The sequence below is a fragment of the Coenobita brevimanus genome, chromosome 105, assembly GCF_032717465.1.
Source record: "Coenobita brevimanus isolate Jiangsu-jjx chromosome 105, ASM3271746v2, whole genome shotgun sequence".
Classification (NCBI taxonomy): domain Eukaryota; kingdom Metazoa; phylum Arthropoda; class Malacostraca; order Decapoda; family Coenobitidae; genus Coenobita; species Coenobita brevimanus.
Genome location: NC_137058.1, coordinates 511,498 through 583,586, shown reverse-complemented (window position 1 = coordinate 583,586; position 72,089 = coordinate 511,498). Strand labels below are relative to the sequence as shown.

General features: G+C 41.5%; 3 protein-coding genes across 3 annotated transcripts; all 3 read right to left on the bottom strand.

The window, feature by feature from the left end:
* Positions 1-11,369: 11,369 nt before the first annotated feature.
* LOC145416308 (uncharacterized) lies at positions 11,370-22,589 on the bottom strand. The gene is made up of 7 exons (XM_080285309.1): positions 22,523-22,589; positions 18,225-18,390; positions 14,999-15,144; positions 14,317-14,407; positions 13,675-13,808; positions 12,686-12,805; positions 11,370-11,517 (listed from the first exon to the last, which is right to left on the bottom strand). Exons 2-6 carry the CDS (start codon positions 18,378-18,380, stop codon positions 12,730-12,732), a joined length of 603 nt encoding a protein of 200 aa, XP_080141435.1. The 5' UTR covers positions 18,381-18,390; positions 22,523-22,589; the 3' UTR covers positions 11,370-11,517; positions 12,686-12,729.
* Positions 22,590-35,554: 12,965 nt separating this feature from the next.
* LOC145416319 (uncharacterized) lies at positions 35,555-63,558 on the bottom strand. Its single transcript, XM_080285318.1, has 4 exons — positions 63,499-63,558; positions 39,416-39,568; positions 37,106-37,333; positions 35,555-35,653 (listed from the first exon to the last, which is right to left on the bottom strand). Exons 1-4 carry the CDS (start codon positions 63,556-63,558, stop codon positions 35,555-35,557), a joined length of 540 nt encoding a protein of 179 aa, XP_080141444.1.
* Positions 63,559-64,046: 488 nt separating this feature from the next.
* Positions 64,047-68,420, bottom strand: LOC145416318 (uncharacterized). The gene is made up of 2 exons (XM_080285317.1): positions 68,372-68,420; positions 64,047-64,667 (listed from the first exon to the last, which is right to left on the bottom strand). The coding sequence occupies exons 1-2, from the start codon at positions 68,381-68,383 to the stop codon at positions 64,047-64,049; spliced, it is 633 nt and encodes a 210-aa protein (XP_080141443.1). The 5' UTR covers positions 68,384-68,420.
* Positions 68,421-72,089: the final 3,669 nt, after the last annotated feature.

Here is a 72,089-nt window from a genome sequence, read left to right as displayed (position 1 = left end):
AAGGGCAATTTCATTCTGCATTCCCCTAAGTTCATGTCCAGATGAGTCTGGAGCCACAGAAAAAAGAACATATAATGAGTTACCTTTAACAAAGGGCAATGATGACAATAGGGCAATTTTCAACAGTAGTGTATATTAATTAGGTTTTAAAAATCACACTTTAATACAACACTGTATTAAAACATATTTGGGATGGGAATGTTTTGATGCAGGTGATCGAATAATATAAATTTTCAGTACCTCTTCCCTGGGGTTTTAATAGTTCTTTACATGTGGCTTTACACTTAGAATAAGCAAAAACTTTAAAATAATATCTAGAATCAACTCTTCTCTATCAGTACAATATACAATATATATATTTATATATATATATAGTAACAGCATGAAAAGCAGCACTGCATGCACACACATACAAAGCAGTACAGTGTATTTCTCAAGTTGACAGGCCAAGTTCAGTGTTTCCAATCCTATTTTTGTACAGCTGCATAAATTTGTACATGGCATCAGAAAAGTCTTTGCAGTAAGAGAAGTCCATGAAAATTGTAAGTGAAACAATGGTATCTTGTTGGTTACTTTCCAGGTTGACATGCCGACCACAATATCAATGAAACAATATTCAGTAGGCCATCTTTATAAAGAACATTGATTGGCTAAATTACATCTTTAACTAATTGTCTGAGCTAACCAAACAGTACTCTCATGCACCAAAACTGGTCTGATATGGTACGTATAACACATGCTACCGACAACCCAAGTGACCAAATGATGGCTTGGTGCATTGTGCACCATGCATGCATGAAAACTTAAGGTACCATAATCTAACAAACCAGGGTAGGTATACTCTATGGCAAACCTTTGTTTGTACATAGATTTAGTCAAGCACTGAATTTATCATACTTTCACATTTACAGATCTACTGTTTCTCCCAATTAGTTTAACAGAAGGTATACTATACGAGAACTTCCTGAGTGTTTTTCATGAAGCAGGAAACATATGAAACATTTTTAATAAAGATGTTCTACTACACATGAATTTTCAGATGCCTTGTAGTTTCCCTTATATACTCATAAGCATGATACTAAAATGCTACAGTATACAAACTAACCATTAAAAGGTACAATACAGTTGCCACTTTACATTTCTTAAAGCAAGAGTGTGCTGACAGTGCAATTCAGTGAGATCTAGTCAGTCCTCACTTAAAGGCTACAATGAACACAGGCAAAATGGAATTATTTGTGAAACTTTAAGTGGGGCATGCTTTTGGTCTCTGATTGGGAAAAAAGAAAAAGAAGAAGAAGAAGAAAAAAAAAAATCTGACCAACAGTAACTACTGTGAATCACACACAATGTAAGTGTACAAAAGGTATTAATTCACTGGCAACTTAATGAAACAACTAAGTGAAATAACTTTACATGAAGACTAACTGCATCTCATGAATACAAATCTGATGTAACTAGAGCACTTTAAGAGTATAACCTCCTGTTCCAGTTTAAATATCTAACTGATCCCTATGCTCCTTATGGGGCAAGGGAGGACTGAATGATGGATGAAAGGAATGAATGAATGTAAACTAAAGGAGCTTATCACCATCAACACAAACTGGGTTAATAATGTATGACAGTAAAAAAATGAGTAATTATTTAGCTGTATCAGGCTTAGCTGTTACGCACACTATATAATGAATGGAGTAAAGAATAAAAAAACTAGGTAACACAATATTTCTTGACATTACAGTATATAAACCTTACTAAACTAGAGCTATGGACTCTTTACATGAATATGCCTAACTTGCCAGCAGTAAAAGCTCAGCTACCTCAAGCTACAAAATCAACAAATACTTCCCTGTACTGTACCATCTTAATTATGCCTGACCCCTTAAGACACTGGTAAAGTACAAATCACAAATATAAAACTAAAATCAATTCTCTGTCTACAGCAAACACATTATGACAGTAACTTTCCTTAGGTAGAGTACTTAGTTAATAGTTAACACTATGTCATATACTCAAACCTTATATCAGAGAGTGGAGTGCCAAACCCTAATTTCTGATGATCATTTATGGAATACCTGTGGTTACTATGTATGGTCATCCTGCATCCCGTACTACAAGATGCAGTCAGCAACCATACATAGGATGGCCAAATGAGCTCCATCATTGTCAGGTACTTCAAAATGCACAGGCAAAAATTTGGGGTCTCATCCTTACGGAATTTCAGGTTTAAACATAAGAACCTGTATCATCAAGAAAGTTTATTGATACCCCTTCAGCTCAGTGACATTAACAGTTTATACTTATACCTCCAGATGATGAAACCCAGCCTGAGAGATTTTTTGACCAAGAAGGGCTAGACACAGTCATCATTAACTCCTTCATAACAAGAAATCTCCCCTAAAATGACTAAAACTGGCTAGAGATACCAAAAATATACTAAAAATCATATCACTGGACAGAAGGAGTTATCTAGACATTCCCTGACTGATGATCAACTAAACACTTCATGAGAAAACTTATATAACAGGATTCTACTTGGCATTGATTCACTGCAGTAAAATTACGGCAAGACAAACTACCTACTTTCATACCTATCGCAATCCGTCAGTACAAGGAATACAGTAACAGTGAATCCCAATTTCCTCCCTCAGATGTATAAGGGCCTGAAGCTTGGCTACCACAGTCCAGTACACAGAAGGGAAGACCAGCCTACTTCCCTTGGTGGCATTACATGATTACAAAGCCTCCAGTCATCTTTTGGAGATCAATCATATGGAGGGTCACCTCTCTGACTGGGGTGTTCTAACCACTGCATCACCATTCCCACCGAAGCTGCCATACAAAGACCCCACGCACATCATGTATCTGAAGTGTAATTTTCAAAACTGACCAGGACATCGATTCACAAACTTATAATACATAGATGTAACTCTGACTTGTTTTTGCAAGAAGGAAAATGGAAAACGACAGTCTTAGTGTCACTTGTTCCTCTTATAAAATTAATCTTGGCTATAACACAAAAATATTGCAAGTTATACCTATCTTCTGCAGGAAGAACAAGAGGAGTGCAGAACCTTCTCCTGTATGCAGTTCTCCCAGCAAAAACAGGTCTTGGGTACAAGGAAATTAACATCATACTGTTTGAAAACCCCAGCCCTGTTAATGCTTTGTTGCTACACTACACAACACTGCATTAATACAGCACACAGTACAGGCAGTCCTCGTTATATGTAACTGACGTGTTTCAAAATATCACAATTTTACATACAAATGGTACTGTTAATTTGCAGAAACTGGCAAATCAACATGTGGCAATGAAATTTTAATAGGGAATGTCTCTGTGACCACTTGAAAGTAAAAATGTCTGCCAAAAATGGCCACAGATAACAAGGACTTACTCTATAGTAATGATAACATAACTACCACCTAACACAAAAAATGATATGCTTATAGTCATTCATAGACACAAAAATAAAAATACCTTGCTTTCAGTACTCCATAAAATATCTGAAAAACAATTACCGTACAAAAAATTCTCAAGGCACATACCTCCAGCTGGAGGAGACATGAAAGCCACATTATCTCAAAGAATAATTTCATTACTATGCATATAACAGCTATCAACCATTATAAAAGATACATATAACTTCATCAATTCTTTGTAATTAATCAAAACAAACTTGCTTAGCTCAATCATATGTTACTGTCATGGAGGTGACTGAGGTTAAACCCTTGAATCCAATGATGCATTGCTTATTCTTAGCACTGTTAAATCTACTCACCTCAGCAGACAGCGCAAATAGTGAAGGGGTTAATTAATGGCTACATCAAACTCCTTCAATTCAACATCTCTCTCCTGTGTGAAATATACTGTTTGATGATCCCAAGAATAATGCAGCACACAAAGGACATCACTGTACTGAAGATGTCAACATTATGCACAGATGAATAAACCTCAACTTTAAATTAATATCATATATGCCCATCTCAGACCCTGGCTACTTATGCCATATTATGGAGGAAGTACAAAACATCCATTTAACACAATTTTCAATACACAGTGCTAGAGTTTATCACATGCCTTACGAATGACTAATATCAACTCTAATACAAGGGGGAAAAAAATCACTACATTACATATAAGGCTCAAGTTATGCTCGATATTCACAAAGTTCTGTTAGTTTTACTGTGTGTAAGTGGCCTAACATACTGAGATGCAGTACTTCCCCATCTGAATGAGGCTGCAGAAGGCTTTAAAAAAAAAAAAAAAAAAAAAAAAAAAAAAAAGCCACTTACATAAAATACAATTTTATAATCCCGGCAGGACTTCATGATCACCCTATAATTATGCTTTATACAAGTATTTCTGCTTGCTAGCAAAACTTGTACAGTATATGGCTTACATTTTTTTTTTTTCAACATTCTGAAAACTGAGGCAAATCATACTGAACATACTAAGCAAGACAGAAGCTTTTAGAAAGCTGTATTACTAATATTATAATAAAAATACTAAAGCAAGCTTATTTCGTGTTAGGCTCTTGTTCAAATGTTTTTGCTACAGATACCAAGCCACATTTCTTGTAACTGTAAACTTGAAGCAAAATAATTAGTAGAGAAATGCAAGTATATTACTTCACATTCGAGATTCAACATTATAACCAATTCAACATGTACAGTACTAGCAAAAACACCTGGCCTATCAAAATGTTCACCCCTTCAATTTGATAACATATTTTTCCATTTTATTCTTATTACTAGGTACTGGAGAGGGAAACTGTCACATGGTGATACCAATACAACTTAATAGCTCTGTTCAGTTATATAAATGTAAATGTCCCTCAATTCTCTTTCTATCCTCTGAAAGAAGGGTGGTGGACTGCAGAAGAGCTTACAGTCCACTGGGTTCATGTCTTGAGGCCACAACAACACTCTTGTTTAGCAATGATGATTTGGAAGGGAGATGTCTGGATGTGAAAGGGTTAATAATGGCTAACTCTCACCTCTCTACTCCCAAAAGCCTCTCCTATGCTAAACAAAATTGTCTGGTAGTAGTAAGAATAAAATGCAAATTATTAACTTAGTGAAGAGGTTAAAAATATCATAACCAGCTTATCACTATCCAGTCCAGTTTTCAAGAAGGCAGTGAAAAATATCAAACCAAAAATGTCACCTAACTTGGGGGCCATACATTTATCAGTTTTGAAGGCTTCTGAGCACTTCATCGAGTTATTTTGCACACTGAACTTAAATACTCCATTGCATGTAACTCACATTTTCATCTGTGACACAGATTATATAACACATGACAAAATTGATGGCTTGTATGCAGAAATATACTGTACTTATTTTGAAGCAGTACTAGGGAGCCTCCTTACCTGACAACAATATGGCCCTTGGTTTACCATGCTGAACAATGTTGTCCACTATCATGGTTTTGGGGAGGCGGGGGGGGAGAAGATGCGCCTCAGATGTTGCACTTAACTTCCCACCCTTTCACTCATAATTCAAGTACTGGTAGTAGAATGAACCTCAGATGTCAGACAGTACCAAATTTCCACTCCCCTTCTCTTGGAATGTGTCATAATCAACCTTCGATACTTTTCAGTACCAATTTTCCCCTCCTCCTCTTGTGGAATGCAAGTTCAGGGTATGTCACACTATGTCTTTATATCACAATGCCATGAGTAACTGTTCAAATGGAAGAGCTATACCCACAAACTGAAATGTTTATTGGGAAGATATAATAGTTCTGGCTTGACTCTAACTCTCGAAGTCAGGGTGAAACTGTTTAATCTTCCCATTTAACAAGTTTCCATAATGTGAGTATAATCCTTCCATATAACTAAATCCTCAGGAGGTGGTCAGAAACATTTGGAACACACACCTGATTTCAGAATATTTCCAACATGATAAGTTTGCAGGTATCATTACATTAAAAGAAAACTTATGAATGTCAATAAAACTACCCACTAGCAACAAGAAAAAATCAAAAGACATCACCAACAGGCAAGAAAAAAATATGGAAATTATAAACTAGTGAACATATGCACTACTGTGTAACGTGAATAATCTCGAGATCAGCAGCTGATGGGTGAAATTAATGCTTTGCCAAGGATCATTCTGGATAATGTGTAATAACCAAACAATGAAAATTATCCCCATGAGACTAATGACATTTTTTCTTATTTTTAATACTGACCAAACATTTTATATTGCTTACAGAAGACTTTTTGAACTGAGGAGGAATGGGTATACAAAGAACCTTTATTCAGCTATACATGGTTAAAGACCATTCTTAAGTTGAATAATACTACCTGGGGTCAGCAAAATAAAAAAGATATTACTTGACTGAAGGGGATAACAGATCCTAGGGAACTCAAAGCCAAAGTGAGATAAAAGCAAGTTATGTTTGCCTTTTACAGTGTTTTACACATACTTCTCTGACACATGACAAGTTACTCGTTCGTATTCTAAAAAGCGTATGGAATAGTAGTGCTAGCTTAGAAACTGAAGTGCTGATTATTAATTTCCAAAGTATTCTCTGATAAGACCATATAATTTTTGCCATTTTTCCGATGATTTATGTAAGGCTTCTGCAATATTTTTAATGTACAAATTTTTTTTTATACACAAACATAAAAGTCATTTGTTGCCTTCACTTACTATTTAAGAAGTTGTAATTACTAACACTGCATTGAAATCCATCTCATCACAAACCCTGCATCCCTCCGCCTCTACGACCCGTCTAGCAACAAACTCTCATCCCTTTTGTCCAGCTCTCTAATGCAAGAGTTAACCGTTACTCCCAGTCCTTCATTTATGTAACAGGTCAACTCTGGAACTGTCTCCCTTTGTCTGTATTTCCTACTTCCTATGATCTCCAGTCTTTCAAACGCAATGTGTCCAGGCATCTCAAAATGAACGGATCTTGACTTTGGCTTTCTTTTGTATTATTTTCATTTTTTTCTTGGAAGGAATGGTTTGTGGGGTCCTGGCCTTTGGTTCCTTCTTTCTTGCATAAAAAAAAAAAAAAAAATCTATAAAAAATAAAAAAAAATAAAAGCCTGCTTTCAAACCTTAAAAGTAACTACAAGGAAATTTCCCATCTCTGATAGTTAAATTGCCACAGCACAAATGATTTGATTTTTTTCTGAAATACCTTCATGAATATCTGCAAGTTGTGCATGTTCCCTTCAATAAGTGTCTTACCGGGAGGAAAATAGCCAAGAGAATTGTTAAAATACAATTTCATGTAACAGGGGTTAGGCTTACGCAGCACAACAGGGAATCAACTTCGTGCTCAACAATTTTTTACATTTAGTCTCAGCTATATTGCACAAAGCTGCAGAGGACCTTCCATATCTGTGCCTAGTAAAGATGGTTGGTAAAACTGCTTTTCATCTTGAACCAATGCTCTGTCCACCACAATCTCATGAAACATTACTTCCACAAACAGTTATCACCTGAAACATAAACACTTCAAGCAACACCATTAAATTTCTTAATAAGAGCAGTGTAAGAGTTCCAAAATAAATATTCTCCCACAACATTAATCTGTCACCTAGTTTTCTTCAGACACAGGATGCATTTTTTCTGTGATTCTAATATTGTAAAAGGCTACCAGTTGTAAAATTTACACAGAACCTGATTTCAACAAAATGTTTTAATACCCAGTTCAGTGATTAACAGAACATTACAATGCTACATCCAAGAATAATTAAAACCTTACGCTCTACAAATGTACAGGTAGCTCTCATTAAGTCAGGTTGTGTTCCAAATTATTATGACCTCTCTCACAAGAATGACTGAGTGATAAAATGAAAACTATAGTGCCATGCAACAAAGGCCACATGGCACTAAGGTGGAGAAAAGTAATGGCAGAGAAGGAAAAGTGAAATTAAAGGTTAACTAAATAAGACATATGATATAGATGTCTGGAGATGATTTATATACTGGAAAGGACATTAATGTGACAGAAAGAACAAGATGAGAAATGGAAAAGGAGATTCCATAAGATCAGCACTGTAAATAGAGGGCAACTAGCAAATCGATTCACAGGGGGCAGTGGAGCAATAATATGGTTTCTGTGTAACTTACAATGGACTTTATAGCAAAAGGAACTTCTAAAAAGATGACTTAAAATGATTCCTGCACATCTATTGCTCGACAATTTTTTCTTAAGATAACTCAGGATGACTGCAAAATATGACACCCACGTTACCGTTTCATGACCTATCTTAAATTTCATACAGAAATACTGAAAAATATAACCAGCACTGGGTAGTATTTGTGTACAGTCAAACAATGAATACTGAACAATTTCAAATTTATAACATACACTAGCAAGTTTTCTTAATGGAATGAACCACTAATAGATAGACTTTAAACAGCAAACAACAACTGTAACACCTTACAAAAATTTAGTTTAATTTCTAGCAACTGGACTCTATTGTCTCTACATAATCTAATGCTAATTATTTCCAACATATTGCTGACTGTCTGGATTCAAGACTTGTGTTCTTATTGAGGTAGTGATAACAAGGGTAATTTTTAATCATTACGACAAATTAATGTTTGGCCTGAGAAAATACTTTGTACACAATTTCACTCACTGCTTGACACACTGTGATATAAATGGCAGGATCGGATTATCTGAAGCTCTTTGCTATTCTCTATGTTACTATGTGAATTCAACTACAGTTCAGTTATTAGAAAAGCAGCTTCATTCAATGATCACAACTTGATAATGGACGGTTGAAATGTACTCCAAGCAAAATGAATGCAAGATGGTGCAGTAGGAAAACAACACAATAATCCCTATAACCCCTTCACTCTGGTGACTCATTTTACTAGTTTATTCTGGCTACCTCCAGGAAACTTTGGTAACTCTGGACACATCATTAGTAGTAATGGGTTTAAAAATGAACTTTGTCATCTTCTATCCCCCAAAGTCTCCCAAAATTCCATAAAACTGTCTGGAGACAGCATCAAGAATAAAATGAAACACACATATCTGTGTTGAATGGGTTTAAGGGCAGTTCTAAATTGCTCACTACTACACAAAGGTACCATATATACTTATGCAAACTTTAAATAACTGCAAGTCTAAATACATAAAGGATAAACAGTCATCTTTGATTATTAACATTAAACACCACTGCAATTCACATGAAACAACTATGATACAGTATTACAATATCACTGTAACAGTAATTGCAATCCTCAATTAGCTGAAAAACTGCTCAATATAATATATTCATCATTTTATTGTCATGACAAAATATTGCGACAAAACACCATAGGTCGTACTACAGGGTCTGGTCAGTCAGTACTGAAATTAGTATATCCAACACAGTAATGCATGTTTTAACGACAAAGTTTCCTGGAGTGCTTGTGCATTCAATACTTGCAACACAGTAGTAAACTCACTAAAATAAGCAATCTGCCCTCCATAAACCTACATTATACACAAGGTATGAGAGATGTCACACCACTAAGTCACTCATCTTGGGACAAGCTAATCATAAACAGATACATAATGAATACTAAACTGCATAGTTTATAACAAAACTATAATGGTAATACACAGATCTATCACTACAATTATATAACCTATTAACTCAAGCTCTACACTCCTGAACTACTGCATGATATTAACACCAATAATAAAATTCACATCTGTTCACTAATTTCTGGAAAAAAAAAAAAAAAAAAAATCAATGGAAGGCAATACAAACATGAATGAGAGTTATTATTATAGGGTACTTAGGCTGAAAAGCAGTAAATTTACAGCTAAAGATGAAAGATGTGAAACAAGCACATTACCACACCACAAAATGCTGATTTACAAGATAACTGTCATGGATGATAATCATAATACTACAGGAAGAGTTGCACTATGTACTACCTCTTAGTGATTCATCTACATGTATATGTGAGCATAACAATATATGACAAAAGGAAAATGACACACTTGATTAGAAAATGCAAAAGCAATTTCTGATGTGAGTGTAAGAGAGCCCAGAGGAATAATACTGCATTGCACAACACAACACAGGAATGTACATTACCATTCATTTTTAGTTTGTACTCCATTCATTTTATATCACTGAAACTCTTAATCACACTAGTTGACTTACAAATGGGGTTGAAAGGCCAGCTAACATCTCCAGCAGTAGCTACAATATTATTACCGTAACAGTCCTCATATCTGACTGGCATTTATTAAAAAACTTCCAAGAAGCTTTCCTTTTGATCCTACGCAGTATCTAACGCATAAATTATCTGCAATAAAGACTAGCAAACCACTTCATAGAGGTGTTATGCCATAATCACCTCCAGATATAGGTAAATTATATGGTAACAAAAAACATCAAGCCCTTGTTGTGTCTTCCAATAATATCAAATATCTTTTCATACACATGACACTTTGAATGAAAGGAAATTGGTAATTCAGCTTTATACGTAGCGAAAGGAACATTAATTTGCAATTTGTCTGCAACATAAGGACTTTAGAAGAAGAAGAAGAAGAAAAAAAAAAAAAGTCTAAAAAGGGTAATCCATTACAGGGACTGCCTGCAGATTTCTGTATTCTGCCCCTTTCTCAGCAGAAGTATTAATAAAGCCAATAAATACCACACCAATAAACTACAGCACTTTTTAGTATATATGCAGTACACCTTTTCCTAATAGTGTAGTTTGTCTCCAGCAGATAATGAGAACTTTTACTGTAACTTGTCATTCACTTCAAAATATCATAGGATTAACATAAAAATAAGCAATCCCAGCAAAAGCTTATATATAATGCTTCTATGAATAAACTAGCCAGCAGCAGTTATAATTAGATTGCAAATACATTTTTAATAATTTCCTTTGGCTTAGATAACAAGTCATTAAAGACGAGGAATGTGAGTTTCTTTGTGGTGGTAGGTATCTGAAGCCTGTATTCTCGTTGGCACTGCAGACTTCAGAGCACTTCTTCCTTGGCGATATATTTACACATTACCGGATACACTTCAGTATCCTCTTGTATACCATATCTTTCAAATGGTGCTGGAGTGAGATGCCTTCATGTGGTGGCACTGATGTAACTGGCCAGTGGAGCTAACCAGTTATACTTTAATGTTCTTCAACTCTCTCCCAATATCCCAAGAGGAGGATGGTGGACTCCAGTAGGAGGACACCTTCAGCCTGCAGTCCATTGGGTTCACATTTCAAATAGGCCTGGGGTTGAAACAACTACAACTGTACTATTGTTTTCATAATATTGACACAGTTTAAGTCAGTAATATATCAGAGAATATTAAGGTGTAAGAGGCAAAATAAACAGCTCAGGAAGAGGTGTTACGAAAGCTCTGCAGCGAATGAGAATATGACCCAGACTCCCCCTCCTCAGAGTGCAGGTCCCACGCAGAGTCGTCCACAAGGCTGGGTGTGAGGGGGTCGGCAGAAGCAAGTGGGGCAAGGAAGCCAGGCAGAGACACCACCCTTCTCTCTACCCAGCAACTCAGAGACCAAAATGAGCTGTGAAAATATGCAACATTCTCTGTTCAACCATTCTAACTAGACTGTGTGCTGGAGGTAATGCCTTCCTATGATAGCAAAATATAAGGAGGTAGGAGTTACATAAATGACTCTCAACTCCCCTTATTGCCCAAACAGGATGGTAGGCTGCAAAATGTGACCTTCAGTCTCCAGTCCACCAGGTTCGTGCTCAGATTAAGCATGGGGCTAAAACAACTAGAGTGAAGTCTGATAAGCATTCACAGCTGAATATGTAAGGATAAATGAAGTGTAAAGAGTATCAAGATGACTATCATCTATTACTAAAAAAAAAAAAATCAGTTAGCCTACTCTGTATTACTCAGTTTCATTCTACAGCAATGAGAAAGTCCCCACAGTTACAACCTGCAGAACTTGTCCTTTCCAAAGAAAAATGAATAAAGAGAAAGCCAAGTTCAAGATCCATTCACTTCAACATACTGTACAGTAGTGTATACAATAGGGTGTTTTTTGGTTTTCATTTTTTTTTTTTTGCATGATTTCCTTGGTTTAAAATTATTATGGATATTCCTGTGTGTATTTTGATGTCTAAGTATGGCAAAATGACCGGAAAACACTGCCAAAATTAGGAAGGGTACTGTACATACAGTTGTGTATAGGTAGGGTGTTTGTTTGGTTATCATTTTTTTTTTTTTTAAGATTTCTTGGTTAAATATTATTTCTGATATTCTATGTGTGTTTTGATGTCTAAATATGCCTGAATGACTGGAAAACACCGGCAAAGTAAGCAGAGGTACTGTACAAATAGGTTAGGTATAGGTAGGGTCTAGGTATAATAGGGGGGATATTGTTCAGTATATGGACACTGCCACTATCCACACATGCCTTTGGCTCTATTACGTCAGATCACTGAGGGACTACTGTATTTTCAAGGACAGTTCCATGGATATATTGTGATAGTTACTCCACATCTTTGTCAACAGAATTTATAAATTATTACCCTCAAAGCAATGTTTCAAAGGTTCAATTGCTCCTAAGGTTTCTGTAATGTGCACCTATCATATAAAACACTTACCTGTACAGAAATTAACACAGGAAGGCAATAACCATCTACAGTTCTGCACTTATCAACACTTAATGTAATAAGGCATTCAGGTCATTAGAAGACTATGATATATAACTACATTACCTGAGGAGAGGGTGGCTCTACCAAGGGTTTCTGGGGTGAGGGTTCTAACACTCTTCATGGGGCTTTAGGGGAGTCAGGACGATGCGGGGGTCTTCCTCAAGAATGCGTTCAGTATCATCTCTGTATTTGGAAAGGCATATAAAAAATCACTGATGAATATGCTACAAATACTGGCAGGGAGACAAATTTAACTAATAATCCACCATTTTTACTCTTCACTGTCCTCTGATGGCAAACAGTCTTAAATTGAGAGTTTTGGAACAGTCTGTCTACAGCAGACTTTCTTTGACACAATGAGTCTACAAGAAAAGTGGCCACCATGATTTATGTAGATGAGATGGATTATTAAGGGAACTCATGACCCTGACAGTACACTAAATGCAAAGCCAGGTGTCTCACAAATTTCACCTGAGAAGAGACAAACGGACATCTAGACATACTGCTGAATGACTGTTCTAACTGACTAACCCTGGATCACAGTTACTTGAATTCATGCCTTCTGCATAAATAAGCTTTGTAAGTCTGAGATGAGAATTATCACTGTTGTTGTCTGACCTGAAGTTAATATTAAATTTACATTATGTATAAAGAGTACTAAAAAGAAATACACACACACACACACACACACACACACACACACACACACACACACACACACACACACACACCTGTGAATGCAACACAATGTAAGAAAAGACCATTATTATCACACTACACAGCAAATCCTTATTATATGTTGATATGTTTCAAAACAGTGCAACTTTTCTCATATAAATGGTACTATAGCCTAATGTGGGGGTACTGGCAAACTGGCTTAACAGCTAGCAATGGAACTTTAACAGGGAATTATTCTACAATTACTGTGAATATCTGAGTAAAAAAGAATGTAAAAATATCAACATATAGCAAGGATTTTGGGTAAGGTAATACTGTAATGCCCATAATTCTTTTGTGGTGAAGAAATGAAAAATAATTAATAAATAACCCACCCCAAGTCTGCCTTCTCCTCCATAAGTCTCTGTTCCTCTGAGACATCAGTGTACGGTGGTGGTGGAGTGTTGCCGACTCCTGGTTGGGTTGGGGGACAGTACTGGGCAGACACTGGTTCTCCTGCATTAACCAGCTGTAACAATTAATTAATTATACACAGTAATATAAAATGGTGACACCTTTGCAACTCCTACACATTCTAACATCACTGTGCATGATTTTGTATCTTCCTTACTCAATGGAGAATAACTTGTTACCCTCTCTCTTTTTTACGTCTATAATTACACTTACAAATTTAGTCACTTATTTTTCATCCTCACATATGTCCAAACCACTTTCTATTCCTATGCATAACAGGAGCACAGGGGCTCGAGGTTAGGTTGGTAATTGCTGGTTCTTTCACCTTAACCTGGCCCAAATTTTTGTCCTTTTGCACTTTGATCCATGTAGCTCAGGGTACTTCTCTGTGACTAACATACCTGTAATTTTCTAGTGTTACTGTATTTAATTCACTACTCAGCATTCAAAGTGGAGAGATGACAACTTTAGGCCAAGTTGGGGTAAAGTGTGCACTGACAGTATAAAACCCACCAATCTGAAACCCCACCACAAACTAACAGATACAGGTATTTCAATGTTACCTGGCCATTAACCATCATCTGGTTCTGATGGAGCCTTTTTCTGATACGAGCAATCTTTCCGGGGCAACAGGGCATATAGTAGCCCATGGTTCTGAAAATGAGAAAAGATGACATCATTACACTGCAACATACTCTTCTATGCAAGATTAGCTCCAGCATCTTCCCTCCCCAACTCAAGTAAACAGGAATCAAGATTTGCTCCAGCATCTTCCCACCCCACTCCATTTCCTCAGTGTTAACAAGAGCCCAACTGAGTCTGTGATATTGTAGGCACACATCACCATCTGGGATCTACAAGAATCAAGAGGTGTTTCTGCAAGAATTAGTGAAGGCCATCTGACTTTATCTACACTTACAGCAGTAAAGCCCAGGAATCAAAATGAAGTCAAATTAGACAAGAAATTTTATTCAGTCATGATGGCTCCAAAGGTATCTGGAATTTCAATGGACTCTCACTTGATGCAATACTGACTTTCAGCCTGTAAACATGCCTTGGGTTGTCTTATGTGTGCATTTTGTATACTGTGCTTTTTATTATTAGTTTCTTTTGAATCTGACTTTCAAGCAAAAGAGCAAGACACAATGATTTTGCCATTTTAGCAAAACCATCCTAAAGCTGCAATGGAAATAAAAATGAAGTTAACTATGAAACCATCACAAAACCCCTAAGCAGACAACTCACCTCATGTAGAATATAATGGCAAAAATGGCAGCCACCTCCAGCAAAACTCCCATACAAAGAATGATTATGTAGGCTGTGCTGTTCACTTCTTTCACTGAACCCTCCTCATATGACTGGTATGATGTGGTACCAACAATTATCATTACCTGAGGAGACAAAAACATTATACGTTACTAAGGCGTAACTCACGGAGTTGCAAATAGGGGTCAGTTCTAACCTTTCTTATAACTTATGGTAGCTATCATCACAACAATGAGTTATGCTGTGGCAATGAAAGGCATTACATGAAGTATACCTATGTGACAAAATTGTACTGTGTTGTTCATGAAGGGTAAACATGCTTGCATGTGTCAGCCTCAGTCACCTAATTGTGACTCTTCAAACTGCTTGATCTCTGGCAGTCTCCTTAATCAGTCCCTTATCCCTGAGGTCACATCCAAGCTCTTTTCAGTCTGACTCTTGTACCCCTATCCCCAACATTCACATTTCTCACCTTCCACTCCCAACTGTCTTCTTCCATCCTCTCAACATGCTCTCAACAACAAAAAAATATGAGAAGGATACTCTCTGAAGCTTGACAAAGAGTGGGATACTGAAAGGCAGGACCCAATGTTACCACTGCCAAGTAACTTCTCCTCTTGTTAGTGCATAAACATACTGTACTGATACAAACACTCTATAAAAATCAACACAGTACAATATATTTATCTGATGATATGTTTCTCCCAACTCTGCAAGTGTAGAGTTGCTTTGAGACAGTGCACTGAATACTAATACTTAATACTTCCATTATACACATAACATGACATATGGAATGGTTTTACCATAATCAATAGGCTCAAAATGGTTGAGAATGGTATTGGTAACAACAAATCCATGTTATTCCTTTTGGGCCTTAAGGCTATGCTACCACAATCCAGGTTATTCTAGCCTCAAGAAACTAATAAGAAAGAAATAACGCCTCAATTACAAGCATACAGAGCTTATATTTCATTTAGAACACCTATGGTACTAAATAACATACAGTATATATAATGCTTTCATCACCAAGGACTGTGGCGAGTGCCAATGCCACATGGAACACACTAGAGACAGCAAGCTTGTTGTCAGCTGCATGAGTGACCAGTGCCCTTCTTTTTTACTTCCTTCACTGTCTGTCCCATTGCTGCCCATCCATACCTCAGAAATGGGTACAAGAATCTCATCCCCCCCCCCCCAAAAAAAAAGAAGAAAAAGAAGAAGGCTTGGATTCTTGTCCTGAGGGAGGCAAACATGTTGGTGAAGATCTGTCAGCATATAGGGAAGAGCATGTCAGCCGTATTCAGCCTCCTTGCAAATGCCAAGCCAAGAATATGCCTCAAAGTGAAATTCCAACCCATAAATCAGTGCCATGGCATCCCAGAAAGACTTCACCAGCTTCTAACATGCTTATCATGAGGGAAGTACTGATAAATCCATGAATTACAGTAAGACAACTGAAGCAGACCAACCCCACCCTCCTTGGAGGTGTTGCAGAATGCACCATTTAAGAGCACTGCCAGAAAAATCTGGACCTCTATCTTCGTTCTCCAATCAGGAAAACTCTACTGACTCGCAAGATATGTGCTGCCCATCTCAGTTTTGCAAGAAAATATAAAAATCTTTCCACTGAGGACTGGAGAAGGATCTTATGGAGTGATAAGTCGACTTTCCAGTGTGGTGCAATAAGGTGTGGCACACTGAGACGTCCGTCACACCTGAATCCCCGTGACATGGTCTTAAGTGACCAAGCATAGCCTACCTAGTCTTATGGCTCTGGTTTTTTATTTATGGCTCATTATTTCAGATGTACTAATAATTTCAATACTTAGTTACACAAATGTAAAAATATTTTTTCTGTAATATAATGTAGCAATTTCTAATGGCACCAATCTCCAAAATCTGCTAACTTAATGCTTAAGTATCTGAATAAATGAATGCCACCACAAACTTATACACAACTTTTATAAATCTTCAAATTTTATTTTTGTTAACTTTTAGATTAATAAATCAAAAAAATCATCCCATCCATCATCCAATCCTATGTCGCCCAACAAGAAGTGTTGGAACCTGGGGCTAGGCAAGTTGGTCCTGACATTTAAGATGAGTGACCAGCATCACTCATACCTGAGTGGCATAACGTGAGCAATAAACCCAAACCAAACCTACACAAGCCCAAGCCGATTGGAGCATCTTGATTACCCACTAAACCACCAGGTGCCACAGTTTGGTTATATGGTTACCACCCAGCATGGTAAATGGTATCCTGGTATACAAGAAACCATTTGGTTTGTCACTCAATGTAGAGTCACCCATGGGCAGAAGGGAGAGGAAAGAAAGAAGGAAAGAAAGACAGAAGAGGGAGTGTAAAGTCACCGATAGGCAGAAGAAAGAGGAAAGAATGAAGGAAAGAACGACAGAAGAGGAAGGAAGGAAGAGAGGAGTGGGCAGACACCCAAAGCTGCTTTACATCGAGTGAGTGGATGGTTAGCACCCCCACCGACCACTTCAAAAACATTATTATTTTTTTTAAATTATGATTTTTTTTGCAAAAAATCAATTATTATCTCTCCATCTATTACCAGACGCCTTAATCCCTTATGAGGTGGACACAAACAAATCGCCTCCATGTCACCCTGTCCCATGCCATTTCACTGCCCTGCTCCCAACTCACACCCCCCCTCTCTTAAATCAATTTGATTTAATCAATGCTAACCCTGGAGCAGTGGAAATGAGTTATTTGAGAGAAGCATGTAGAGTTACACGGAGAGACAGAATGATGATTTAATCAATGCCAACCCTGAAGCAGTGGAAATGAGTTATTTGAGAGAAGTATTTGGAGTTACACGGAGAGACAGAATGACAATGAGGAGACGAAGGAGCACTGTGGTGTTAATGTGGATGTGACAGAAAGCATTACGAGAAAAACACTGAGGTGGATTGGCCACATGGACAAGATGGAGAGTGAGAGACTAATGAGGGGAGTGTATGTGAGTGAGGTGGATTGGGGTAGAAGGAGGGGGAGGCTGAGGATGAGATGAAGGGATGGAATGAAGAAGTATATGAGAGGGTTGTGTGGGGTGGGCGGTGGGCAGTGAAATGGCAGGGGACAAGGTGACATGGAGATTTGAAATGTACGGTATGGTAAACATGAAGCAGTGCAATAAATAAAGATCAACCATGGTACAACTGGACAACTCCCACTTACCAGTCCCATGACTGCAAACATGACTGACATTATGAGGATAAGGGTACGTGACCACAAGCTCCCAGAGGAGCTCTGTGCTAAGAATGATGGCAGCCATGTCTTGCTGCGGTCAGGACCGAGGGTTGTGGTGGTTGGCTGATATACTTGTTCTCTCATCTTCCTTAACCTGCCAGAAAAAAAAAATAATGATATGGTAAGTATAATTACCATTTTAGATGACCACATTTACTCAGCTCATAAAAAATAAAAAGAAAACTGTGCTTACTAAGCACTGTATGGTAATGATCTTTCCTATAGTACATCTAGCTCTCTCTAATACACTTCCTTCATGTCTCTCCACCATGTTCTACTTAGCTATATAGCTACGGTGGATTGTCGTACACTGATTAACAACAATTTTAGTTTCTCACAATGAGGGGAACAATTGTAAGCTTAGTAACTTACTACAGTATATTTTTTCTATCATCTGCATGTTAGGCTTATTGCTACTGTTATAACAAAATACAGTAAACTCTCAATCATCTGTCAACACAATATCTGGCGATGCTGGCTCAGTTCTGTTAGGTATTCAGTGAAATTATGCAATATCTGGCGCCACAACGGGATGTAACTGGTGGTTCTTCGCAAAATCCGGCATCTAGGTGTATCAATTGGCTCATAAATGGTAGCCAACCAGCGCTGTATTACTGTACTGCAGTATTTTATCATTACTTGATTGTATTTTATGTTTAACTTTCATCTTTTACTCTGGGGAAAGTTCTTAAGACAGAAGGTTAAGACAGATAATAACACAATACCCAGCTCGACGCTGAATATTGAGCTGATAGGGAGGGTACTGTGTAATATCTGGTGCAGGGCCTGGTTGAATTACACCAGATAATTAAGAGTTTACTGTACTGGGAAAACTTGTAGTTTCAAACAAATACACACTTCAAACTTAACATTTCTTTTTCCCTACGTGTTTTAGCGAGCTTTGTCTTTTTAATTTCACTGCTATTGGAAATGAATCATTTCTGGGTTACAGCTCTGCCTACCCTGCACGGTTGTCCTGCAGTCTGACAGTCACAAACCCACTTCCTTTTCCTCCTCCCTCTCTCTGTTTTTAAACACCACTCAAGTTGTTCATAACCAACAGGCTTACATTATGGTTACAATGGAAACTGCATTGAACAAAGATCCTTATTCCAATGGTAATGGATGTCAATTAAATGCATCACACAAAAAAAACTTCAGATGAAGACAATTTTGATCTATGAGAACCTGGTGCAAACATATGTGGTAAATTACTCTGCTATTCCTCTAACTTATTGCCTTGGTAAATATTTACCCTCAAAGCAAACTCATGTTTGGACAAACCAGGAAGACTACATTATAGGGCCTATTATTTTTAAGAACTTTTCATCTATAAACATTCCTCAGAACTTAACTTTCCAAGATATTATCTAACCTAGTGTCTTTACAAAGAGTTAGTGTGGCAGCCTCTGTTTTCAACAGAAGTGGATGAAAAATTCAACTAATTAAGCCAAAAATCACTAGAAAAGCCTTGTTTTGGCATTAATCCCATCTATAGTCATGTTAGGTAACCATAACCATGGCAAAATACCTATTTCGTTTGGGAGCAAATCTCTTTTCATTTTATTGCAGTCAGGTGAAACCAAACCTTACAGGCATCACATCATAGACTGACTAACCGAACTTCCTTATTTATTTATTTATCCCTTACGGGATTGTGGCATCTGACAATGGATGGATGGGATGGATTTTTTTATGAGAGGAAGAAGGAACCAAAGGCCACGAGCCCGCATTAACTGTTCCTTCCAAGGGAAGAGCAAAATACAAGAGAGAGCCAAATTCAAGATCCCATCATTTCGAGATGCCTGGACACACTGTGTTTGAAAGACTGGAGGTCACAGGAAGCAGGAAATACAGGATTCTTTATTTGTACTCTGTACATGGGTGCTTATTACGTGCAGATTTGCTAAAATATTGGCAAATTTTTCATCAAGAATGTAGTATTCATCCTGCTGAAATTTTTACTTTGGCAGCCCCATTGGGCACGCAAGGGCATACATTTAAAATTCTTCGCTCTAATAGCTATTTAGAGGCTAGGAGGAGGTTCTCGATTAAGTGCATCAGTCTGTGGAACTCTTTATCTAATGATATTGTTGCTCAGTTCAATTTGCTCAATTAAGTCAGCCTTACATTCTTACCTAGGCTCTCTTCTCTATCAGTTTCCTGACTAGACTCGTACCTAACCTTTTCCTTTAACTCTCGGTCCCCACTGACCACTGACCATTAACCCACCTTTCCTCTCTATATACCCTACTTTGAAATTTCTCTATTCACTGCAATATTAACAGAATTTCCCATTAATACACCTTGTTAGTATTATTTTACTCTGCTTAAGGTACCGTAAACTGGGGTGAATTCGGACGATTTTTTCATTTTTTTGTGCCATGTAATCTAGTTTTTAATTTAGTCCAAGATCTTAAGTACTGTATGTTGAGCTGGTCCACTAGGATATCGAATCATAGCAGTACAAAATTTAAAACGTTTCATATATAATTATAGCAAATATAGTAATGGGTGTCCGAATTCGTACTCAAACTTTGGTGAATTCGGACACACTGTATAAATTCGTACATACATAGAAAATGAATGCATATGACTACTCTGGGTTCCCAGTTTAGTCTCAGATGTATGTGGGGCCATTTCGGATGCTCTGGGGCTTTTAAAAAAATGTTCTTCCAGTACAAAAATAATGCCACTCCCTGACAAAATAAGCTAATGACTATAATGAGATTTGAACACAACAGCAATTTTATTTTTTTCCTTGGTTTAAATAAAACATATTAGAACACATATAGATAAGATAAATCTAGCTACAAACCTTCCTACTGTATATGGAACAATCATTTCTTGACTAATAATTTCGTTTTTGGAAGACTGATGGATTATAAGTTACAGGTGATATTTAACATGATTATTTGGCTTTACCAGTTTTTTGCTTGCCTTTTTCACTACAATAAGGACCTTGATCTCCACCAGTTCTTTTCTTAAATGTTCGAGTCATTAGGTGACCTTATTTAAACAGGTAGTACCATAAAAGCTCAAGAGTATACCTGTAAATGATACATATGAACCCAATTATACACAGTATCCACATCTGGCAAATTATAAGCAATTGTACATTGTAAAAAGTGTTACTTTTTCGTTCATACTCCCCGTCCGAATTCACCCCATGTCCGAACTGACTCCAATTTACATTAAAATTTTAAAAATTTCATTAAATGCCCAGTTAAGAGATTAATTGAGAAGATAACGTCAATTACTTAATTTGCACTTTTACACTACACATGAAAGTACATCCGGGCACCGAAGATTTTCCTGCATCTATTCATTAACATTTCTGCCAAAGAAAGTTTGCCAATGTTTCAAATTTTATTCTTTTTACATATGTTTGCTTTTTAGTATATATGCGGTATGTGTCACGTGATATATTAAGTATCTTTATACACGAAAGTACAGTAAAGAATTACAAACAATTGGGAGCAAACAGATTTCTAATATGTTTTTCATTAATTATTAATTAATTTAAACAACTTTTTATTGCAATAATATCCGAATTCACCCCAGTTTACGGTACATAATTGTTTTTCCCATTGATAATATCAGATTGCCCTTAGTCCCATCTGACTGGCATACCTGCAGATTTGTGCTACCTTTTTATGTTCCTCTGTGCAGCTCCTTTTACTGCCTAACTAACCAGTGAAAAAAAGGTAGCCAACCAGGTGAGTAAAGCAAATCCTTAAGTTGATTCATACCCTCCAATGTACCTGATACATTTTTCAGAGGCACATTTTATCTTTAATCTGGGTATTTCTCCTCTCAGGCTTTACGTTTCTTCCTCCCAGCAAGCACACTTTGCAGGGAAATTGATATATATGTGCTCGGAGCAGGACACGTGTAACCTCCGTCTTCTCTGTTCAATGGTGACAAGCTTCGTCAATCACGCAATCAATTATTTTTATAGCCAAGTTCAGAATTGCCTGATAACCCATTAACGACTATGTGGTTACTATGATACTATCAGTTCATTCACTTTCAATATCTGATATATATAGCTACGGGAACTGATATAGATAACTGGTCCATTACACTTTTATTTTGCTATCAATAATTTCAGCTAAGGTCACGCAAATCATTCTACAACAAATACTACATTTTCATGCATCCTGGCTCCATGTTAGTGAGGTATACTGATAAATGCCAAAATGTGAAATGCACGCACTACTCACCTATTTTATATTGCAGGTGTTATTGTGCACAAAGAAGTGAAGATGACTCACTGTTTACACTTTCGCTGTGGCGCCGCCCTGCCCTCTGGTGGCAAACAACACTACCTCTACAGTCTACCCTCTTTTGTTATTATTTCTACACAATATCATTCTAAATTATTTTGCTTTTCTTAAAAAAAAAAAAAATGAATGCTAGCAAATGTTTTACAAGATACTTTCTAATCCTAGATTACGAAGGGTAAAAGACCACATATAAAATGACGGCAGAATATTACGCGTTTCCAAACACATTGTTGGCTGAAATATTTATTGTTGATTGAAATAATTATCGTTGTCATGAAAAAGTATACAAAGTACTTATACAACAAAAGAAGGTGGTGGGTCTTGCCATAGATCTTCTTCAGCAAATACATAATCAGTCAGTGATTGTATATTCGTGGGTGTAGCTGCACGTCCTTTACTAAATGTTGACGTCAGAGCACGTTATAGAATGTAAAGGAATTTATAAGATACATTACATATAGAAGAGAGAAGTGGCAGTACTGAAGCACAACATAGCAACATTACCCCCAGCCTATGACATCGCATCGCCTTATCAGTGGGTCGTGTTGGGTCGGTGAGTAAAACACCCACCAACACTACCTTGACCTCTCTCTTTCTCTCTTTCTCTCCACTATTGTTTATTTTATGCATGTCTTTCACTGGTACACGCTAGCATTTTCTCTTACAGTGGCTTAAGTACATTTGTTAGCGATTATGAAGAGGGCTATGAGGCTTTATGTGAATATACAAGCGAGAGATGCACAGTAATGAGTACCGTAATGAGCGTTGACGATAAATGTATGGTAGATTAGAAAATAGCTAGTATTTGTATGTGTAACTATACATGTTTTAAGTATAGTGGTTTCTAGAGCTTTGGACAAATTCAGGATACTCAAGGAGAATGGGAAGTAACAGGTTTTCACTGATTAACCATGAGATTTGCCCAGTCAGCATAACAAGTTGTGGGTTTCTATGCTTCACAGTAAGTGGACATTCCATTATATATAATGATACAAACTGCACATGGTAGCCTGCAGGGTCCTCTCCGGTGAATTCCTTATCATTTTTAACCAGATCTCAGTCTCTTGACAACAGCATCATAAACGCTACCTTTTTGGCTATATGTTACTTTAGTGTTCTGAGATACATAGTGAAGAGAGGTAGTGCCATTTGCCATGCTTGCTTGGCAAATGGCGGTACTACTAATAGTTGTCTAGTAATATCATGACTTATGAGAGCAGACGATATGTGTGACAAAAGTAAAACTGTACAGTGTTCAGCATTAATATAATGAGAATCCAATAACAGAGCTTTATGAGCTGGATCGTCAGCCTTTTCACTGAGGGTTAACATGAGAAGGAATCCATGTGAAATGGACTTGTGAACTGTGCCTTCAATATACCGGATGGTTGTACATCCTTAGATAAAGATACTGCACAACCAAGTCCCTCTTCTATTGAATATAGTTCTGCCCTTGTAGAGGAAAGACAATCAGGGAGTCTTTCTGAAATGACAGTGTCCACGCACAGTGTGGGAGATTCATAATCCATTATGAATATCCCACACCCAGACTTGGTGCCACGAACAAACCCGTCACAATATATGTGTACAGTGTGGTGACGACTTATTGTCTCCAACTTTTTCATGAAGAGGGATTTGAGTTCACATGGCAGCCAATGATCCTTAGGTTTGCGGAGTTTATGTCCAGAGTCACCCTGCGAGGACTGCAGGTGGCCCAACTTTGTGTTTGTATTAATTTAATGCAAGCAGTAATTATGTTAAAGTTGCTCAAGAGTTTGTACATACAACCGAAATACGTGTTTGGAGATGAACGAGTATTGTTATGAAAGTACGTCAGTGAGTGTCTTAGCAGACTCGTAATTAGTCATCATGAAAACTGTAAGTGACGCAGTTTCTTGTATCCTAGTTACGATACTTTGTAATTCAAGTTCAGCCCGCATTACCTCAAATTTTGTTGTTTTGGAACAACCCATGGACAATCCTCGTGGCCTCATTTTGTACAATTTCCACTTTCTGAAGGTGTTTCCGACTATGTTGTACTAAGACAGGGGCTGGATAATCGATCAAGGATCTAACAGCATCCTTCTGAGTACTGAGATGCCAACTCTTCTTCCCCAATTAGCCAAGACTAGCATTGGTGCAAGTCTAGGTAGACAGATTACAAACGTAATCAGTGCATTTTAGGCCTTTTTGGTAGCTAAGCTGGATCCCAAGGAATTCATAGGAAACAACTCTTTCTGGTTTAACAGAATTTATACTAGGAAGTTTGCATCTCTTATCCTATCTCTGAAATTTAGTTTTTGATTAATTAATAACGAGTCCCATATACATACACATTCTTCAAATTATGTTGCAGGGCTTTACATGAAATAGAAGTGGATTGGCACGAGTAAGATGTCATCAACATATATAATTACCTCCGTGCCTGGTGGGAAAGTGTGGCTTGCAGTTTTGTTCATTTGCATACTGAAGAGCACAGGATTAAGAGCACCACCTTGTGGAGTGCCCAGTTCAGTATCTCTTTCATCATAAACCTGTCCCTGGAACCAAACTCTGGGTGACCGGTGACAGAGAGAGGATCTTATCCACATAAGAAATTTTCCGTAAACTCTCTGGCTACTAGTTCTTCCAAAATTACGTTCCTGTTTGCCTGATCAAATGCCCCTTTCAAGTCAATGAAAGCCCTGCACGTGGCTCTTGTATTACTGAGACACTGTACCAAACAGACATTCGTTGGTTTCCCATTCAAAAATCCATTTAATTTATGAGGCAACTAATCCCCAACCTTGCACAACAGCCTATTGAGGATGGCTCTTTCCATCATTTTACAGATACAACTGACTAAGGAAATGAGGCGATAACCACTACAGCACTTTGGAATTGGAATTATGACTGCACTCTTCCAGGATGTGGGCAATTCACTGTCTGCTATGACATATTGAACAAATCCAGCAGGGAAGTGGGATAAGAGGCAAGGAGAGCGTTGGGAATAAGTTATACCCTCCAAACCTGGTGCGGTCGATTTTCCTTTGTTTTACAGTACAAAGTAATTCATCATATGTTATGGGACGACAGGTGTCGTCCCCCACATCAACATTTGCATCAACCAGGGAATTCCTGAAAGGCCTGTGGTGGTCAAGGCTCTCTCTATGCTGGCAGGCAAACTTGACTGTGAAGAGGCATTGGCCCACTGGGTGATCAAAGCTCGGGCTTTGTCACCAGGGTTTGGTACACAGTCTGTGAGCTTATTTTTCCCTCTTATCCTGTTTACATAGTACCGCACTCCCTGGAGCAGTGGTTTCCAACCTTTTCTAATTCTCGCCCCCCCCCCTCACTGAATGACACGTTCCTTGCGCCCCCCTTCCTCAAATACTGTATTTTACTGGCAGAGTTGGCACATGTCAATAAATGTCATAGATTCTTAATCTTTGAAATTGTTTATATATTCAAATAACTAGATTTCTTATTCATATCTGAAATATTTTCTCCATATTTAGAAATTACTGAATTCCAACATAATTCATAGTTTTCAAATATAATTACCCTCTTTATCAAGCCTTCGCACCCCTCCAGGCAGCCCTTCGTGCCCCCCTAGGGGGGCGCGCCCCACAGGTTGGAAACCACTGGCCTGGAGGGACTTTGTGCTCCCAGTGGACTCGAGGAAATTATCCCAGTGTCGTTTTCTGACCTTCTGACATAGTTCAGTCAGGTACTGTGAGATTGCCAATGTACTATCACGCACCTCTTTGTATATTTATTGTTGTAGAGGTATACAGAGTCCATAATTATACAACAAAAGATCTATCTATCTATCTATCTATTGCCAGACCCCTCAATCCCGTTTGGGGTGGCCACAAACAAATCGCCTCCAAGTCGCCCTGTCCCCCGCCATTTCACTCCCCTGCTCCCAACTCACACCTCCCTCTCTCATATACCTCTCCACCCCATCTCTCCATCTCATCCTCGGCCTCCCCCTCCCTCTTTCCCCCTCCACCTCACTCACATACACTCTCTTCATCAGTCTTTGACCCTCCATCCTCTCCACATGGCCAAATCACCTCAGTGTGTTCCTCATAACAGCTTCCTATCACATCCACATCAACACCACAACGCTCTTTTATATCCTCATTCGTCAGCCTGTCTCTCCATGTGACTCCACAGGCTCCTCTTAAATAACTCATTTCCACGGCTCTCACTCTTGACTTGTGTCCTTCCAACAACGTCCAAGCTTCACTTCCGTACGTTAGAGTTGGTATCACAATACTGTCATGTAGTAACTTTTTCACTTCCATGCTCACTTCCCTGTTTCTTATCACTGCTTTCAAAGAACCAGCAACCTTTCTTCCCTGCTGTACCCTTTCAAGCACTTCACCCTCCAAACCTCCATCCTTACTCATCACACTACCCAAGTACTTAAACGTACTCACATTTTCCAATTCCTCACCATCCAACCTCGCTGTACATTCACTGACTTCACCTCTCTCAAAGACCATCACTTTACTCTTCCCTACATTCACCTTTAGATTCCGTTTCTTACACACTCTCTCAAACTCATCCACCAAGCCTTGCAGCTCCCCTTCGTCTTCACTCAACAACACGGCATCATCTGCAAACAACAGTACAGGGAGTTTCCAAACACTATCCTCTCTCACCAGGGCCACTCCAACATCCACTACCCTACCTTGTACCTCTTTTATTACCCCATCCATGTACAGATTGAACAACCATGGAGACATGACACATCCCTGTTTCAACCCAACTTTCAAAGAGAAAAATTCACTTAGTTCACCATCCACACGCACTGCAGCCTTCGCACCATCGTACATACTCTTCACAGCATTCAACAACTTTCCATCTATTCCATATATTCTTAACACTTTCCACAATCCTAGTCTATCCACCCTGTCATATGCTTTCTCCAAATCCATGAAAGCCGCATACAACTTCTTTCCCTTCTCTAGAAACTTTTCCACTAAAGATCTGAGAATGAATATCTGATCTACACAACCTCTTCCCTTCCTAAAGCCTCCCTGTTCTTCTCCAACTAATTTCTCTGTTCTTTCTCTAACTCTGTCAATAAGTATCCTACCATATACTTTTCCTATTATACTAAGAAGACAAATGCCCCTATGATTACCACACACTTCTTTTTCCCCTTTTCCTTTGTACAAGGGGAATAATTATACCTGACTTCCAATCCTCCGGGACTCTACCTTCCTCCCAGGCCAATCTGCACATCTTCCACATCCATTCTACTACTATCTCTCCCCCATGCTTCAGCATTTCACCACACACTCCATCAATTCCTGGGGCTTTCCCTGATTTAACTTTCTTCATTGCTTCCACAACTTCTATCCTACTGATTTCTTCCTGTCTTCTCACCTTCCTCCTTCTTCCAGCCATTCCCCAGCCACTTATACTCGCATTACTTCCATCCTCCACGTTCAACAATTCCTTAAAGTGTTCTCTCCATCTGCTCACTTTTTCTCCCTTCTCCACTAGTAATCTACCATTTTTATCCTTCACTCCCCTGCTAACTTCACTTCCACCCTGTCTTACTCTTTTCACCTCTTTCCAGAACATTTTCTTACAGTCCCTCCACTTTACACTCAAATTCCTTCCAAATTCCTCATCCACTCTCTTCTTACTCTCTCTTACTAATCTTTTCACCTCTGTCTTTCTTTCTACATATAACTCTCTCTTCCGCCTCTCAACTTCTTCCACGCCCCTATTTCTCATCCATTCATTGTATGCTTTCTTCTTTTGTGCCACAGCCCGTTTCACCTCTTCAGTCCACCACGCTGTTCCTTGCACCCCCCTCCGTCTTCTCTTCCTTCCACACACCACATCACATGCTGCACATATTTCTTCTGTAAATATTCTACACACACCTTCCACGTCCCCCATCTGCTCCAACTCATATTTGCTCAATCGTTCCTCCACTTCTCTCTTATACTCTGCCTTTTTCTCATCCTCTTGTAACCTTTCCACTCTCCTTGCAACTACTCCTTCCTCTCGTCTTTCCCTTCTTCTATTCCTCCATCTTACTTGAACTTTAACTCTGGCCACCACCAAGATGTTGTGACATTAACTGGTATTATCAACTCATATCCCAGTAATTAACTCAAGAAAATTAATGTCCTTGACCATCCTCCGACTTATTTTGCACTAACTTGGTCTTTTCTTTTTAGTGTTTATGTTAGAGCACGTAAGCACCTGTACATGCTGCAGTATACTTTTGTTTTGTTATTTTACTGAGCCTCGAGGCCATTGACAGCAGCTTCCTCTAGCTCACTGTAATGACGGCTGCAGTACGTGTGTGCGTGACAATGTGCAGCATGGCTTGCAGATGGTAGCTACAGTATTGCCAAATCCCTGAGCCAATCATAAGGCACGACTGCAGCAACAGGCCGCATGGGACAGGTAAACACGAGCGCATGGTAACCGACCAGTGTCCAACCAATATCTGATCACTTCTAGACTCACCTAGAGGTAAAACAAATTTATGGGTACTGACTTTGCCGACCAGTTGCCAGATTGACTATATAGTCATCAAGGGGTAAAAAAAAAAAAAGCATATGCATATGATCAGACCTATTCTTCCATACACTGTCATCAAATGTACGATTCAATACCTTAAGCTTGAAGACCATAGGCCAACAGTTTATCAGCAGCATGTATAGTGGACAACAGGCTAATCACACTAATAAACTTACTGGGATTAAGTTGTAAATATGCTTTTAAACTGATAGTTGGACTGGAGTTTATCGCTATTAGGAGGAAAGTTTAGGCCGCTATTTTTATGGCAGGGCGGGGTAGGCTATGCTTACTTTTGTGAACGTATCAAGCATGCTAAAGGTGAGTGACCATATCACACATTCTCTGGAATAGGCATCTTACTGTCTTGTACAGATCGAAGATCAGAAAATTAATTGGGCTTTGGTTTACTTGTAGAGACGGTTTTATTATTATTGGTGGAAGAGGTGAGTCAAATATACCCAGACTTTATTATCGCTATATATATTTATGAATGTATGTGCGTGTACATATTCTTCTGGTAGGGTAATGCAAGGGAAGAGGAACGCTATGTTGCTATTCGATTTTCGATTGTTCCTTTCGTGCGAGAATGCCACTTGTCCGTTTTTTAGTCTTCCCTGAAATAAAAGTTTTCTTCAGTTTGTTTCCTATCCTTCCATTCTCTATCTTTTTTATGGTTAACTTATATAATTATTATAATCACACGGTTTTGGACAGTACAACTCGTGCTATTCATTAGAGCCTACACCTGCCACTGCTGCTGACAATTAACTAAACCAACCTAACCTAGCTCAACTGTACCTAATAATTTAACCGAACCAAACCTAACCTAACCAAAGCTCCAGCTGGGAAATTAGGAAACGAAATACATCTTTGAGTACTTTGAGTGAGTTTCTTCCATTACACTGGAAACAATCGTAGATACGGCATAAGGGAGTAATGATAATAACAGGGGGGTAATTTTTCAGCAATTAAAGGTAATTTACCACCCTGAAAATAGTCAGAATAATACAGAAAATAAACTAATTTACACTTCCTCTTCTTCCTTTCATTCTTTCCTCTTCTTTCTGCCTGTGGGTGACTCAACACTGAGTGACAAGCCAAATGATTTCCTATACACCAGGAAACCACTTACTACGCTGGGTGGTAAGGTAACCATATAACCAGATTTTGGCGCCAGGTAGTTTAGTGGGTAATAACGGCGCTCCAGTCGGATTGAGCCGGTGAAGGTTTATATCCAAAGGGTAGTTGGGGTTTATTGCTCACGTAACGCCATTCAGGGATGAGTGAGGCTGGTCACTCTCATCTTAAGTATCAGGACCAACTTGCTTAGCCCCGGGCTCCTACGCTCCTCATGGGGCAACGTAGGATTGGATGATGAATGGACAAACTGGAGGAATATGAACTGAACTGGTAAGGTTTTTCTGCTGCTGGAAGTAAAGCATACATTTACCTTAAAAAATTAATAATAATCCATACACCAGGTCCTCCATTCATAAAAAAAAATTAACAGTTGGACTTCAACTGCTGTAGGTTGAAGTTTCGGGGAAAACTATTCTGGGGATGTGAATTCCAAAGAGATATATTTCTGGGAATAAAAGAATTCTGATAAGCAGAAATTTTGCAATATAGCAGCCTGACATTCCAGTCATGAGCGCTACCAGAAGCCTGACATTCCAGTCATGAGCGCTACCAGATGCCCGTGTAGCAAGGGGGAAGGCGTGGAGAGGTGGCACAATGCATGTAACTTCCTCTGAGCATTTGCCATAAAAGTATCTGCAAAATAATGCAAGGGAGGCAACATTCCTTACTTGTAGGGGAGGCAGTTCATTTGTGATTTCGGGGTTATTAATAATTCTTACGGCTTTTCTTCTGAATTTTATCCACTTGTTTCAACTCTCCACATCCACTCCACAAGGGTGAACACTGAACAGTATTCCAGCTGAGGGCGCTCATGACATTATAGCCAACTGCTCGCCAGTGGTGTAGCTGCAGATTCTATACAATAATCCAAGCTTATGTGATGCGGTTTTAGCAAGTCGTCAATCATGAGAGGTCCAGTTGAGGGTACTGTTAAGTGAAACACCGAAAATTTCAATACTTTTAAAGATAGGAATATAAGTAGCATTGAAGGTAATATAGGAATCAGGCAATATCTGTCTATTAGTAAATTGTATATATTTGGTTTTCCAAGCATTAAATAAGACAGTGTTACCGTACTTTGTCCCCATCCAGTGATCTTAGATAAGTCTTGTTTTATGGAGATGCTGTACTGAACTGGGAATTAAAGACTTTGTGAATGGGTGTTTGAATGTGAAGGAACTGTGAAGTGTTGAGTCATCTGCATATGAGTGAATGGGATTATGGGTGATAGACAAGAAATCGTTAATATGAATTAGCAGTAGGGTTGGAGCCAGGACTGATCCTTATGGCACGCTGGCATAAAATGAGTGGAAGTTGGAATATACATCATCTCTTATCTTTCTGTCGTTGAGATATGAGGAAATCAGTGGAACAAAAGATGATAGGCCATAGCAAACGCTCCCTCCAAGGAAAAAAAAAAAATCATTACTACAGAGAGGCAAATTCAAGATTTGTTCAAGATGCCTGGACACACTACATTTGAAAGACTGGAGATTATAGGAAGTAGCAAATGCAGACAGAGGGAGACAGTTCCAGAGTTGATCTGTTGCATACATGAAGGACTGGGAATAGCGGTTAACTCTTGCATTAGAGAGTTGGACAGAAAAAAGAGGAGAGTTTGTTGCTAGACGGGTGCTACGCACCCACCGTAGTGGTGGAGGGATGCAAGCAGACAGTTCAAAGGAGCAGCGACCACTGAAGCAGCGATTGAAAAGAAATAAAGATGCACCTGTGTACCAGAGAGACAGAGGTTGAAGGGAACCAGTAAGAGATGGAGAATTAATGAGAGGAAAAGCCTTTGATCCACCTTGTTGATAAGAGCTGTATGTGGCGAGCCTCCACACACATGAGAGTTGTACTCTACACAGGGACGAATAAAACCCGTATATAAAATTAACAACTGTGCAGGGGTAAAGAAGGTACGGAGTTGGCTTAGCACACCTAATCTCTTGGAAGAAGATTTTACAGGAGAGGTATATGATCTTTCCAAGATAAATCCGGTGAGAATGAAACCCCAAGTATGTATAAAGATGATGCAGGATTGAGCTGGATATTATTAACATTAGTGGGTACTCCTGAGGAAGATTTTGTCGGATTGATAGGTGTAAAAACTGAGTTTTTGACGCATTAAAAACAGAAAGATTGCTTTTACCCCAGTCAGAGATACGAGCCAAGTCAGACATTAGGTGTGCCATAGCCTCATCCATTATTTGTTGAAGTAACTGCTGCAATGGACGCTGTTGGAAGCGAATGGAAAGGTGAAGGGTGGAGTCATCAGCATATGAGTGGATAGGGTAAGATCTACAGCTTAGAAGGTCATTGATGAATAAAAGGAAGAGAGTTGACGATAGGATAGAACCCTGAAGAACACCGCTGTTGATAGATCTAGGAGAAGAATGGTGGTCTTCTACAACAACGGCTATAGAACGACCAGAAAGGAAGCTGGAGATGAAGGCACAGATAGAAGGATAGAAACCGTAAGAAGGCAGTTTGGAAATTAAAGATTTATGCCAGACTCGATTGAAAGCCTTTGAGATGTCTAGTGCAATGGCAAAGCTTTCGCCAAAGTCCTGAAAGGAGGATGACCTGAGGTCTGAAAGGTAGGCGAGAAGATTGCTAGTGGTGCGTACGGAACCCATGTATGGTACAGTATATGTGTTTACTGTGTGTGTGTGTGTGTGTGTGTGTATGTGTGTGTGTGTGTGTGTGTGTGTGTGTGTGTGTGAGAGAGAGAGAGAGAGAGAGAGAGAGAGAGAGAGAGAGAGATTTGGGTAGTGAATGAAGAGAACAATTACTATGGATGCATGCAAGAGGGATTGGTGAGCAGGAAATCCGTGAGAAGGGTTCCAGGAGACCTGCAGGGGGATATCAATAAATTCCATCTATACCAGGGGCAAGAGGCAAGTTTGCAAGGAGGGAATGAAAGAATCGAGCGAAAGTTCAGCAAAAAACAGGAAGACAACAACAGGTGTAGTCTACGGAAAGAATACCCCTCTTAGCCCAGCAGATACGGTGCCTGGCTTTTGCATGGGACTACGTTTGTATGGCTCGTATTTTCGGCGGTTAAAGAAGTTTCCTAACACCTCTTCCTTATCGATTAATCTTGGATACGACTGGATAATATCGTTTTGTAGGTTATTTATGCAGCGTATGGTCCGACTGGAATGATTTAAGCAACACAGAAGAGGACAGCAGGGTGTAATAAGCAAAATAAATAGTTTAGGAAGAGCTATCAGGGAGCTTCCTTATCCGATGAGAATACGTGCCGAGTCGCTATTTGTGTGACAGTAGTACCAATTGAATAATCTTGAATATTATCATGCGGTTGCCTGGAGTGAAGGTTGAAAATGAGGTTTGGGATGCTGTGGACGATGGAGCAATGTGGTGAATTGTGGTGATGACTCCTTGTTATCATTTTTTTTTTTTTTTGCAGACGATGAACAGAGGAAGGAAAAACAAATTAAATAACAAAAAAATCCATACATCAGATTACAGGCGTCCTTCATTCATTTAAAGCAAATAATATGTAATCTGTAAATGCTTCAGGTGGGTTCAGGTGGTGGGGAGCTTAATGTGACCGTCTGAAATGTGAAATGTCATGCCAGTGATCTTGCCTGAAGGGGCTATGGTGGAAGGTGGTAAGGTATGGTGGCGAGGCAGGAACCGGTCGTGAGCGTGGGTGGTGGTGGTGCAGGTGGTGGGTGGGCGAGCACCTTTTAATGGGGTAAGGGAGGTGGCCGCAACACTGTCACCAAAATAGGCAGGTGTGAGAGCGGTTTGCCCAGTCCTAGTGATGTTGGGTGAAGGGTGAGGTGATGGGGAACCTGACTGGGCGATTTGTTAAGCCTGGCGAGGGAGTAAGAGTGGCGGGGAGACTTGCTGAGCAGGTTATAGGTCTGACTGGGTTGGTGCTGGTGTTGTTAGGGAGCTGAGGTGGTGGTGGTGGGGAAGATGCTGCGTTGTTAATAATATCTCGAGAAATCCTTTATCAACAACAATTTTTGGCATGGAGACTCACATGACCTCCAGTTCGGACATGGGCTGTGTGAGGCTGACATCCGAGGTCATTTGAGGTCACCGGTCGGAGGTCATTTAAGGTTACCGGTAATAGTAAACAAGTGCGCACATACAGTATACCGTGCGTTGGTCTGCATAAGCTGAAGTAGGAAGTTCCTGGACCTCTTCAAAAGCATAACAGGTACAGTACATGGTCTCTCTGGAGAAGAAAGAAACATTGAACTAGAACAAATAGGATTAGAGTGTAATGGATGAATCACTCTTGCGTGATAATCAAAGACGGTGAATAAAACCCACACTTGTAGACGAAGAATATATTGACCAAACAGTTTCGGTGGACACTGCCGCCATCTTCAGTGGTGATCGAGTTCAACGAAACTGTTTGGTAAATATACAGTATAATCTTCGTCTACAAGTGTGGGTTTTATTTACCGTCTAGGATTAGTGTGTTTACCTTTTTGTCCGTGCAACGCCGGGTACCTTGCTAGTATATATATATATATATATATATATATATATATATATATATATATTATAAGGAGAAATTATACCCAGGAACTGAAATACAGTACTTTTTATTGTTATAATACATAATACAGGATTACGGCCAGCTATTTGGGTTCCGTTGATATGCTGCATAAGAATAGTTTTGTTATATTGCCATCACTAAGTATGAAAAGATTGATTTTTTTCCTAAATTATAGAATTAGCACAATACATTCCCGACATTGATAGCAATATGGTTTTTATCAGTATTACATTTCAAAAGCTTTTCACGTTTACGTTTAATGCATTAGTCACGTGATGCTAAATTATGCTGATTGAACATAGCTTTACATATACATAATTTTAAATATTACAGATTTACCACAACGTTCCATTTACAGAATCTTAAACATTATGTATTTAACAACTTGACCTCTAGGGATTTTTAAGCAGTAGAGATTCAGCGGAACATTAACATTTACACACATTACAAGCATTGTAGATTATTACAGTATATCATTTATGTATGTTCTTCACACTATACAATTATTATAGCACATTACATTTACAAATCTATTACATTACAGATTTAACACAACGTTACTTCTCCGTAAACCTAAGGTTGTATAAAATATTTGCATGAAGAGTTATTATTGGAACCGCAAAAAATCTGAGCCACTGATGACTGAGGTTGGTGTGCCGGTGCCCTGGCGGCGAGATGTTAAACTAGTGGATGAATAAAGAAAAGGATGCAGGGAAGGGAGGATGGAAGGCTGTGTGGGTGATCTAAATATACTGGATGTTGCCACTGGGACAGACCTTGCCGGATGGGCCATTCACGCAGCCGGCGGCATCTACGCCATAAAGGGCAACAGCTGGGGCGGCCTGTAAGCAAGAAGAAGTATGAGAAAAGAAGGAGAAGAAGAAGAAGAGGAGGAGGAGGAGGAGGAAAAAGAAGAAGATAATAAGAAGACGGTTGTTCTTTACCTATAGAGTAGACAATGTTAATTAAGACAGAGAATCATTGTCATTGCTGTTTGATTGTCAGATATGCAATGAGGAAACTGTGTGTACGTGATTTCAGAAACACTAGCTTACTGCACGTATTGTACTTCTTTTACTTCAAATTGGCCTAAAATTGCCATCTGTCCATCATGAACGCCGAGTTGTGGCAATGGATTAGCTCTAGGATACGGTGCTAGTCACGAAGAAGTGCTATGGAAAGGGTGCACAGCCGTAGCATTGTCTCTGCCCCTGAGGTACGTGAAATAAGCAGCAAAGGGACGAAAATCTGGGCCAGGTTAAGGTGGAAAGAGTATGGTTAATCAAAAATGGCAACGAAGTCAATTGTAACAACTTGGTTTTATCCTTTATTGTTTCCTTATAGATAATGTAGCCTAAATATTCACATCTATCTATCTATCTGTCTGTCTATCAACCAACCAATCGATCAACCAACCAATCATTATACTTATATCTATCCATATCTATCTCTATTTATATCAACCCATCTATCTATCTATCTGTCTATCTATCTTTATTGTTGTGGAGACCTATTTCAAAAACTGGTCTGGCGGAAGAGGGTAATAAATCTCAGACTCGTATTCTCGTCGGGTAAGGAAGCTCCCTAACACCTCTTCCTGAGCGACTTATTATGCCTTCTTATATCTTGCCGTCCTCTTGTGTGCTGGTTAAATCATTCTAATATCACCTTACTCTAACGTACAACACGATACTGGCTGGGCTTATCCAAAAATAAATCGGTAAGGAAGAGGTGTTAGGCCGTATCTAAAAATAAGTCGGTAAGGAAGAGTTGTTAGGGACCTTTGTTTTTTGCCCCATCAGGAGGGTATGGGTCTGGGTATAAGCTACTTACTTCTGACTTTTGAGGCGACGATGACCAGCCTCAGTCGCCCCTGAGTAGCGGTAATAAACCCCAACTACCACGAGGCGTCGTTCAACTATATGCTTACCATTCAACGATTTTAAAATATAACTTCATATTCTCTTGCACTTATACCAGTATCGACATAGAGGAGGATATTAAAACAAAGTAGGTTTACTAGAGACTTGTAAAGAGATCTAATCCCACTTGTTAAGAGATCTGATTCCACTTGTTAAGAGATCTAATCCCACTTGTAAGAGATCTAATCCCACTTGTTAAGAGATCTGATTCCACTTGTAAGAGATCCAGTCCCACTTGTAAGAGATCTAATCCCACTTGTTAAGAGATCTGATCCCACTTGTTAAGAGATCTAATCCCACTTATAAGAGATCCAGTCCCACTTGTAAGAGATCTAATCCCCCTAAACACCCACACAGGAGACTCATTACTACCTGGTACAGTGTTGCCGTGACTGGGGCGGGCCTGTAGGCTGCAGCGGCCCTGTGAGCGTTGAGGGCGGCGACGTGGGCATGGGCATGGTTACCCAGGAACGCCCACGCTGGCTGGTGGAACTGGACCGGGCCTGAGGGACCGACCATGCCAGACGGTCCAATAGTGCCAGACGGACCCACCAGACCCGTAGGGAGGGCTGAGACCGCCACCGCTAGGCACAGCACCACCTGGAATACATACACGTACACGCTACACTGTTGCACACACACACACACACACACACACACACACACACACACACACACACACACACACACACACACACACACACACACACACACACACAGCACCATCTGAAGGACACAGACATCCCGCCCCACGGCCGCCACACACACACACACACACACACACACACACACACACACTCTCTCTCTCTCTCTCTCTCTCTCTCTCTCTCTCTGTCAACCTCACCTCATTCCACTAGCCTCATTTCCGCACAAATCATCATCATCATCATCACATAGAGCCGTAATGTAGGTAGGTTAAGAGGCTTCCTTTGCATCTCTCCCTTAGCGATTTATTTTGCATATTACACATTAGTGTTATCTTCCATATTATTTAAATCCTCTTAATATCGATATAGTCTGGATCAGTGACATCAAGGGAATATAGAACTGACATGAGCACAATAAATCGCTGGGGAAAAGAGACTACGACTCCTAAGCCAACTTCACAACCAAATCATCGCACAACCTCTTCACCAGGGAAGACAATATGGCTCACGAAATCATTCATTATATATTTCATCAGTCTAGTTTAAACATTTCAGTGTCCATGTTTGAATATTTCAGTGTCCATGTTTGAATATTTCAGCGTCCACTTTAAATATTTCAGTGTCCATGTTTAAAGCTGCAGCCAACAAAGATTACTAACTCACCAGAGCCTTCATGTTGTCGGGTGCTTACGGGAATGTAGAGATGGTGGAGTGCAATAGGCGCCCTCCTGTTTATATACCGATACGGCCCCGCTCTGACGTCACCAACAGTTAGCCAATGAGGACGCGATACGGATTCTTCATTTTTTTCCTGTGTCAAGTTTCGTACGTAGGATGGCGGAACTGAACCGCACGGGGGAAAGTACTGGAAAATTGTAACTTTTCTTTTTTATAGTTCCTCCTCCTCCTCCTCCTCCTTCTTCTTAGTGGCGTAGCTAAAAAGGGAAGGGGAAGGTCCTTCCAGCTCAGACCTTTGGCCACCCCGCTGGTCTCCCAATATGAAATTTGGATCATTTAACTTGTGGACAATGTCTAGCATTTGGCCCTCCCGAAATTGGGCTTGGCCTCTCCTCGGTTCCCTCGTCCAATGAAACCTGGCTTCACAACGCTCCTTCTCTTCTTTTTTCTTCTTCTCCTCTTCCTCCTTGTCCTTCATCATCATCATCATCATCATCATCATCATCATCATCATCATCATCATCTTCTTCTTCTTCTTCTTCTTCCTGTTCTTCTTCCTCTTCTTTTTCCTCTTCGTCTTATTTGCATTTTAAGACAACTGTCTCCAAGGTTGAATTTTAGGTGACATGGGAGGCTGTGCACAACTTCTCCTTAGCGATTTATTTTGCTTACTGCACCTTAGTATTTCCTTGCTTACAATTTACAGCATTTCAATACTGCCGTGGGTTGCATACATAACATACAAGACGATATGGTGTAAAATGCAGAAGAAATTGCAAAGAAAAGAGTGCTACGGAGCCTCCAAAAAAGTATCTTCCTGGAACATAACTGATAGTGAATCTCTCTCTCTCTCTCTCTCTCTCTCTCTCTGTCTCGAGGGAAGCAAGGCAAGGAATCATACATACGTGGACAAAATTTTGGTTCAAACTAGAAACGTCGTTGATTTCTGTACGTGTGCAAGATGCAAGGTATGTGAGAGCGTCGCGTGCTTACCTTCTTGCTGTTACCGTTGTACGTGGTCTAAGGAGAAAGATTTGATTTAAACCTCCACCCCCGTGACACCATCCCACCTGCTATACTTCACTCACTTTAACTTGGCCTAAAATTTTCATCCTTTTTGCAGCTTATTTCACGTAGATCAGTGGAAGAAAAAGAGAAGACTGTGATATATTTTCCGTAGCACTTCTTCGTGACTAGTATTATATTCTAGCTTTATTCTATTGCTATTACTCAGCATTCAAGGCGGAGGGATGGCAGTTTTAGGCGAAAGTAAAGTGAATAGTATAGAGTCACTTTGATTTCATTTGACGGAACTGCGTGGAATTCGATGAACTTCTATGCCCACCTGTATGCTCACCTGTATGCTAACCTCTGTGCTCACCTTTATGCTCACCTGTATGCTCACCTTTATGCTTACCTGTATGCGCACCTGTATGTTCACCTGTATGCCCGCCCCTATGCTCACCTGTATGCTCACCTCTAAGCTCACCTCACCCATTTCTACTCTGACCTGTTAAAAAAAAATCCATGAACATCGGTACACCAGCTGGGTTTATTTCGGTACACGCCTGCATGGATATAACCTGAGCCAGTCTGTGTGGAATGGATGAGATGGAACTGAAAATGAAAGGATTAGCAAGACCTGACTCCCATGTGTTGGAGAGACCTTGAGCTAAAAGGGATTATTATAATTATTATTATTATTTTTTTTTAGAACTCCTTCACGAACATGACCTGCATCGATCTCCATTGATTTGAATTGATTTGAAGGATCTGTAGTGTGCTGAAAGGATCTGAGATAATTTAATTTCTTTGGAAATTGCCTGCATTAATGTGGTTGGGCCTGAACACAGCTGATGTTGCTAGTATGAAATCGGCATCAAGTCGTCTGACAGCTTTAAATGCCCTTCCAGTCTAACATTCTCGTTCTAGGGGACAGGGAAGTAGCTGAGAGTTGTTTGTCTAACCAGGCAGTGGTGTCACCTAGCTATTTATCTCTGTGCCACCACGTGAAGGCGCCCCTCTCAAGAAGAGGACGTTGTGGTGGTGATGATGATTATGGTGAAGATGACGTTATGGTGGTGGTGGTGATGATGGTGGTGGTGATGATGGTGGTGGTGATAATGGTGAAGATGATGATGGTGATGTGGTGGTGGTGATGATAGTAATGATGATGGTGTTAAGTGAATATATTTGAAAACACTGACAAAATTTCGCTCATCACCCCGAGTGCGTCATTTACATTTCGTCCTTGATACCTCCACACGCCTTTAATTAGGTTCTGTGGACTTTCAAAAAGATGGGTTAGATATAGCCTACAGTAACCCCTTCAGTAAGAGAAGCTTTTCCAACTCACCATCCACTCACGCGATGTAGTGCAAATTTAAGGTGATGCTAAATTGAGCGACTATCCAACTACACTGGATGGTAAGCATATAATTACTGACGCCTGGTGGTGTAGCGTGATAAGGCACTCCGTCTGGGTGGAGCCCGTAAAGGTTTACATTGGAGGGTTGGTTGGGGTTTATTGGTTACATAATGCCACTCAGGGATGAGGGAGGCTGGTCATCCTTGCCTTACATATCAGGACTAAGTAGTCTAGCCCCTGGTCCTTACGCTTCTGATGGAGCAAGAAAAGGATTGGATGATGGAGGGGTGGATGAATAAAACCGTCTGGAGAGAATAAAGAAAAGGGGGGTGGGTTGAAATAAACTGCCGTTGCATGATACATTGATCTTCATTTAACTCAGTTCATAGGCTACCGTAGTCATGCGGGAGACTGACTCCTTCACGAGGTAGCACCGATATAACAAAGCGGCTTTACTGCCTGGATATACCAACGTCCCCTCCACTCCTCTCCTGTCCCCCGAGAAGAGGATGGTGGACTTTAGAAGAGAGGCAACTTCACCCTGTAGGTTCACGTTTCAGACGATTATGGGGCCACCACCACCACCACCAACAACAACAACAACAACAACAACAACAACTACCACTACAACTACTATTACTACTACTGCTACTACTGCCACTATTTTGTATCTAATATAACCACTATCATTTTGGAGTAGTACTGTGAAGGATGTGAGATAGTCTTCATAATACAATTCGAGGACCCAAACACGCCAACAGCTGCGGTCGCTAGTCATATTTTTAAAGCTACAATGTTAACAAAAACTCTAACTTATGCGAACTGCTGATCAATGCGGCTCCTGATCACAGTAAATTCGTACTCCATACCCCTGAGGCAGAGAGTGCATACCTCACAAAGAAGTGGTATAGAGAGGAAGCAGAGCCGTAATATTGTCTTATTTTGGCATAGAGCTATCTGAAATAAGCCGGAGGACCCCAATCTGGATCAGCTTATGGTGAAAGAACTATAGTAACCAAGGAGACTCATGCTCATTTGCCCACCATAAATTCAGCTTAGATACAGGGACAGCCAGATGCTTGTTCGTGTGTGTGTGTGTGTGTGTGTGTGTGTGTGTGTGTGTACCAAATAAAAGTTACACAGAGGTAGGGTGGGGCAAGAAGGAGAGGACCCTGAGTGTACCGTTACTTATACACTTATACAGAGACACTTATTGACCTTCTTACACACACACACACACACACACACACACATAAACAAACACACACACACACACACACACACACACACACACACACACACACACACACACACACACACACACACACACACACACACACACACGCGCGCGCGCGCGCGTGCGCGCGTGCACATGAAGGATCAAAACACTCACACACACACACACACACACACACACACACACACACACACACACACACACACACACACACACACACACACACACACACACACACACACACACACACTTATTAGAGAGGAATGTCGCTCCTTTGACAGACTGAATCCTAACTGTTGTTGCGCCAGAGGATGACAAAAAAAGACACACACACACACACACACACACACACACACACACACACACACACACACACACAATAACAAGAACTCCTCCATCACCTATTTTGGACTTGGTAGGGCCCCGGGGCTAGGCAAAAGTAGTCCAGATCATTTAAGGGAAGGAGACCATTCGTGTATTGAAGAGACGACTCACTCAGGTATGTTAATATCTGTCCTGCGTCATTTATTCATCTCCTATTTCCATTGCCACGCCCACACCAGCAGACTGAACCATCCCTCTATGCATAATATTCCCCCAGGTGAGTTTCTCCAGGAGTGCTATTTACGGGCTACCCATTATATGACAGGAAAGGCTTCAATGACCTCCTGACAACAAACCCCAGAATGTAAACACACGGCCATCTTCGACGCGGGACCCCTAGACACCTACTGAAGACTTCCTAATAACACTAATTTCCTTATGTCCATTGATAATTCACGAAAATACCCCTGCTAATACCATAACATCTGTTCGTAATTATATATCCTGGAGTCTGTCAGTAATTACCGTGGTGGAGAGGGACGCCTTCACACATTGGCACCGATATAACTTGGCGGCGCCAGTACCCGGTGATGTAAACGTCCCTCAGTTCAGTAGGAAGATATTTAGTGAGTAGATTAGTAGCTAGATGGCTGGAAGTGATAATTTTTTCTCCTTAACTTGGTCTAGATTTTCGTTCTATCGCAGCGTTTCTTTTCGTAGTTCAATGACTGAAGAATAGACAATATTACGGCTCTCTGTCCTCTCATGGCACTGTTTTGTGACTACCATCCTATTCAAGTGTTAATCTATTGCTACAAACTCAGAAATGAAAAAGGGCAGATGGCAATTGTAGGCCAAGTTAAAGTAAAAGGAGTATAGGAGGTGGATAAATAAAGTATTGCAGGGTAGGGAGAAGCTGAGTCGGGCATGGGAGGTACTGTGCTTGGGTGGTAAAATGAATGATGTGATGCGCACGGATGGCTGATAAGGACAGAGATTCGATGAAGTTACTGGTATAAAAGCTAAGTTTTAGGTGGTACGCACTTTCCTCTCGTGAAACTGTGATTTAATGTTATGTTCACTCCATTTTGGTCCCTCCTGGAACTGAAATAGGGATCTGGATTGTATTGCGACGGTTGTTTCGGGGAAAATGTGTGAATGCTTCCCTCGTTAATCACACACCTTCGGGGCTAATTTGAACGTTTTGGGTTACGCAGAACTGATCTTTGATAGAGAAAATAAAGAAAATAAAGAATCCAAGCTCTTACCCGTCTCTGTCCCACCCAACACTTCCACAGTGTGATATGTTGGTGAATGGAAACAGACTTCTTTGTGTGGTGAAAGAAAAGAGAGGTGAATGGGAAAGGGAAGTGCCGAGATCAGACGCTTGAGTGTAGTAAAGCGCTGGTGCCAAAGATGTTTCTATAGAACAGAAAAAAAATATATAGAAGATGCGAGAGAACATCAGGAAGGTGTGTGTTAGATTGGCTGAGAACTGATTAATTAAAGAAGTATGTACTGGAAGCAAGAGACAAAAGCTGCATCATCGTTTTTAACTTTGAACTCAATTATTTCTCGCTAGATGGAGTATTAATGAGAGGAGGGAGGGAGAAAGTAGAGGGTGGGAAAGAGAATAGAAGGGAGGGAAGGTGGGAGGGAGAAGCGGAAGGGAGACGGGTAGAAGAAGTAAGAGAGAGCAAGGGCAAAATGTCTCTATCCCACAAAAGTCATGTAATACCTATTTTTGTGTAGATGTTTTGCTTGTGAGGAGAAGCCGAGAAATTCGAAGACTTGACTGATGGGTAAATAGATGCCTGGTTCATTTCACTAGACACTTTGTTAATAAATCTCTTACTTTCTCGCTTTCCTCTTTCCACTTCTGCATCCTACCTAGCCAGTTCAGTACCCGGAAATAAGGTTGGGATTGGCCAGCGATGTATGACTGGATAGATACATTGACTGACTGATTGACGATGATGATGATGATGATGATGATGATGATGATGTTGATGGTGGTGGGGATGATGAGGATGGTGGTAATGATGATAATGGTGATAATGACGATGTTGATAGTGATGATGATGATGATGATGATGATGATGATGATAATAATGATGTTGACAGTGATGATGATGATGATGATAAAGGCAATGTGAAAACTGATTTATTTATTTTTTTATTCATGACCTTTGACATGCCCAGACGCCGTATTATAGGGTACATTCCCGGCACAAGTGGGCAGACCGGGAAGAGGGAAATGTGTGTGTGTGTGTGTGTGTGTGTAATTCACCGGGTCGGTCAGGATCACTTGATGGTCGTGATCGTCAGCTTTTACCCTCCCGGAAGGGAGCTGAGAGCTCATATAGTCCGATCTAAGGGCAAGGCTGTGACCTTCACTCACGCACACACCCGTCCCCTTGCTCGAGGGGGACAGTAACCACCCACTTCATCAGTGAAACTTTTCGCAACCTGAGCGAGGCGCTAACTCCCGTCCACCAGTAGGCAAACGAGAACGTTACCACTGCACCAGCGAGCGGTGTGTGTGTGTGTGTGTGTGTGTGTGTGTGTGTGTGTGTGTAAGTTATTGGTAAAAGCTGCGGGTGGTAATTAGCCTTGATACCGCTAGATGGCACGGTTGAGTATCCCTGGTATTTTCTGAGCCGTGAGCCGTGGCACCTTTTCCTTAGCGCTTTATCTTGCATATTCCACCTTAACTTAGAGCAATAACGTCTTTTTAAACTCTCCTTCCTTAATGTGACTTCTTTTCATTTTATTCTCCTCCCAACCAAAGGATTTTATTCACATTGAGGGGAATTTTTCAAAGTGCTAAAGTCAGATAGAGCCTTGGTTAGCCTCTTCATTACTTCAGCTCTATCTTCAACTGCATAAAATGGTAAAAATATTCACATGGCAGCAAGAGTAAAATAAAAGAGTGTGTAGGTGGTGGCGACCATCATCCACTCACTTGATGTAGTGCTGCCTGCTTTTTCCTTAGCCTTTATCATTCTTTTTCTGTGCCTGCCCTCCTCTCTTCCTATTTATCCCATCTTTCCTGTCAATTCTTATTGCTTTTCTTTTCTTTACAGGTGGCTTTACATTGAGTGACAAGCCAAATGGTTTCCAGTAAGCCAAGAAACCATTTACAACGCTGGGTGGTAACCATATAACCAAACCATACGTGCTCCCTACGTGTCAACAAGTGGGTTGGTGGAGGGTCAGTGCACTTCCCTGTAAAACAACAAACTCAAAGTCAAATGGCCACCCCTTACGGGATTGTGGCGTCTGGCAATGGATAGATAGGTAGTCATTTGATTTAGGGGATTAAGGAAGTTCCCTAACACTTTTTCCTAAGCGATTTATTTTGCTCATTACACCTTCCTGTCCTTTTCTGCGTTATATGAATCCTTCCAACATCGCCATACTCTGCATAAATAACGTACAAAAGGATATGAACCAGTCATATTGAAAACCAAATCGCCAAGTAAGAGGTGTTAGGGAGCTTCCTTAACCGACTAGAATACCAGCCTAGGTCCTTTCAATCCCCTCAAGGTCATTCAGGTGGGTGTAGGTCAGGGCATTTCAGGTCCTACTGGGTCAGATGAAGCCCCTCACACCCACCTGAAGCCCAGCCTGGTCAAAGTAGGTTCAGTGATATACAGGGCAGCTTGGGTTATTTCTCGCCACCTTGTTCTTTTCAGCCATGTTCAAACCCGAGCGGATATTTTCATGACTATCTCATTCAATTCAGACACTTTCAGATCACTGCAGCCCCATCAAGTCAACCCCCTTTAAGATAATGATGTACCGGGTACTTTATTTTCATTCTTGCTACATTGAAACGATATTCAGTTTAGGGAGGGAAAGTAGGCGGTGAAGAGGCTAAGTCTGTTTATTTTAACCCCTTGAAGACGATGTATTTTATTTTCATTCTTGCTACATTTAAACGATATTTAATTTAGGGAGGGAAATAGGTGAAGAGGTTAATGAAGACTGTTTTTAACCCAGATCCTGTAAATAATCTCCAAAATTAGACAAGAATTTTTAAAAGTTAGTAAGATTGAAATTTAATATACGTTGTCGGTGTGAAGGGGTAAATAAACACTGGCTTAGATCATACCTGTGAATTTATGTGCCGTGAGAATCAATCCTGACAGTTCATTTTTTTTTTTTTTTGTATGAGAGTTTTGGTTTTTCATGTTCTTGTAAGGATTTTCAAGTCCACCTCACTGAATTACGTGAAATACTGATTGTTTTTAGACTCGTGTGTCAGCCATGAGCTGTTAGAATGATTTTGGCTTTATGCTAATTCAGGGTTCAAAGGATTAGGCAGGATGGACAGAGATGAGTGGATAGGATGGGGCACGATGGGGGGCGTATACCCTGTGAAGAAAATTGGGTGGGGTGGATGCAGAGATGTTTATAGAGTCAAGATGAGTGTTGTTGTAGGAAGGTAAGGTGCAAGTCAGATGTAGGATTTAAAAAAAAAGAAAGAAAGTGAGTTGGGCGGACGTGAGTGAGTGGGCTGGGTGGGACAGGGGTTGTAGGTGGCTGGGGAGGGTGGTAAAAGCACACCCTGTGAAGATGGGCTTGGTATGGAGGGCAATGCTGATGGTAATGAAAGGTTTGTCTTAAAAGTTCTATGTGGGGTGGGATGGATGGTGAGGTGTGGGTGGGGGAATATGAAAAGGGTGGAGTGGGTGGAGAGGTGTGGGTGTAGGAGTATATTAAGGGTGGGATGGGTGGAGAGATGTGAGTGAGGGGAACATAAAAATGGTGGAATGGGTGATGAGATGTGGGTGGGGCAATACAAAAAGGGTGGGGTGGGTGGAGAGGTGTGGGTGGGGCAATACAAGAAGGGTGGGGTGGGTGGTGAGGTGTGGGCTGGATGAAGGGGGATTGGTGATGGGTGGAGGCGGGTGGGATGAGGACAACCTGTGAAGGCGGGTGTTATTTAAAGAGTGCCGTTAATTATGCCCTCATACACCTTGCAGCTCAGGGCACAGGTAAAATAAAGCCTCTGAAGTCATGTCTCTGAACCAATGCCTAGATAACAGTTATTATTTATTATTATTATTATTATTTTTAGTAGTAGTAGTAGTAGTAGTAGTAGTAGTAATAGTAGTAGTAGTAGTAGTCGGATTTGCTATAGGAACACTCGCCAAATCGCAAATGTAAAGAAGTTAGGGCACGTTGACTGCATACGTGTAAGGAAAAAAGAGAAGGATATGGTGATGCAGATGACTTGTTGGGCGGGTGACGACGGTGTGGTGGGCGCGGCGGCTGGGCGGGTCGGGCGGGAAAATGTCAAGGGTGAGATGGTCCCGTAGCCGCACATCTAAGACCCGCCATCTAAGTGTTGAGGTTTTCGTCATACCTCCTCCTCAGTGATTTGTTTTGCACCGTACACCTTAGCATTCCCTTTTATGTTATCTATAGCAGTAGTGGTGGTAGTGGTGGTGAGGCGTGGTGGTGGAGGCGTGATGGTGGTGGTGAAGCGTGGGCACAGATGGAATAGGGAAGAAAATGAAGACCATTGTTGATGTTGTTATACTCCCTAACCTCAAATGCCAGCGATGCCCATGAGTTTTAATTCTGCTTATTTTTATTTTTATTTTTCAAGAGCTGACAGTCGTAAAATTCTCCCACCCTCATTATCCTACTCTATGGAGGGCCGTTTACATATTAACAAGTCAGTTTTTGCATCAGTTTCCTTATCACAATGGTCCGTCACAATCGTAAAATTCTCCTATCCTCATCACTCTAGTCTATGGAGGGGCGTTTACAAATTGACAAGTCGTTTTTTACACTAATTTTCTTATCACAATGGTCAGTCGAGTTCAGGCTGCCGTCACGTTTAGTTTGAACATTATTGGAACCTGCTACATGGCCGCAGATTCTGATGTTGATAGTCTTGCATCTTTGAGTCATTTTCTTGTTGGTTAGTGCCGAAGTGGTGACATGTTGGAGATGTATGGTATGTAGGAGGACTACTGGTCCTTGGGAACAGGATGTGAAGCCTATGCCCCGAGACATACCTAAAAAAAAGGCTTTGGCACAATTCTCTTAAACCCTTCATTCCACTCTCTCCACTACCATTTACATTCCTCCCTACACCTCACCAACATATCCTACCTTCCCCATTCTTCAGTCTCTTCACAGCGTTCTTCAGGTCTACCAGGGTCGCATTCCTTGCCACCAACTTCCTTCTTTGTACACCAACACAGATCCAGCTGTTCTTAATGTTGATCTGCACTCATCATTCCCTTTCGTCTTTATTTTTATTTTTTATTTATGTGTCCGTTTTACCTTCCCTTTATTGGTATTCTCTCCTTTTTATCTCAGTCCCTTACATTCACACCTTTTCCATGTCTGTCTGCCTGTTTTTCTTCTTGCTTTTGGTTGTATAATTCCACCTTTTTTTTTTTTTAATCTCTTACATGCACACTTTAACACATGTATTCTTACGTTGTCACGTCTCTTTCCAAAATAGTTGCTCTTCATTCATATAGCGCAGGTAAAATCATGTAGAGTCCAGTTTCTCAATCAGTGGGTAGGGACGCCTTCACCTGGTAGCACCGATGTGGCTGGGTGAATCCGTTGCCCTGCTATGCAAATGTCCTTCAGTTCCCTCCCTATCCCCCAAAAGGAGGATGGTGGACTGCTGCAGAAGGACAACTGTAGCCTGCAGCCCACATGGTTCAAGTTTCAGATGAGCCTGGTGTTGCATCTGCTACTACTACTATTACTACTACTACTACTACCACTACTAATGCTACTGCTACTACTACTACAACTACCACTACTCAGGCAGTGAACGCTTATTCTGTATATGGTTACTTTTTTTTTTTTTTATAATGGAACACCTTGCCAAGTAGTTTCTTAACCTGGTGTCCGGTATCACTTCTTTGGCTTCCTTAGTCTTAACCCCCTCAAAGAAGGTAAATAAATAAATAAATAAATAAATGAATGAATAAAAAGCAGAGTCACACGCGGAAGGAGGAACCGTGATTCTGGGGGCTTGAATGTCAGTTTGTGTAGGAGTCTTTGGTCTGTTTCGCTGGGTAGCCTACGATGGTGCTAGTCCTCCTTTGAGTGCTTTCCCTTTCCTAATTGTTTTCCGGATCCTACCTCACCCGTATCTTAAAGAGGAAAAAAAGATGATGATGATGATGATGATGGACTGAACAAAGTGACATCAGTGCGTTTTGTTTGCTTGAGATACTGTGTGATGGAGATTAATGCTACTGATGATGATGATGATGATGATGATGATGGTGGTGGTGGTGATAATGATGGACTGAAGAAAATGACGTCAGTGTGTTTTGTGTGACTGAAATATTGTGTGATACAAATTAATGAGGTGGAGGAGGGGTGGGGGCGAGGGAGGGGGAGGCCAAGGATGAGGTGGAGAGATGGAGTAGAGAGGTATAGGACAGAGGGGGTGTGTGGACTGGGAGCAGGGTAGTGAAATGGCGGGAGACAAGGCGACATGGAGGCGATTTGTTTGTGGCCACCCCTTATGGATTTAAGGCGTCTGGGAATAGATAGATTGATAGATTTTTCGCTTATGTGCAGGCTGTGATGTTTAAGATACCTTTACACTCTCAGGCTTCTCAACTGAATAATATTTTCTAATATTAATTGGAATAAAATATTAGAACAGTCCCGACCATGAAGGGGATTCATGGCACCCAGTTTTATCAGTTATTATTTTTTATATGCAAAGAAGAAGGAACCAAAGGCTGAATACAATAATCTGGCATTAGTTAGCCCCTTTGCTTCTTCTGCCTCTCTTTCACCAGTCGATATATAAACGTTTGAATATATCGTAGTGGACTGACATGCATACTTTCTCCATCTATGGTTGATTGCCTTCCTTTGTCCACTGTCTCTCATTTAAGTATATATGTGGAACCAGCTATGAAAGACAGGAGAGGCGCATTTAAGTATATATGTGGAACCAGCTATGAAAGACAGGAGAGGCGTACGGACCCTACTGTTTCATTGTACCTACGTAAAAAGTGGAAATGTTATGGACAGGTGTTAAGAAGAGCATATGATAAAAAGTTGAAAATTATTGTGAGCCGGATAATATGTTAAGTGGAGCCAGATTGAACCCGTAAGCCGGGGGTTCCCCACGACAACAATAAAACCCGCTGTCCAGTTATGAGAAATAGTCACTGCCAACGCAAAACCAGCACACTTCATGCACACGGGTTGCTAACTTCACGCCAACTCAAAACCACCACACGTCATGCACACAGATTGCTAACTTCACTGCCAACACAAAACCAGCACGCGTTATACACACGGGTTGCTAACTTCACGCCAACTCAAAACCACCACACGTCATGCACACAGATTGCTAACTCCTTCAGGACATTGACGTCTTTTACTGTTTTTCTCTTTCCCTCCAGACTATGATATTTAACTTAATGGCAATCTTCTGCAGTGTAGTGGTTAGCAACAGCCTTCACTAATCCCTCCTGCACGATATTTATTTTTACTCCCGTCGCTGAGTGTACATTGGCTGTAAAAAATATCGGTGCGCAATCTTGTAGATTATGACGCACGGATCGAAGAACACCGCTCGCTGGTGCAGTGGTAACGTTCCCGCTTGCCAACTGGTGGACGGGAGTTCGCGCCTCGCTCAGGTTGCGAAAAGTTTCACTGACGAAGTGGGTGGTTACTGTCCCCCTTGAGCAAGGGGACGGGTGTGTGTGTGTGTGTGTGAAGGTCACAGCCTTACCCTTAGATCGGACTATATGAGCTCTCAGCTCCCTTCCGGGAGGGTTAAAAGCTGACGATCACGACCATCAAGTGATCCTGACCGACCCGGTGAATTACCTGGGTATTTGATTCTGTCCTCGCACACGTCGGCTGGCCAGATGGTAAGCGATTGTCGTATAAGCGCTCATGCCTGGAATGTCACACTGCCATATTGCAGAACTTCCACCTATCAGAAGTCTTTTATTCCCCGAACTGCATCTCTTTGGAACTCGCTTCCCCAGAGTTGTTTCCCTCCAAACTTCAACCCACAGCTGTTCAAGTCCAACTGTAACAGATTTTTTATGAATGGAGGACGCCAGCAATTTCGTGTATGTATTATTATTATTATTATTATTTTTTATTCATTTGTTATTCCTTCCTCCGTTCTGTTATAAAAAAAAAAAAAAGCTACAACCCGCTACTATCAGTGTGTCTTTAACCCCTACTGGACGACGCTGAATTAAGTTCTGGATTATTCCTTGTATCGTCAAAGGATTTTATTGATATTACAGTAGCCGACACCTCCGGAAATAGTTAAAAAAACAAAAGAAGAAAGGAAAAGAAGGGGAAAAAAAAGGGAAAATGTGATTTGTGAAGGTTTGTCTAAAAAAAATATGTTGTGTGTTCTTGTCTTGAGAGATTTATGTATAACTGGAAAAAAAACACGTATTCTCGTCATGGAAAGCTTCGTAGCACCTCTTCCTTACCGACTTATTTCATAGTAAAGCTTTACACTCCCTTGTACCACATTAATTTCCTTGTAATAACGATACATCAGTCGCTTACAAGAGGATATTTGGATGTAACACTCAGAATAAATCACTGAGAGATAGATGTTACAGGAAGTCCAAGAAAAATGATCCTAAAAAGCAGTGTAGGGTTTATGGGTTTATGTGACGTGATATTTGTGGATGACAGGAAGACACTGAAGGAGAATTAGTTAACAGTTGTATCTGTTATCATTTTCATGCCCGTTTAGGTTGTGTTAGTTTGATCTCATTTGTATTTTAAGCAGTTGATTGTGGTTTACTGAGCCCCTAGTAGTAGTAGTAGTAGTGGTGGTGGTGGTGGTGGTGGTGGTAATGGTAGTGGTGGTAATAATAGTAGTAGTAGTAGTAGCAGTAGTAGTAGTAGTAGCAGTAATAGTAGTTGTAACTCCAGGCTCATTTAAACGTAATTCTTATGGACTACGAATCGAAAACTGGGATTCTTCTGCGGTCCACATTATTTTTCCAGGATTGGGGGGAGACTATGGAATATCTATATAACCCGGCTCCTTCCCCGCCCAGCCATATCGGTGCCACCACGTGAAGGCGCCCTCCCCAATTGAGAAGAGATGTAAATGAACGCTAGATCGATCCTCGCCATCTCTAAAAGTCTCCCCTATGCTGAATAAAGAAAACGGAGAGGAATAACAAGCCATATTTTCACGGGTATATGAGACCGTAGTACCGTTCCCTTAGCGATTTATTTTGCATTACCACACCTTAATGTTCTGTAGTGTGGTATTTATTTTTTTACTAATATTGATATAGTTTGCATCAGTTACCTATTAAAACATACAAATTTGTAAAAGGTAAAATAAATCGCTGAGGAATAGGTGTAAAGAAATGACCAAAGACAGTGAGAAAACACCCCAATTTTTATTATAAACTAGATTACATGTATTGAATCAAGCATTGTTGAGTTAATAAGGCTTGGAATTGTACACACACACACACACACATACTGGAATTTCGTTGAGAATACGGAGATACAGTTAGGTAATAATGTGTAATTGAGGTTAAGTAAGTTATGGCCAGGTGATAAGTACCCCTCCCTCCTCTTTCCCCCTCCCCCTTATCCTTAGTCCCCATTCCCCTCCCCTCCCCTTCCCTCCCCTCCCCTCCCCTTCCATATTCTTCCCTCCCCTACTCCTGTCCCCTCCACTACCCCCTCCCTCCATTACCCCTTATCTCTCTTCCTCTCCCACCCCACTATTCCCTCCCCCTACCTCCCCATACCCCTTCCTAGCTCCCTCCCCTGCTCCACCACCCCCCTAAATCACCCCTTATCCCCCTCCATAAACCCCCTCCTTTATCTTACCTCCTCACTCCCACCCTTCGTCTCCCTCCTCCCTCCCAGTAACCCCTCCTCTTTGCCACCCTCCCCTACTCTTTCTCCCCTTACTCTCCCTCTCCCACCCCCTTCCCTTCCCCCCCTCCCTTCCCTTCCCTTCCCCAGCTCCCCACCCCCAATCCCTGTCCCTTGGTTCCATATTTACAAACTTTCTCAAGCTTAACCCTTCGCTACAGTGGCGTCTTTTCACTTCATACTTCCTACCGCCAGACGATTTTATTCAGCATGGGAGACTTTTTCAAACTGTAGGGGTTAGATACAGCCTTCATTATCCCTTCACTGCAAAATATCGACCCTAAATCGTCTAAGAGGTAGAGACAATCCAGACGATTTTATTCAGCATAGGAGGGACATTTCTAGGTATGGGTGTTCGATACGGCCTTCACTCCCTCTCTGCACTACGTAATGTCTGTCTCAGGTCGAATTAAATCGTCTTTAAGAACACAAAAAACTAAAAGAAATCTCACTGGATAAATGGGATTAATTTGTGCATCAGATTTTGTGCTTATTATTCTTTTCCTCCCCTCATGTAGCTTTGCAAAAATTAATGTGAGTATATTCTATCTATCTATCTATTGCCAGACGCCTTAATCCCGTAAGGGGTGGCCACAAACATATCGCCTCCATGTCGCCCTCTCCCATGCCATTCCATTGGACGCAAATTGTGTATATGTGCGTTCGTTTTTCTTTTGTTTTCATTCAGTGCATATCAGTCTTCTCGGAGTCAAAACTGAATATGGAACTGAATGAATAGGTAAAAAAACAACAAGAAAAATGAAAAGGAAAACTGCATCTCTTTCCTGCCAATTTGTTGCCATTTACAATTGAATGAAATCGTCTTGTGTTAGCTGGATGAGAATGCTAGAACTGTTCTGAGCATTGGAGAGTTAAGATCCTTGATTAATGCAACTCCTTAATCCCTCCCTCTCTCCCTCCCTCCTTCCAATTCCCTCTTCCCATCACCTCAACTCCCTGCCTCCCTCTCTCCCTCACGTCTATCCTCTCCCCCTCCTCACCCCATCTCCCTTGTTCTCCCCTCCCCCATCCCCCCACCCTTGCCACCTATTCCCACCTTCATCATTCCTCCATCCACTTCCCTATCCCCCAACTCATTCCCTCCATCCATGACTCCATATCGTCCCTCCTCATTCCTCCACCTGTCCCCGTTCCCCTTCTCATTCCTCCACCTGTCCCCGTTCCCCTTCTCATTCCTCCACCCTATCCCCCTGTCCCTCCTTATTCCTCCACCCTATCCCCCTCCCCCTTCTCATTCCTCCACCCTATCCCCCTCTCCCTTCTCATTCCTCCACCCTATCCATCTGTCACCTTTATCTCTCTTCACCCCCTCCTCCTTCATCCCCCCTCTTTACCCCACCGTCTCCTGTCACCTTCCCCCATCTCAATTCCTTGCCCAGCCGACCCTCAGCCAAGGTCGACTTGTCCAAGTTTTTGTCGGGCGTGTGTGGTCAAAAAACCTGAGTGGCCCGCTACAATGTCCCACACCCCACACCCCACACCCCACGCCACATCAGACTAAACCAAATCACCCCACACCACACCACACTACACCAAACCATAGCACACCACACCATACCACATCCTATCAAACCATCCTCCACCCCTCACCTGCTGCACACCACTCCACATCACACGACACCCATAGGCCTAGCAACACAACTCTGCCTGATTTCAACATACTCCAGTCATTAAACACACACACACACACACACACACACACACACACACACACGCACACACACACACACACACACACACACACACACACACACACACACACACACGCACGCACGCACGCACGCACGCACGCACACACACACACACACACACACACACACACACACACACACACACACACACCGCTCGCTGGTGCAGTGGTAACGTTCTCGCTTGCCAACTGGTGGACGGGAGTTCGCGCCTCGCTCGGGTTGCGAAAAGTTTCACTGACGAAGTGGGTGGTTACTGTCCCCCTTGAGCAAGGGGACGGGTGTGTGCGTGTGTGAAGGTCACAGCCTTGCCCTTAGATCGGACTATATGAGCTCTCAGCTCCCTTCCGGGAGGGTAAAAGCTGACGATCACGACCATCAAGTGATCCTGACCGACCCGGTGAATTACACACACACACACACACACACACACACACACACACACACTGAGTAAGATGGTGTGTGTTAGAGTGGGAAAATCTTTTGTTTGTAATTGTTCTTTGAGCTGCATTCAAAGCCTGAGACAAGAGGTAGTTGAGATTATTTTGTGGGGTCCCGCGTGTTACACTGGAATATATACTGATTTTACTTGCTTGCTTATTTTTCAGAGGCTGCTTGTATTACTTGTTGAGTTTCTGGGGTGAGAGAGTAAGAATAATACCCACTTATTCCCTGCGTGTTATGTATGGCGATGAAAATGGATAAGCCCGTTTAGGTATCCTCTATATTCGGTGGTAGCACCCTAGTAACTCCAGCAACACAGACAGCAGAAAACTAGAGATGGATTACTTCTCATGATCTGAAAAACCTGGCGCAGTTCTTGCCTTACCCTCAACTCTTCCACCAAGTTTGGTCTAAATCGGATAAAACTGTGTAAGCTAACCTTCCTTGGCCAAACTTCAACCTAGCCATTTGACGGTGACTTTTGACTTTGTATTCTCTAAAACCTTCTATCAGTCCAGCACTTCCCCAGACTCCCTGCTTGTCGTAAGAGGAGACGAAATGAGGCCTTTTTGTCTCCAGTCTTTCTCACCTTACTGTCCTCCTCTGCCCTTCCGTCTTGCCTCTCTCCTTGATATTTCCGTGTGTCTTCCGACCTTATTTTTTTCTTCCTCTGCCTCTACGGTGTTATATTATGGCTTGGTGCTAATTCCTCATTTTTCCTTCCTTCCGTCGATCAGCCCCCTAGGGTCCCTGTACTAATTTGTTCTCTCTTTCTCTCTCTCTCTCTCTCTCTCACACACACACACACACACACACACACACACACACACACACACACACACACACACACACACCACCCTTTTTTGCATCGTGAGCGCTGATGTACCCTTATATCTCAGTCAAGGTAATTTCGGTGTGTGAATGTATGGCAGAGATGAATGATGCTAAGGGATACTAAAGATGTGACTGTTATTACGAATATGGTGAAAAATACAGAATAAATCGCTACGAAAGAGGTATTACGAAGTCTAAATCAAGAACAAAAATATCCCAGTCAAAATAATTTCGATATGTGAATGTATTGTATTGTTGAGGACGATGATGCTCGATGCTAGTAGTAGTAGTAGCAGTAGTAGTAGTAGTAGTAGTAGTAATAGCAGTAGTAAACGAGAACCCCGTGGACTGCTGGCTGAAATTGCCCATCTTCGGCAGTCCACCATCCACCTTTCGGGGTTAGGGAGGGAGTTGAGGGACGTGCAGCCGGGCAGAGAAACCACGCGGTTACATCAGTACCACCACGTGAAGGCGTCCCTCTCCAGCACTACGGGGTACAAATGAAGGTGGGGCCGAGCAGGATAGTCTGGTCAAGGCTGCCTGGCTGGAAGATGGGAATTAGAGCTTTTAGTCAATGGCGTTTTTTCTTTCCTTCCTTTTTCTTTTTTGAATTACTACAAGACCTTACTCAGGTTTGGAGAGACTTTACGAGCTGAAGGCATTAGATAATCATTAACCCCTTCTGTACAGGGCGTCTCCCTTAACTCCTCCTCTCCAGTAACTTATTTTTATCCCTTGCTTCTTTCAGACCAACTTACTGAGCGTACGTGAGACTTATTCTTTGAGAAGGGGTAAATGAAATCTGTACTTAACCTCTCCACAGCTGAATAAAATCGTCTGGTGATAGCAAGAGGGAAAAAGTCATCACAGTAACGGGGTAAAGTTCCACAAAGTTGTCTGGCAGTAACTGGAAAAAGGAAATAAATAAATCGCTGAGCTGGAGGGGTTAAGGAGTGGGAGAACAGGAGTGTGGTGGTAGAACTGGATGGTCAAGAAGCGGTAGAACAAGGATGGTCAAGGACAGGTAGACGTGGGTGGTTAAAGAGTGGTTGGATATGGGTGGTTAAAGAGTGGTTGGATATGGGTGGTACAATAGATTAAAGGACCTGTCTGCTGTTCTAAAGGCCGCGTGTTCGATCCCAGGCTTTAACAAGGAACAGTTGGATGCCTTAATAAAACCCCCGTTGGTACTATCACGCCACTCCTGAATGAGGCGACACTAGAACGCATTAAATACCAACAGTGGGCTTTAGTGCTGAAGTGGGGGCATGTGAAGTTCGTGTGGTACGTAGGAGCACTGCTAGGCCTCAGTGAAGTGTATGCTCAGAGTTGGTTACAAAAAAAAGAAAAAAAAAAGATGCATTTGATCCACCTGTTTATTCGACCACCAACCCACACCCACCGTTGCAATCCATCCATCACCCAACACGTAGAACAAGACTGATGAAGGCATAGTAGAAGAGGGTATGCTGTAGTTCTTTTACCTTCCTTGACAAGATCTTCGTCCTTTGGCAGCTTATTTCACGTAGCTCAGGGACAGAAAGAGACAGTGCTTCGGGTCTACATCTTTCCATAGTTATTCTTCCTGAGTAGCATCATATTCTGTAGAACTGAATGGAACATGGGAAGGACTGTAGATGTTTGTATGGGCGAGGAGGACAAGGGCAAAGGGATGGGGGCTTTTTGTACTTCAGAGGTGGGGCGAGGTGGGGCGGGGCAAGGTAAGGCGGAGCAGGGTAAGGCGAGGCAGGGTAAGGCGAGGAAGGGTGAGGCGGGGTAGGGGGAGGCGGGGCAGGGTAAGGAGGGGTAAGGTGAGGTGGAGCAAGGTAAGGCGGGGCAGGGTAAGGCGGGGTAGGGTGAGATGGGGCAGGGTAAGGCGGGGCATATTGAGGCGGGGCAAGTGAGGAGAGGAAGAACAAGGCAGAAATCATAAAGGGTTGGGAGGACGGGGCATTTGAGTGAGATTTAGGCAGACATGGGTAAATGGGAGAGGGTAGGGTGTGGCAGGGTAGGAAAGGATAGGACAGGGTAGGATGGGGCATGGTAGGTTTAGGGAGAGACTAACAGGGTCGGAGCCAAGATGAGACAGGAAAGTGGGACAGTAGGGTGATACTTAAGAAGGCAGGGTAAGCTTTGGCATGACAGGGGAGCGTAGAGTAGGGCAGGAAGGTAGGAAAAGCAGCGTGGAACAGGGTAGAGTCAGAGAGAGAGAGGATAAACTGCGTTGAATCCATGAGTAGAGGGCAGGGTGTGGAGTGAAATTTGGGAATGCATGACAAGGCTGAGTAAGGCAGGGTAGGGTGTGGCAGGGTAGGAAAGGTGAAGACTAGACAGGGTGAGACGTGGTAGTGTGGAAGAAGGAAGAACCGAGAAGAAAATAAGTTTGTATTAAAAGGGTGAGATATAGGGAGGTAGAGTAAGGCTGGATAGAGTAGGGTAGGGTGGAGCAGGATAGGCCCGGTGATGGAAGGGCAGGGTGTGACAGGGTGAGGCGTGAGAAGAGTATAGGATTGGTTTAAGAGGGTGAGATTTACGAAGGATGGCTTGGGTTGGATAGGGCAGGGCAGGGCAGCGTAGAGTGGAGCAGGACAGGTTAAGGAGGAACAAGGTAGAACAGGAAAAGGTGAGACAAGGCAGGGCAGGATGGGACAAGGCGGGACAGTGGGGGCAGGGTTGTTCTGAGCTGGACAAGGGCAAGGCAGGGTGAAGCAAGACAGGGCAGGACAGTGTTGGGCGGGGCAGGGTGGGACCAGAGGGAGACAGTAGATGGTGAAGGGCAGATGTTGAGGTAGCAGGCGGCCTTGGAACTCCACTCAGTCCGAACCCAGAAGGAAAGAACGAAAATGGAATAGATGTTTTATGCTGAGGTTTTGTTATTTTCCTTAGTAACAACTCTTGCTTTTTGTATGGTGTGTGTGTGTGTGTGTGTGTGTGTGTGTGTGTGTGTGTGTGTGTGTGTGTGTGTGTGTGTGTGTGTGTGTGTGTGTGTGTGTGTGTGTGTGTGTGTGTGTGTGTTTGTGTGTGTGTGTGTGTCTTGCTCTCTGTCTGTCTGTCTCTGTCTCTCTGTCTGTCTGTCTGTCTGTCTGTCTCTGTCTGTCTCTCTCTCTCTCTCTCTTGGAAATTCCTGGGCATAACCATTAAATCGAGAAGGATAAGTCTGAAACAGGAATGTGTGACGTCTCCTTGACTGATGAAGAAATTAAGGTCATGAAGAAGGTGGATATGAAGGTTCGTATTCCCGTCGGTTAAGGAAGCTCCCTAACACTTTTTCCTAAGTGATTTACTTTGCTTATTGCACCTTACTGTCCTCTTGTGTGTGACATAAATCCTTCCACCATCGCCATAGTTTATATACATAACGTACAAAAGGATATTAACCAGCTATATCCAAAAGTAAGTCGCTAAGGAGGAGGTGTTAGGGAGCTTCTTTACCTGACGCAAATACGGGCCAAAGACTTTTTTTGAAACTGGAGAGAGACTGAGAAATTTGCTGTTTGTCTCTTACAGATTTTTTATGAATGGAGGACACTTGTAATTTGGTGTATGGATTTGTTTTTTTTAAATCTGTTATGCCTTCCTCTGTTTTATCTCTTGTAAAAAAAAATATATATATATATTAGTCATCTGCTTGGCAATACGGACGAAGGAAGTTTACTGAAAAATGGATGGCTAATTTGTACTATGAAGAATGCAGGGAAGAGTTTATGTGAAGTATTATGAGGGAATATAAATATCAGGAAAAGGTGTTTAGCAAAGATGGTAGGATCGTTTAGAAAGTGTGGAAGAGGATCTAGCAGGGTATTTAACAGGGTATCCCTGCTTGTCGTAAAAGGCGACTAAAAGGGTTGGCGGAGGGTTAGTGCCCCTCCCCGGAAAACAATTAACTAAAAAAACAAACAATAAGCCTCGGACAAGGACTGACCAAACGTTGACGACCAAGGACCGGACAAAGGACATTGCAATTGGAACGTGGAATGTAAGGGGAGCAAATGATGAGGTGAAAGAGAGAGAGATTGTCCAGGTGCTTGAGGATGCGAAAGTGGATGTATGTGGAATAACTGAAACAAAATGGAGAGGAGAAAGTGTGAGAGAATGGGAGTATGGATGGGGTATATGTGCAGGAGTAGGTGAGAATGAGAGGGCAAAGGAAGGAGTATGTATAGTTGTGAGTAAAAGATGGAAGAGGAGCATAAGACAGTATGGATCAATTGGATCAAGGATTGTGTGGGTAAAGTTGAAAGTTGGAATACAAATGTGGGCGATTGTGTGTGTGTATGCGCCAACGCAAGATCGTGCTAGAAGAGTGAGAGAAGAGTTCTGGACAAATGTAGAAGTGTGCATGGAAAAGTTTGGAAGGAATGATAGAGTGTTTTTGATTGGTGATATGAATGGTAAAGTTGGGAATGTGAAGGTGGATGGAATAGTTGGTGAGTGGGGTGTGCCTGCTGAGATAGATGAGAATGGGAATGCGTTAGTGGACATTTGTGCTGGGAGGGGGTTGGTGATAGCCAATACCCTCTTCAGGCATAAAATGATCCACAGGTATACATGGCGAGTGATGAGAAGGGTGGGTGGTGAATTGAGTGAAAGGAAGGCAATGATTGATTATGTGTGTGTGGATGAAAGGATGCGAAGATGTATATTGGATGCAAGAGTTTATAGAGGTTGGGGGAGTGGACTTTCTGACCACTACTTGGTGGTGGCCAGAGTTAAAGTTCAAGTAAGATGGAGGAATAGAAGAAGGGAAGGACGAGAGGAAGGAGTAGTTGCAAGGAGAGTGGAAAGGTTACAAGAGGATGAGAAAAAGGCAGAGTATAAGAGAGAAGTGGAGGAACGACTGGGCAAATATGAGTTGGAGCAGATGGGAGATGTGGAAGGTGTGTGTAAGATATTTACAGAAGAAATATGTGCAGCATGTGATGTGGTGTGTGGAAGGAAGAGAAGACGGAGGGGGGTGCAAGGAACAGCGTGGTGGACTGAAGAGGTGAAACGGGCTGTGGCACAAAAGAAGAAAGCATACAATGAATGGATGAGATATAGGGGCGTGGAAGAAGTTGAGAGGCGGAAGAGAGAGTTATATGTAGAAAGAAAGAGAGAGGTGAAAAGATTAGTAAGAGAGAGTAAGAAGAGAGTGGATGAGGAATTTGGAAGGAATTTGAGTGTAAAGTGGAGGGACTGTAAGAAAATGTTCTGGAAAGAGGTGAAAAGAGTAAGACAGGGTGGAAGTGAAGTTAGCAGGGGAGTGAAAGATAAAAATGGTAGATTACTAGTGGAGAAGGGAGAAAAAGTGAGCAGATGGAGAGAACACTTTAAGGAATTGTTGAACGTGGAGGATGGAAGTAATGCGAGTATAAGTGGCTGGGGAATGGCTGGAAGAAGGAGGGAGGTGAGAAGACAGGAAGAAATCAGTAGGATAGAAGTTGTGGAAGCAATGAAGAAAGTTAAATCAGGGAAAGCCCCAGGAATTGATGGAGTGTGTGGTGAAATGCTGAAGCATGGGGGAGAGATAGTAGTAGAATGGATGTGGAAGATGTGCAGATTGGCCTGGGAGGAAGGTAGAGTCCCGGAGGATTGGAAGTCAGGTATAATTATTCCCTTGTACAAAGGAAAAGGGGAAAAAGAAGTGTGTGGTAATCATAGGGGCATTTGTCTTCTTAGTATAATAGGAAAAGTATATGGTAGGATACTTATTGACAGAGTTAGAGAAAGAACAGAGAAATTAGTTGGAGAAGAACAGGGAGGCTTTAGGAAGGGAAGAGATTGTGTAGATCAGATATTCATTCTCAGATCTTTAGTGGAAAAGTTTCTAGAGGAGGGAAAGAAGTTGTATGCGGCTTTCATGGATTTGGAGAAAGCATATGACATGGTGGATAGACTAGGATTGTGGAAAGTGTTAAGAATATATGGAATAGATGGAAAGTTGTTGAATGCTGTGAAGAGTATGTACGATGGTGCGAAGGCTACAGTGCGTGTGGATGGTGAACTAAGTGAATTTTTCTCTTTGAAGGTTGGGTTGAAACAGGGATGTGTCATGTCTCCATGGTTGTTCAATCTGTACATGGATGGGGTAATAAAAGAGGTACAAGGTAGGGTAGTGGATGTTGGAGTGGCCCTGGTGAGAGAGAATAGTGTTTGGAAACTCCCTGTACTGTTGTTTGCAGATGATACCGTGTTGTTGAGTGAAGACGAAGGGGAGCTGCAAGGCTTGGTGGATGAGTTTGAGAGAGTGTGTAAGAAACGGAATCTAAAGGTGAATGTAGGGAAGAGTAAAGTGATGGTCTTTGAGAGAGGTGAAGTCAGTGAATGTACAGCGAGGTTGGATGGTGAGGAATTGGAAAATGTGAGTACGTTTAAGTACTTGGGTAGTGTGATGAGTAAGGATGGAGGTTTGGAGGGTGAAGTGCTTGAAAGGGTACAGCAGGGAAGAAAGTTTGCTGGTTCTTTGAAAGCAGTGATAAGAAACAGGGAAGTGAGCATGGAAGTGAAAAAGTTACTACATGACAGTATTGTGATACTAACTCTAACGTACGGAAGTGAAGCTTGGACGTTGTCGGAAGGACACAAGTCAAGAGTGAGAGCAGTGGAAATGAGTTATTTAAGAGGAGCCTGTGGAGTCACATGGAGAGACAGGCTGACAAATGAGGATATAAAGGAGCGTTGTGGTGTTGATGTGGATGTGATAGGAAGCGTTATGAGGAACACACTGAGGTGGTTTGGCCATGTGGAGAGGATGGAGGGTCAAAGACTGACGAAGAGAGTGTATGTGAGTGAGGTGGAGGGGGAAAGAGGGAGGGGGAGGCCGAGGATGAGATGGAGAGATGGGGTGGAGAGGTATATGAGAGAGGGGGGTGTGAGTTGGGAGCAGGGGAGTGAAATGGCTGGGGACAGGGCGACTTGGAGGCGATTTGTTTGTGGCCACCCCAAACGGGATTGAGGCGTCTGGCAATAGATAGATAGATATAGCAGGATATTTAGCAGGGTATTTAGCAGGGTATTTAGCAGGGTGTTTAGCAGGATATTTAGCAGGGTATTTAGTTGGGAATTTAACAGGATATTTAAAAAAGATAGTGGGTTCGATCAGAAGATGTGGGAGAGGATTTAGCAGGGTAGGAGAGTTAAGGACATGACGGAAGTGGTGATTATAAAACATGGATACGTAAATGAGGTGGTCCCTGCGTGGCAATATAATGGTGCCATGTATGGGAATGAGACGTGGAGAATGCTAGAAGGAAGCCAAAGCTGAAAGCAAATGAGATGGGTTACCTGAGGAACAGCCTACACTCTCAGTTATTTAGTGATTGAACATATGAACGAGTATGCCTCAATTTCATTTCGGGAACTCATGTCATTCCAAAGTCACTGTTCCATGATATTGTGGACAATGACAGCCGTATGGTTACCACTTCACAAACTGCTTCAAACACAGAAGTTGCAAAAACAAGAACTAAAACTCTTACAACATGATATTATATATTTGTAAGGCATATGGAGGATGATAATTGGGTGCAGAAAGTGAGAAGTGTTAACGTTAGGGGTAGGACTGCGAGAGGCAGACCGAAAAAGGCCTGGGAAGAGGTTATAGAGAGTGACCTCAGGGATAAGGCACTGAATAAAGAAGCTGCCTGAGATCGAGCAGCATCAAGAGCCACCATTAGGTTACCAAGGCCGGCAGCTGCAAGCATGTTGGAGCCTTTGTAAAAGAAACGATATTCAAATGCACCGTGTCATACTTGTCGATTTACAGTACTAATTAAGCTTTCAGTATAAAAAAAAGGAGGGGGGAGTTAGGAACACTCATATTTCATATAAATTTATTTACTCTAAATTATGCCAGTATATATTATATATACTGTATGTAAGAACCAAGACACTGATGACATCACTGAAGCATGATACTACATAAAAAGTAATACCCTGAGCTGACTAGTGTAGTTATTCAACAAGAATATCTAACAGTGGGTCACTGCTTCATTAACAACATGTGTGGAATTCTTTTCTGGTGATCGTCCTACATCATTTATGACATTTCCTTCCATAATTTACTTTGTACTGATGACAGTGATAAAATGTGTTTTGTATGCAGTCCGAACATCACGTGTCTTTGCTCTGGGTCGGGTCATGTGGTCGGGCAGGAGGCCGGTGCTGCGTGGCAATTCCAGGTCATCAGAGATCAGACCTTGGCCATGTCAGCGAATGCTTGTGCGTGGGCGGCCTTGACCTGAGCCACGGCAGGGGTATCCTCAGGCAGGTCTGAGGCGGCCACCTTGAAGCCCATGGCGGGAGCTGCAGCGTATTTCCTGACCTGAACATCGCCTTTGGGGTTGACGTAGGCGAAGCTGCCGGAGACGCGATCCAGGGAGTCCTTGACCTCCACACGGGTGTTGGGGCCGCCCCAGTGGCCGAAGGAGTACTGCTTGAATTCATCCTGGGCGTGGAACTGCCCGCCCACGAACGGCTCGCCCACGGAGGGCATTGGTGGCTCAGGGGCATTCAAGGGTTCAGGGGGCACCGCCACGACCACGGGACTGGCCACTGCTGCTGGGGCCTGGTATGCTGTCACCTGAACTGGAGTGGCCACCTGGACAGGAGCAGACACCTGGACGGGAGCAACCATCTGGACGGGAGCGACATACTTGATGGACTTCGGGATGGCAAGCCTGATGCCGGGCTCCTGGATCTTGGTGACTGGTGGCGTGAGGGAGTCAGCATGGACCACAGCGGCTCCGGTATAGGTGATGGGGTGCAGCAGGCTGGGGGCACCACAGCACATGGCCACACTGGCCAACAGTACCTGTAAATGACGCGAGGTTACAATCACATATAGTCATCAGCACCAGTATCCTAATAGCATTCATTATATTATTTAGGCTATAGACCTATCACGTATTGCATTATCATTGTCATAGTATTAATACAGAAAACTCTCTCAAATACTACTCATAAGGCCTATGCACCTTGTGATAACAGAGGTGTCGAAGAGAAGAACTTCTAAAACTGATAGAGCAATGGCAGAGCATAGTGTTTGTGAATGGTGATTTGAATGATAAAGGCCTTGTGAAAAATGATAATGAATGGCGACTGAATGGCATCTATCAGGAAAGATGTAGGGATGATTCAGTTATAGTTACTGTAAAGGCATGTAAATAACTTTGAACATGACATAGAAAGACTGAAGAGAATGGCGATAGAGCCCGATTGCATCTGTTGATGTGGAAAGGAGGATGCTTAGAGCTCAGAGGGGACGGTGTGGGAGATTGTCTTTTGTAGTAAGGAAGATGAAATTCTAAAGGAAGGTAAGAAAAGGGTCAGAAGGGTAAGTAGAATAAGCGTGCAATAATGATGAACCGAGACAGGAAGCCATTTGAGATCAATATGGGTAAAAGGTAATAGAGGAGTTTGGATAAGCGAAAATGGATTTGAATTATGTGGAGTGCTTAGAAAAGAAGGTTTTGTTTAGGAATGTTAAAGTTGTGCGTAGTAAGTAATGAAACAAAATGGTATGGACTGGAGGTAGAAAGGCCAGTGGAAGAAGAAGAAGAAGACGAAGGAGGAGGAGGAGAAGAAGAAGAAGATGAAATGATAGAGGATATATTGTACTAAGACTAAGAGGTGCTTAAAGAAATTAGTACAGAGATAAGTACAAGGCAAGACTAAACATGATATCGCCACAATGACTAATATCCACAGACAACTTGATACACCAGCCATTTGAATTTAGACGTGGCAGTTGGATTTTATATCGGTAAATGCAAAGTTCGCAACGTTGAGGGTAAAAAAGAAACCTTAACCACACTGTGAACGAGGATTTCTTCAGAGAGCACATACCTCCGCCAAGATCAACAACAAAAGGTATGATTTCCTGCTGCAGTTCCTTTCCTACCAGATGAATAAATTTACGATCTCACATAGTTAACTCTACGGTCTTAGTCTGCCCTGCTACACTACCTCAGAGAGCACATACCTCCACCAACACCACTAAATTTCAGCTTTTATTCCTGCGTTAGAATTCAGAGCCACCTCAAATTTAAATCAACTCTTCCTTGACCCACTCCGCGCCTATCCACCAACTTGTATTGAAATCCAATAACAACTTTTTGAGGTAACGTACGCAAACAGACAGACATGGGTGAATACACAAGCTGTTCCCAAATTCGCTGGCGGGGTTAATAACACTGAATCTAACAATGTATCAAGATGAGGGATTAGCAGTAAATACAAGTGATTTAATATGCAGTCGGTAATGTATAAAGGCAGTGAAGAAAGCTAACTTAGACCCGCATTTTTGCCGGTTAAGGAAGCTCCCTAATACCTCTTCCTAAGCGATTTATTTAGTTTATCACACCTTGCTAGCCTCATCTGTGCTATTTAAATAATTCTAAATCGCCATACTGCTCATAAATAACGTACAAAATAATATAAACCGGCCATATCCAAAAATAAGTCGGAAAGGAAGAGGTGTTAGGGAGCTTCATTAAGTGACGAGAAAACTAGCCGAGATGGAGACGGAGTATTCGGCCTAAAACACGATAATATGATCCTCACCTTATATAATCCCTTTGTACGTCGTCGCCTGGAGTTTTGTGTTCTTTTTGGTAATCGTAAAAAAAGAAGAAAAAAAAAAACGGTACATAGAGGAATGAATTAATCACACGAGAACATTGAGAAAGTTGAATATGTTTAAATCATCAAGTGTAGAGTGCAGGGGGATCTGATTTATTTATAGACAATTTTCAAGAGACATGAGAGGTATATGAGGGAGGGTGGGGGGGGTGAGTTGGGGGAAGGGTAGTCAAATGGTGGGTGACAGAGCGACTTGGAGGTGTGTTTTGTCTGCGGCCACCCTTTGCGGGATTAGGGCGTCGGGCTATAGATAGACAGATAGATAGATGATGGTATGGAGGTTAATATCCCTTTCAGTACCACGGCGTCACCATAATTTTTTTTCTAGATACCATTAGAGAATTATATTAAGTTTAAGGTATTGTCCATAATCAAAGGGTTAAAAATAATCTCTAGTTACTCATCCACTACAATTATATCTTTATTTATTCTGACTAACAATAGGTGACATTATTTTCATCTTTCATATTCATTCATTGCCAGACGCCATGTATCCCAAACGGGGTGGCCAAGGGCTTAGGGTTAATTGTTTTACAGGGAGGGGCACTAATCCTCCACCAACCCCACTTGACACGTAGGTAACATTATGATGTGTGGAAATTGTCTAAAGTAATAACTGGGATATATTCTTCACATCAGACGGATCTAAGGACACTAAAGGTACCCTAAAGGTTAAAAAAGTTACTGGCAAGCATGTCCAGTCCAAGGGAGCAATGAATTTCCTCCTCTAAATATATGGGACAAATGATCTAAGAATGAGGCAGACTGGGATTAAGTAAAACAAAAGAGAGTCACTTAAATGATCTCCGTTTTCTAATTCCCATCTAAACCCTTTCACAGCTTAAAAATATAAAAAAATTAATAAAGTGACCAGTTGTTGTCCTTTCATCCAGATCGCGGAAAATACAACAACGTTACTAAACTGTTACGTCTTTAATGTCACTTTCCCCCGTACAGATTAAGATAGTTTAGATTATAGATTTCCATTCATCCTGTCTGTGAATTTTCCATGACAGTTTATCTATACTGCTTGGTGGCCCTTCTCACTTTTTCCTGCCTGCTTCGTCTGGAGGGATTGGTGGGTGGGGGAGAGCCACTTGTTTTACTGTCTTTATTTTCCACTCTCAGAAAAGATAATGATACCATAATCACAGTCTTATCTATCAAAAAGCTTCGAAGAAAACGTAAGGCCGTTATTGTTTGTTTTCTTTTACAGGATGTGCCAGAGTGGACAGCTAGAGGAAGAAGAGGCCGAGGTAGGCCGAGATAAACCTGGTGGAGGACAATGAAAAGAGAAGCAGGAGAGGAGTGTTGATGGGACCTGAAGGAGATGGCAAGAGACAAATATTGGTGGAGAGAGTTCATCGAGGCCCTATGCATCCCGTGGGGTGCCACAAGAAATGATTGATTTTTAGACTGCTTCGTAAATAAGGTTCGTAAAATATTAAGGTAAACTCCTCTCAACATCTAATGCAATGTTGAAGATGGATGGAAAAAATGCGAAAATAAATGTGGATAGCCAAGAAAATATTAAGGATGAAAAAGAAGGAATTACTGAATGGGCCAAAGATATGGGTGAAACGTGTATTTAATATGAGTGAGAATTAAGTAAGAGTTCCAGAAAAGAGAGAAGTTGGTAAATAGTCAACGGGAACTTTGGGAGGGTAGTGTTAGTAGTAGTTTTAGTGTTGGTAGTAGTTTATTTATCTTGAGACAGAATTAAAAGCAGATGAGGTGAGAAAGATGCAGTGAATAAAATGAATGACCTGAATAAATTAAGCTAGATGAGTCCAATAAGGCATGTTTGGGGAAAAGTTACGACACGAATCGAGAAAGATGGATTCCAGACAGCAAAACACTTCCGCTGCTACTCACCAAGACCTTCATGACGGTGGTGGTGGTGGTGGTGGTGGTGGTGATAGTGGCGGTGGTGGTGAAGGAGGTAGGGAGAGTGATGACCGGCAGATGAGTTGGTGCATCTTATATACAGGAGCATCTTCGACCACACCCTACCCTCATCTCCTCACCTCTTCCTTCAGGGGTACCATCTTCCCGTCTTTCACTGTTCTTCACCTGTGTTCTCTTTTGTTTCGCCTGATCCGAATTGTCTCTGATAATGTTCATAGTTAATTCCAAGTGTTTTATCCTCTGTATTTAAGACAGGACTAAAATCATTTGGGTGGCTTTGCATATTTGTATTTATATATCACCACATTTTTCGTTGTGGTTCGAGTTTGGGTACGCTATTCAGATTCAAACCAAGAGATTGTGTTCAAATGGGGAAAATTATGGCAGACAAAGGCTTCCAAATCTGTGTTAAGTAACCCTTTCTTTAGTGAAGTATGTCTAGTATTTTATTTAGCTTAACAGGACACGGCTTTGAGAAAAAAATAGGAACAGTCAAAGAGTTCAGTTTGTGTGTGTGTGTGTGTGTGTGTGTGTGTGTGTGTGTGTGTGTGTGTGTGTGTATGTGTGTGTGTTAGCGTTCTCTTTTCTCGTTTAATTTTTGCCTCACCGTGTTTTTTTGCCACATTCACCTAGCAACATCCAAACACCTTTTAGTGGAAGGACACACCCAGTCTTGGCCGGGAAGCGTTCACCCCTTCACCGCGAGGACATCATCACACTGCGAGGACACCATCTCTACACCGCGAGGACACCATCTCTACACCGCGAGGACACCATCTCTACACCGCGAGGACATCATCTCTACACCGCGAGGACACCATCTCTACACCGCGAGGACATCATCTCTACACCGCGAGGACACCATCTCTACACCGCGAGGACACCATCTCTGCACCGCAGGGACATCATTTCTACACCACGAGGACATCATTTCTACACCACGAGGACATCATCTCTACACCGCGAGGACATCATCTCTACACCGCGAGGACATCATCTCTACACCGCTAGGACATCATCTCTACACCACGAGGACATCATCTCTACACCGCGGGGACATCATCTCTACACCGCGAGGACATCATCTCTACACCACGAGGACATCATCTCTACACCGCGGGGACATCATCTCTACACCGCGAGGACATCATCTCTACACGGCGAGGACGTTATCTCTACACCACGAGGACATCATTTCTACACCACGAGGACATCATTTCTACACCACGAGGACATCATTTCTACACCAAGAGGACATCATCACACTGCGAGGACACCATCTTTTCACCACGAGGACATCATCTCCGCGAGGACACCATCTCTACACCGCGAGGACATGTTTATTTTAAGCTTTTGCTCTTTATGGCTATTTTTGTTCAACTTAGAATACGTTTTTCGACCTAAGGGATTGGATACAGATTTTATCAACCCCTCTCCTGCTAAGAACGCTTTTGGAAATAAATAAAATCGTCTGGAGATACTGACACGATTAATTCTTCTTTTTTTTTTACAACTTAATCCCGTAAGGGGTGGCCGCAAACAAATCGCCTCCATGTCGCCCTGTCCCCCGCCATTTCACAGCCCTGTTCCCAGCTCACACCCCCTTCCCTCATACACCTCTCCACTGGCGAAGGTGAAATGGCGAAATTCACTCCATATTTTAGTTATGCTACAAGTTTTTCACGGACCCGCGATAAGTATTTCACGAATTTCACCAAACGGAGCCACTGGGATAACGAAATACAATGAAATACTCTTTAGGGTGTATTGTAGCTCCTGAAATGAACGGTAAGTAAGCTCTTCAGTTCTTCAAAGCAGTGAAAGGAGAGATATTAATAAACCTATGTGCTGTGAAGGCGAATCCTACGTTGAATAAAGTGCCTGGTGAGAGTAACTAAACACACACACACACACACACACACACACACACACACACACACACGTCATTCATTATCAGGAGAGTCACTTATTGTACTTAAGAGGAAAGCAAGAAATCCCCCATAAACCAGCTCACTTCACTTTAGTTAATTCCTGTTACAAGTAGAGAGGCGTTTACGTTATGTTATGCTATGTTCTTTTCTGTTCTGCTATGTGATGTTATGTTATTCCGTGTTATGTGATGTTATGTTCTGCAATGTTAGGTTCAGCTATGTTATGCTGTGTTGTTATGTTATGAACTATTTTTTTTATTATGTTTCTTTATGTTTTTTTTTTTTTTTTTTTTTTAAATAACAGAACGGAGGAAGGAAAAACAAATGGAGAAAAAAAAATAATCCATACACCAGATTACTGGTGTCCTCTGTTCATAAGATATCTGTAACAGTTAGACTTGAAGAGTTGTAGGCTGAAATTTGGAGGAAAACAACTCTGGGGAAGCGAGTTCCAGAGAGATGCAGTTCGGGGAATGAAAGAATTCTGATAGGCAGAAGTTCTGCAATATGGTTGAGTGACATTCCAGTCATGAGCGCTACCAGATGCCCGTGTAGCACGAGGGAAGGCATGGAGAGGTGGCACCATGGACGCAACTTCGTCTGAGCATTTGCCAAAAAAATATCTGTAAAATAATGCAAGGGAGGCAACATTCCTTCTTACTTGCAGGGGAGGTAGTTTATATGTAATGGCAGGGTTGTTAATGATTCTAACAGCTTTATTCTGAATTTTGTCTAGTTGCCTTAATGCAACCTCTCCTCAACCATTCCACAAGGGTGAGCAATATTCAAGCTGAGAGCGCACATGACTCTTATAAATTATAGCTAACTGCTCATCGGCGAAGAAGTTACGGACTCTGTACAATAATCCAAGTTTCTTTGAGGCGGTTTTAGCAAGTGATCTGACATGAGAGGTCCAGCTGAGGGCACTGTTAAGTGAGACACCAAGAATTTCAATACTTTTGGAGATGGGAATATTAGTAGCACTGAAGGTAATGTACGAGTCTGGCAATATCTGTCTATTGGTAAACTGTATATATTTAGTTTTACTAGCATTAAAAGAGACAAGGTTGTTTTGTCCCCATTCACTGATTGTAGATAGATCTTCATTTATGGAGATGGCTGTATTGAGTTGAGAGGTAGAGATATTAGACTTTGTAAATGGATGTCTGAGTGTGAATGAACTATGTAGTGTTGAGTCATCTGCATATGAGTGAATGGGATTGTGAGTGACAGATAAGAGATCATTAATATGAACCAGAAATAGGGTTGGTGCCAGAACTGATCCTTGCGGCACGCCGGCGTTAATTGAGTGGAAATTCGAATATACATCATCTACTTTTACTCTTATTTTCCTGTCACTAAGATAAGAAGAAATCAAAGGAACAAAAGACGTTAGTCCATAGCAAGGAGTTTGGACAGCAGGGAACGGTGCCATACTCTGTCGAAAGCTTTAGAGATATCAAGAGCTACTGCATGAGTTTCTCCAAAAGATCTATTGATTGATGGATGGTATGAGTTAAGAGATTGAGTATGTCAATGGTGGATCTTTCGTGGCGAAAACCGTATTGTCTATCATTAATTAAGTTGTTGGATTCAAGATGTTTAACAATATGCTTATTAATTAAAGTTTCAAATACCTTACCAAGAGAAGATGTGATAGCTATTGGTCTGTAATTGGAGGGGTCAGACGAACTTCCTTTCTTCGGAACTGGGTGGATATTGGCTTCTTTCCATGAATTTGGGAATAAAGAAGT

Excerpts from the sequence above, each read along its gene's own strand:
- LOC145416308 (XM_080285309.1), bottom strand. The coding sequence starts at position 18,380 with ATGAGAGAACAAGTATATCAGCCAACCACCACAACCCTCGGTCCTGAC. Across the intron at positions 14,408-14,998 it reads GCCATTATATTCTACATGAG|AACCATGGGCTACTATATGC; the intron begins GTGAGTTGTCTG and ends TCTCATTTTCAG. Across the intron at positions 13,809-14,316 it reads AGATGATGGTTAATGGCCAG|CTGGTTAATGCAGGAGAACC; the intron begins GTAACATTGAAA and ends TAATTGTTACAG.
- LOC145416319 (XM_080285318.1), bottom strand. The coding sequence starts at position 63,558 with ATGCTTGCAGCTGCCGGCCTTGGTAACCTAATGGTGGCTCTTGATGCT. Across the intron at positions 39,569-63,498 it reads TTGATGCTGCTCGATCTCAG|GTCAGAGTAGAAATGGGTGA; the intron begins GCAGCTTCTTTA and ends TTTTTTTAACAG. Across the intron at positions 37,334-39,415 it reads GCACAGAGGTTAGCATACAG|GTGGTGCTGTGCCTAGCGGT; the intron begins GTGAGCATACAG and ends TATGTATTCCAG.